At 31.2% G+C, this 72,089-nt stretch overlaps 3 protein-coding genes across 4 annotated transcripts; all 3 read left to right on the forward strand.

The window, feature by feature from the left end:
• Positions 1–18,161: 18,161 nt before the first annotated feature.
• LOC145626385 (transcription factor PRE6-like) lies at positions 18,162–19,651 on the forward strand. The gene is made up of 2 exons (XM_081678844.1): positions 18,162–18,490; positions 19,149–19,651. Exons 1-2 carry the CDS (start codon positions 18,356–18,358, stop codon positions 19,296–19,298), a joined length of 285 nt encoding a protein of 94 aa, XP_081534970.1. The 5' UTR covers positions 18,162–18,355; the 3' UTR covers positions 19,299–19,651.
• A 5,338-nt stretch (positions 19,652–24,989) lies between these two features.
• LOC145639638 (sucrose transport protein SUC3-like) lies at positions 24,990–38,264 on the forward strand. 2 transcript variants are annotated; one of them, XM_081690929.1, is made up of 14 exons: positions 24,990–25,380; positions 26,438–26,503; positions 29,642–29,740; positions 29,827–29,891; positions 29,980–30,064; positions 30,142–30,175; positions 30,298–30,397; positions 31,050–31,125; positions 34,391–34,705; positions 35,309–35,452; positions 35,620–35,853; positions 35,966–36,029; positions 36,114–36,157; positions 37,554–38,264. In XM_081690929.1, exons 1-14 carry the CDS (start codon positions 25,120–25,122, stop codon positions 37,719–37,721), a joined length of 1,755 nt encoding a protein of 584 aa, XP_081547055.1. In that variant the 5' UTR covers positions 24,990–25,119; the 3' UTR covers positions 37,722–38,264. The 2 variants fall into 2 exon arrangements, with proteins under 2 accessions (XP_081547055.1, XP_081547065.1); XM_081690939.1 differs by having other exon boundaries at positions 36,114–36,174; positions 37,554–37,608.
• An 11,252-nt stretch (positions 38,265–49,516) lies between these two features.
• On the forward strand, positions 49,517–51,787 carry LOC145639650 (homeobox-leucine zipper protein ATHB-13-like). Its single transcript, XM_081690952.1, has 3 exons — positions 49,517–50,042; positions 50,324–50,763; positions 51,180–51,787. Exons 1-3 carry the CDS (start codon positions 49,919–49,921, stop codon positions 51,567–51,569), a joined length of 954 nt encoding a protein of 317 aa, XP_081547078.1. The 5' UTR covers positions 49,517–49,918; the 3' UTR covers positions 51,570–51,787.
• Positions 51,788–72,089: the final 20,302 nt, after the last annotated feature.

A 72,089-nucleotide genomic window follows, 5' to 3' on the forward strand; every position in this document is an offset into this window, starting at 1 on the left:
ATCAATATCAAGAAATGGTATGGATAAATGTTGGGCTTTCTGAGGTGACTGAAAGTAGGTATAAGAGTGATATATTAGTTCATACTCTACTGTAGCAGTGAACTACCTTGGGTAAGGTGATTTTCTTTGGTGCCATATTGAAGCATGTAATCTTTATTGAGTAAGACTAAGGAAACGAAGCTTCATGGTGTATTGTCTGTTATGTTCTCTTCACCCTTACACAAGGCTGAGACACTTTATTGAGATGGTGGGTGTAAATGGTTTGATATTATCTGAGTAGAAAAGGTTCTCAGCACATTGATTTCTTAAGTTATTCATATTGTGTCACTAGTTTCAATAGTCAGTATAGTATTAAGGAAGGCTACAGAGTGTGTAGTGTATTGGTGATCTTGGATCACTGGGAAGGCTGTTTTTGCAACGTTGGGAGGAATTTGTTCATTGTAGAACTGTAGAAGGTTTTAACTATTGGAATTGCATGACATTCTGATAATATCTGAGATTTGAAGCATACAGTAGAGGAGACTAAAGAGGAAAGCTCTTGAACAGGCATTAAGGAAGTGCATCTTAGAGAGGCAGGAAGACCTATATAATAATTGCAGTATAATGTTAGTGAGTAATATATTTGAAATTTTAATTTTGTATGTGATGCATGTTTTTTCACTAGTCAGAAAATCAATGTCTTGTGTCATGAATTTGTATTGCTGTTACTAGTCTTAAGACTCTTTACTAATACATTTTGTGCTGAAAGCTTAGAAAAGCTAAACCTAGACTTTCTTTGTAGAGTCTCCTGTTGAAGGTATATCTTCCTGTATTACAGTTAAATTTTGTAGGGCAGTTGTTTTTCTCTTTCTCCTCTCTGCCGAAACTCTGGTGCAAAGTTCGTAATTTAGAATCAACCTTCTTATGCTCTGTCTCTGGTGCTATTGGAGGTCACTTTGACTGCACATGCTCGTTAGCTAACTACTGCAGTTCTTATATAATTAGCAATATGGATGATCAAAAAGTGAAATGTTAAAGCAATAATAGTTGATGCCAAATGAAATTCATAGACATGATGAAGCTGTGTCTTGTTACCTCGGACGAGCTTGCTGACTTGCTATGCTTCATCGTAGTTTTAGCCTTTTAGGCCCTTCCATCCTTGTTCATAAAAATACCGTGTTCTTCTGAACATCCGGTCAACATACATGATAAGTACAAACTGTTTTCATCATAATTATGTGTTACCATACTTGGAAAAATATACTGACATTTTTTTACTGAAACTATGGTGTTTGTCTTGTGGTTTGCTTACTGCTAACTTGACTTGCCAGAAATGAACAGTTTAATGTTGGCAGTCAGATCTAATCACAGTCGCTTCTTCTACCGTGCCTTTTTGTTCTAACCTTGAGTTGATTCCTAGTTGATATGGAGTAGGATTTTGTGGGGTATGAAAGCATCAAGCTATCTTGTGATGGACCAAGCCTAAAAAAAATTTAGCATATTTTTCTTTCAAAATATGTCGACTATTGTCAGCGTCTGAAAGTTGAGTCAGTCCCTCTGTATGCATGCGTCAACATCAAAGTCAGGTCTTTCTCATGCCATTACTGATCTGATTTGTTTTGTAATTTCAGAAAAAAGGATTGTAGACTACAATGCTCGGATTTGGCGATGAGTTTCCTACACAGGTAATTGTCCAAGTTAAATTCCTATTCCGAAAACTAGCAAGTAGCAAGTTATCTACATGGATGTCGAAATGTCAAGTAAATAGAGATGAGGATTGAGAGTGAAATGAGAAACGGGAAATAGAATCACAGCCCTCAGAACCAAGCATGTCGCGTAGAATTTCTTCTGAAACAAGACATGTGCATCTTTTCAAGCAAGTGGTATCGGCTTGATTGTCTTGAGGTTGCCATCTTGTTGCGAAAAGTAGAAACACTAACACTCACTCAATCTTGAATCAGAGATATACTCGTATAGTCGTATTAGCGTTGCATCTTGTTTAGCTTGCCCTGTATATGAAGTCAACCTGGACTGTATAGTATCACCGTTATATTCATGTCTTGTTCTTGTTGTCAGTAGACAACTTCAACTGCAGTGGGGCTATCTCTTTCGTCCTCTTAGTGAAACAATTGACACTGATATGATTCTCTCTTTTATTCTATATTTTGATGCTTTTTTATGTAGGGAAGTTTTCTGGTAAACAGTGGGAGCACATTATGGTTTGGGTCGGGGACTCGGAGGTTATATTATTTTTACCATATACTTGATTTATCCTCGAGGAAAATTTATGCTTAAGGATAGATTTAGTAGGTTTTGTTTGTTTTGATAGAAAACATTTTCACGATATTCTCATTTTCACGATTTTCTTATTTTCACGATTCTCCCAACTTAGGCCCGGTTCACTTCACCTTAAAAAAAAATATTCAGTAAAAAATAATTTCAGTGCAGTAAAAAAATAATCTCAATTTGGCAAAAATAATTTCAATACAGTAGTTCGGTTTAGAATTATTTAAGTTAAGTAAAAATCAGTAGTTATAAAGAAAAAATATAACAGAGAATAAGTAATTTTAGTTCAATAAAAATAAGATGAAGTGAACGGGGCCTTAGACCGGAAACCATCTTCCTTTTATATACGAAGTAGAAAGATATGCCAAAATTTAATTTTCTCACTACTCCGCAATTGTTATAGAACATGGGTTGTGAAATTTTTTCTATGGAGGCGGATGTATGATGCCCCGTGCATCCGTTTTCTCTTTAAAAACGCGGAATGAACATTCCATTGTTCAGTAAAGAACATACATTTGTTTTGTGAAGAACAAATATCTTTTTCATAAAGAACATCACATATAGTTGTATTGTAATGAACATATAGTTGTTTTATAAAGAACATATACCTATTTTGTAAAAAAAACATCCAACTTCCTGTTCTTTATATTTATCTAAAGAACATCCGTAATATTAATTAAAAACATGATAATTAGAGGTGATCAACTTCGGCCCAGCCCGAAAATAGGGCGGGTTTAGACAAGCCTAAAAATGAATTTTTATTTAAAAAATCCAAACTCGGCCCGAAAAAAAGTCGAAAATCCAAATTAGAGCTGTATTGTAATGAACATATAGTTGTTTTATAAAGAATATATACCTATTTTGTAAAAAAAACATCCAACTTCACGTTCTTTATATATATCTAAAGAACATCCGTAATATTAATTAAAAACATGATAATTAGAGGTGATCAACTTCGGCCCGACTCAACCCGGCCCAGCCCGAAAATAGGGCGGGTTTAGACAAGCCTAAAAATGAATTTTTATTTAAAAAATCCAAACTCGGCTCGAAAAAAAGTCGAAAATCCAAATTAGAGCTGTATTGTAATGAACATATAGTTGTTTTATAAAGAACATATACCTATTTTGTAAAAAAAACATCCAACTTCACGTTCTTTATATATATCTAAAGAACATCCGTAATATTAATTAAAAACATGATAATTAGAGGTGATCAACTTTGGCCCGACCAGACCCGACCCGATCCAACCCGAAAATAGGGCGGGTTTAGACAAGCCTAAAATTGCATTTTTAGCTAAAAAAAATCCAAACTCGGCCCGAAAAAAAGCCGAAAAGCCCACTACATTTTCCGGGTTTTTTGGACACGAGATATTATGTTATAGCCTTGCCCGACCCGAATTTTTATCACCTTTAATTAATGATAATATAATGTAATGAACATTATTTTTATTCAACCACCATAATCTAAAGACAAAATTCAAAGAACATTTCAAAATAAACAATTAACATATGTCACTAATAAAAGTACATTATTCTGACAATCAAAGAACATGAAGGTAAAGAACATTATTTAACTACACGTTATGTTCTTTACAATTTTATAACATGTCCTTTGCACTTTAACGGAATGTTCTTTACATTTCTATACAATGTTCTTTACAATTCTATAATATGTTCTTTTTACTTAAACTAAATGTTCTTTATATTTCTATGCAATGTTCTTTTCGCCTTTTTTTGGAAGAGATGCACCATGTGGATCGTGCATCCGCCTGCACGAACCATGCATTGCATGGGTTGAGCTAAGTTCATTATGCTAAACAACACAAAATATAAACATAATAGTATTACCATAAGTCCATGATAACATCTGCTTTGTGGGTTTTTTTAAAAAAAATTCTATTTTTAAAGGGCGCAGAATTAATCTTGATCATGATTATGTGATTTAAATGAAATGCTTTAAACTTAAACCATGCTAAGAATTATGACCCGAACTTAAACTAACCTGACCTAATAGTACTATTATTAATTAATTAGTCATAATAAGTTCGTGGATAGTAACTTTGACTGATCTAAAACCTTAATAAATCAATAAAACCAAATGAATTCTCACCATAATACAAGATACCAATAGAATTGACATGAATTAAACCATTATGAATAATTGGTTTGCCACCTGATAGCTTTCAAAGTAACAAGTTTTGATTGAAATGCTAAATGTTGACTTGTTTGATCATTATTTAACATGAAGTTCCAACTATTGATTAAATTTGTAACTCAACCCTACTTAATTTGTCAATATTCAAATTAAATGAGTTATTAGCACTATAGATTAACAATTTAGCACGACTTTATATTAAGAAATTTAGTTATTACAAGCCTACATGTGGGCCCTACATGTCTAATGACTTGCAGAGTTTATGAAACATTAATTTGATTGTTCTTAAAACATAATCTAGCTGCTGCAGTTGTCATTATCAAGGATCATTTTGGTTTAGTTATTGCAAATCATTTCTATAATTTTAGGTCTAACTCAGTTCCCTTTTGAGGTTGTTTTGTCTTGCGTATTGGCCTTCTTAAAATAACAATGTCGGCAATATTTTAATTAAAGGTGATTATCTTAATTATTAGTGATTTATAATTTGTAGGGTTAGCATATTCAATTATCCGTTGAAAAGTTAACTTTTTATAATTGATGTTTAGGCTCTTCTCTATATATTTAGTTTTTCGAATATTAAGAAAATTCCGCACACACCTAGGGTATTCTTTTCATCATATTGTAGGTCATTAATGTACGAAGTATACTTTAAATTAATAACACTTGAACAGTTGCACAACATTATACAGATATGAAAATGCATGTTATTTTTAGAAAGTAATTCTATATACCCGCCAAGAGAATTTTTCGCTCATTTGGTGATTAATTGAGCAATAAGCATTAAAATGAACCGATAATGCATTTAGGTGCACCGTGTATCCAAGTGTACATAAGAAACTTTTGATATCTTTTACCATAGAAAGAGCAAGTGATGATAAATCTAGAAGGTTCAAATCATTGATGCGAATGTGTTATCCCCACCATCAATCCAACAGAGGAACATTATCTCAAAAATCCAATGGCGGAATTGACATAGTTGTATTATTTCTACTTTTCTAGATTTATATTTTGGATAAGTATATTGTACGGGATCGGAAATGCCTGTTTTAATTTTAAAAAAATAAATAAATATCAAATCAAATCAAATATAGCTGTCTAATTGTCTAAACTTATTATGAAATTAATCTTAACTTATATATTCTTACTTTTATGAACACATTTCAATTGTAATTTGAATTAAAAAAATCCCTTATTAATGTTGGCCCTGTTTAGTTCGTCTTATATTTGCTTATCTGAATTGATCTGATCTGATCTGAATGTTAGATTTGACCAAACTTTGACCTTACATATACAATAATCTATACGGAAAAAATATATTAAGTGGGGTCTTGTTAGATTCGTAATAATGTGTATTTTATTAATATGTGATTTTCAGAATTTTTTTCATTATGAAATTAAAGATTAAAAACTGCACATAAAACGATGATCTCATCTGAACTTATTTTTCTGAAATATTAATCTCATTATTCTTGAACTTATCGTCTTATCGTAAGCTCTGTGGCCTCTGTCCTTTAAACTCATTTTCACTTATCATTTCTACTTAGAATTAATAAGGGCTACTCAATTCAATTTTCAGCTTAAATAAGTCATAATAAGTTCTTTTGTTAAAAATAAAAATTGTTGTAATAAGTTATTATAAGTTTAAATAAGAGTTTGAACTTTGAAAGGACTTCGGGCAAGTTTAAGTATGTTCATATAATAAGTGAAAATTAGGTGCTTATTCGATGTATTGAATGCATCCTCATCGAAATAATTAAAATTTCATTAGTGTTATAGGGATTACTTAGTCAGTATTTCAGGGGTTACTTTGTCGGTGTCATAAGAGTTACTTGGTTAGTGTTATACGAATTACTTTTTTCTTTAAAAACGGTCGCATGGTGTGGTAAGTCATATACAAAACGCACTGATTCCTTTCACATCCACTTTTCCATTAAATTAAAAATTCATAATCTTTCTTAAAAAAAAAAAAAAAAACTCATAACCTAAAAATAATTTATCATCAAAAAGTCTAAAACTATGTATCAACAATTATCATGATTAGGGCATGTTTCTCTTCAAAACTAGTTTTTAGCGGAATGATCAGGGCCTGTTCTCTTCAGCTTAATTTCAATTCAGTTTAGTTCAGCTCAAATCAGTTCAATTCAGTTCAGTTTCAATCAGTTCAGTTTCTAATTTCCTTCTCTCATAAACAATTCATTCCAACTCTATTAAATTCATTTCAATTTAGTTCAACTCCAATCAGTCCAGTTCAGTAAATCAAATCAGGCTTTGAGTACAAGATAAGAAGAGTTGTGGATAGCAAAATGAGTACAAGATAAGAAGAGTTGTGATCTTGAGGACATTATCACCCTTTTTTTTAGGAAAAAAAAAAAGTGAAATTAATTAGTACAATTTTTTTCTTTTTGACAGCCAAAAAGTAATTACGTACTACATTATTTCTTCGATTTATACATTACCCGGCCCAATGTTCATAACTATCATTTTCGAATTCAAATCATAAAAAAAAAAATTAAAAAAAAAAAAAAGAAAAAAAAAGAAAAGAAAGTAGTACAAAAAAAGTAAATAATCACATTGTCTGACCAAATGACACTTGATAAGTTCTGTTCACATCCTTAAAATACTTTACTCGTTGCTCATATCAATCAATTTCATAGAAAGTAATTGTACCCTAAAACAGAAGATAACTAACTGAGTGAGCCCCGCAATAATTACCCGAGTCAAGTCCATAAAGGGTTGGCTCGCTTGCATAATTTAGGTCGAATGATAAAAGGGTTTAAGTTAAATTAATAGAGAATTGCATTTTGCATGTCATGTTGGATTGAATTGCTTTTAGGTTTATCAAGGTTTTCAAGTCCACGTTGGATGTTGAGTTTACTTAGCTAGGTTGGGTGTGGGTCAAATTTGAGTTACAGATTCACGGGCCATGACCGGTATCGAGTCACATCAAATATCGGGTTAATTTAATTCTATATATGGAGATTAGTTTTAATAATCATAGCATAATAATGGATCAAGTAATGACCCTATTCATGATCGGAAGTGTTGGTATATGGAGTATTTTGACTATCACAATAAATGTTGACGAGTGACTAGTGCCAACAAATTTTGAATAGAGAGAGTATTTTAGGTAATTTTTGTAAGATTATTTTCAGTTATTTAAGGAGAAATAAGTTTAGATAAATAATTTAATGGTTATTCAAGGCTTCAAGCTCAATTTTCCTCAAAAAAAAAGAAAAAAAAAAAAGGCTTCAAGCTCAATTTACAAGTAACTAAAAAAATAAAAATAAGTTTAAAAAAGAGTTCAAATAAGCTAAGCACTATTAGTTAAAATCATATAACTACGTGAAATAAAATCAAATGAATAAAACACATCATACAGAATAATTAAATTAAAAAGGTCATAGATTTTATACAGTATATACTACGTATATAGGCTAATGAATATGCAATCTAATGTATGGTTGGTGCGCATGGTGCACCCGAAAAGAACATTAGGTATATTTAAAAGAACATGGGCGAAAAAAAGAACATTATAGATATTTATAAAGAACGTGAGCATAATATGTTCTTTAAATTTGATTCATATGTTCTTTGAGTTTGAACTATATGTTCTTTATATTATACAATATGTTCTTTAATATATGTACATTTAAAAAAAAAAAAAAAAAAAAAAATCATTCACCCGAGTAACTAGAAAAAAGAACATGTTCTTTACTGTATTATCATGTTCTTTTTGTAAAGACTTTATGTTATTTGGTTAGAGGTGATCAAAGTTAAACCAACCCGGCTTGATTTTGGACGGGTTTTGGGCAAAAAAATTTCACCCCCAAATTCGGTAGGACCCAGCCAGTAAATTTAAATTTTTGGGCGGGTTTGGGATTGCGTTATTATGCATTTTAGTTGATTTTTTATACTCAACACGAAAAGCCCGCACGGCCGGACCATTTTGGGCAGGTTTGGGCACAAAAACTTCAGCCCAAAACTTGGCCCGACTCGAGAAGTGAGTTGATTTTTTAACCTTTGCCCGGTCCGCCCAATGATCACCTATATCTTTGTCAAACACGAACATGTTCTTTTTTGTCAAATATAATGTTCTTTTTCAAACACGTTTAACCACCCAAATAACCATGAAAAATAACATGTTCTTTTTGTAAAGACTTTATGTTCTTTGTAATGTCATGTTCTTGTCAAACACAAACATGTTCTTTTGTCAAACATAGGTATGTTCTTTTTTTAAAGACTAGCATGTTCTTTTTTTTTTGCCCATGTTCTTTAAAATATGTCTAATGTTCTTTCCGGGTGCACCATGTGCATGGTGCACCCGGGTGCACTATACTATTTTCATATGCAATCACTGTATGAATCACGAGTGGTACTTGGACGGATCGAGTTTAGGGTTAGTGTAGAATAGTCAACCTTGCATTATTTATTATCAAGGTCACGAGCATATAAAAACAAATCCTTATATATATATCGTACTATATTTCTAAGTTGAAATCTAGTATACTCCATAAAACGATGCATGCATTGAACATTCAAACTACATACTACACAAAGTTCAAGTAATCTAGAAGCTAAAATGTCTTATTCTCCTTTGCTAAGCTAGGCTTGGCTTGAGCAATACCAAGACTAGTATAGGAGTACGTAATCTTCTTTATAAAATAAAGGATGCACGTACGAGCAAATTAAAATGGTCTTGTAATTAGCGAAAGTCACTGTTTGTTGTGAACTAAAATGAGTTCAATGCACGTACTTAATTACAATGCAAGTGGTATTACCAAGTAGACATAAAGACAAATAAGGAATTAAGCTTAATTAATATTCTAATTAAGTATGCGACGTAAGCTAAGATATCATGTGTAGTTTATTGGGGTAAGATAAAGGACAAGGGGTTTAGATATATGTATAAATTATAGACTATTCTTGCACAAGAAACGAAGAGAAGTAGAGAGCGAGCAACATGTTGGCTCATGTTTGATACTAATATATAAGATAGATAGCAAATATATTAATCAAGAGAGAAAGCGTCTGATTATAAACATGGAGAAATTAACCATTAAGTTAATAAGTTCGTTGTATTGCATGGAAACATTTATACGATGAACGGACACGTAAACACACAATAAAGAGGACAGGGATACATGGTACGTAACTGTAATTATACTTGCATGTATTTATAGACAAGGTTTTTTGTGTATATATCTTTGTTTATGTATTTTGTTTTCACCTCTTGACATTATGTAGACGAAGGGCCTTCCTAGAAGGTTAGTCGCTCCTTAGACATTTTGTATCTTGAATGACTTATGTACTTTGTTCTCTAGTGAATTCAATCAACGAAATTTTCTCTTTCTAATCGACAAAAAAATGTGATTGTAACAAAATCACACTTACTAAGACATTAGTAATGAAGACAACGTGAAAAGGGTTAATGTTATGGAAAAGAGCATTTTTTGCAAAATTCTATAACGTCCTTGAATTGATAAATCAAAAAATGAGTTGGGGTGCAACAATTAATGTTGAAAGAGAAAGTACGAAGCAATAGTTTTATTATACATTTTTTTTTACGGGAGTTTTATTATTCATTTTTTTTTTTTTTTTTTTTTTTTTTTTTTTTTTTTTTTTTTTGAAGAAAGGGAGTTTTATTATTCATACTAGACCTTGTTTAGTCTATTGAGGCTGTTACCCATGTTCCCATATTTTCTATATTGATGGTTGAGTCCTCTACATTATATTAATCCCTCTATCTAAAATTAAAATTATTGACATGGTCCATGATCTTAAATATCAATAACACAACAAAAATATTAAAAAGTTTACTTTAAAGGGTAATGCCTAATTCTAAAACCTAATAGTATCCCTTTGTCACTAAGAAACATTCCATTTTTCACAAACTGTTGGCCAATTTTTATTTCTCATTTGAGCCTTAGGTAAATACAAGTATGGGCTGCATAAATTACCTAAAAAAGAGTCCGTCCATTTTACAAGTGTAAGGAGACTCTATCTCAAAACCATATGACAATCAAAAGAGCAACCTCAATTTAAGATTTTCTCTTCTTTTATCATTGTGGAACATCACATGTATGCATTGATTGGAATAGTACACACTTCAACAAACTCGCTATTTTCAATTACGAAACATTTTATTTAATTTGTTCATCATCGTCAATCAATAAAACCCTATTGATTTTTTTCACGGTAAAAAAAAAAATATTATACAAATTAAAGTATATGCTTGATTTTATGTTTACTTTTATTAAACAAAACACTACAATAATCTATTCTCTTAATACTAATGAGTTTCATAACAAAAATAGGTAACTATATTTGGAGACGAAAAAAAAACACATACAATCATGTACATCCTCTCTTTTTACATACTTGCAACACGGTCGTATGGCGCGTATTTCAAGGTCGAGATTATATAGTGTAAACGACTAATTTAATCAAAATAATTTTTACACATAGTATTTGTTTATCATCTCTAATCATCTGATCTCCTAGAATTACATGTCTAAAAGAAAACGTACAGATGAACGAAGTATAGTATGAGTACATTATTCTAGTTACATGTAATGGGTTGAAAATCTAAGGTCTTATAAAACAAAAAAAGCTCTCTTTCCTGTGCATGTATACATATATGCATCAATAGCATATCAAGCTCGGTGTTTGTGCAACTTCCATAGATTTTCATGCAAATAAAAACATAATAATGACATGAACGTGTAATTAAGCAGGGACAGAAATACAGAAAGAGAAAGAGAAGTGAGAGGTTAAAGAATAAGAAAGGTCGTTTTTTGTGAATCTAGTATCTCAAATTTTATTGGTTGCCTAAGGATTTTGCATATCTTTCGACATTGTTAATATAATTATGGTCCCCCGTCTATATATATATATTTACTTATGAATAGCTAGCATTATATTCTGCCTCTACTTTCTTCATATTATCATAGGCTGTGACTTTTTCTACATTTAAAATATATGCAAGTATGTAAGTATGTTACAAGACTTACAACTATAGTATAATTCGATCAATTAATATGCCCACTCTTTAGGATTAAAAAGACACCTTGATATATCACGGAAAAGGAGTCATCTTTATGTTCTTACAAGTATTTGCTAAGCAGTGATAATAGGAGCTAATGATAGTGAAATTACTCATAGGAAAATTGTTGTACTAGTTTACGTATATATAAGGTCCACGATTAATGAATTACCAAATTTACATAGTAAACATTAAGTTCAATCATATGGGGTGACGGGGTGTTGCATATGAATTGAAGTATGACAAGTTTAGTTGGGGTTTCTCCTTGTCAACCCTATTTCAAGCATCGATCTATGAATTCATTATTCCTTTCAATGTTTAATAATTTTGTCACACGTGCTTATATATTCATCTATATGTGTAGTTGACGAGGTCACATACAACTATCATACATTGGAGTAAGACTAGACACTGTTCTTTTGAGTTTCTGGGCAAACAGATCCAAAATAGAGCAAGTGTCAGCAGAGCATAGCATAGCAAATTTCAGCAGAGTCGAGAAGTTCAAAAAAGCAGGACCTAAATTAATAAGTAAGCTTTGAGGAATAAGGAAGACTATGAAAAGAGAAATAGAACTAATTTAATTTTAAACACGTTGTAATAGCTTTCCAGCCTTAAATTAAGTAATAGCTTTTATAGGTTACTAATTTAGAATTGATCATTAATTAGAATTAAAAATCTTAGCTTGTTAATTATGACATGAGTTTTTGGATTAATGTCTGAACCGGTCTTTGATCAAGTCTATCTATTTATTATTGGAAAATTTGCCAAAAATAACACCACCTTTGGGCGGTCTTCCCATAATAGCACCACCTTTTGATTATTTCAGAATAACACCACATTTCACATGTATTTGCCAAAAATGAAACAAAAAACCAGTAACTTTTTTTTTCAGGTAACCTTGGGAGACGTGTTCTAAGCTAATTTGATTGGTTAATTTATTTATTTTTATTTTTAATTTTGGAAAACCTTTTTAAAAAAAAAATTAAACCCTCCTTCCCACTTTCCCGGCCCCTTTGCCCACCCCCTTTCACCGGCATCCACCACCCCAACCAAGACCAATCACCTGAAACCAAAAAAATTAAAAACCCCCTTTCACTGAGAACCACCACCTTGATTTCGGGCTCCTCCCTTCACCGTTCCCGATTTCAGCCCCCACCTCTCCTCCACGTAGCAGATTCAATCCCCCCTCCCTTCATCGTCCCCAATTTCGAGCCTTTTCCCTTTACACAACCAACATTTTTGACTGGTTATGTTTTTGGGGGAAGGAGATAGGTGGTAGGGGCAGGAAATTGGGAAGGGAAAGGGAGGGGGTATCGAAAATGGAGAAGGGATGGGTAGGGGCATCGAAAATGGGAAAGGGAAGGGGGCACCAGAAATGGATAAGGGAACAGGGAATGGGTGGAGGGGTGTTTAGGGAAGGGGAATGGGTGGAGGCTAGGGGTGTTTAGGGCGGGGGAATAGATAGGTGGTGGGTTGTTTAGGGCGGGGGAATGGGTGGAGGGGGGTGTCGTTTAGGGGAGGGGGAAGGCTGGGGAGGTTGATCGGCGGTGAGGATGGGGAGGGGGAAGGGCGGCGGCGAGGGTGGGTACGGGGTGGGGGCTGGGCAGGGAGAGACTGGCAGGGGAGGCTAGCCGGCTTGGTGGTGGGTTTTTTTTTTTTTTTAATTTATACTTTGTTTTTTAATTACTTAGGTTTTGAAAAAAAAAATTTAATAAATAAAATTGACCATTGACATTATGACACGTGCACAAGTAACCTGTTTTACAGGCTACCAACCGGTTTTGTTTCATTTTTGGCAAATACATGTGAAAGGTGGTGTTATTCAGGAATAATCAAAAGGTGGTGCTATTATGGGAAGACTGTCTAAAGGTGGTGTTATTTTTGGCAAATTTTTCTTTATTATTTTAATAATATAGTGTTCTGAATTGTTTATTTGATGACAAGAAGAAAAATATTTTTCACTTGAAGCTTGAACTTCGATTTCAGCTATATAATTCACAAAGAAAGTGAGTGTGAGGGAGAGCTCAAGTACTTAAAGACTTAAAGCTTCCCTTCCAATTCCAGGTGATCCTATCCGTTGCTCTTGTAGCTCTCTAAACACCAAAAACAATTCCAATGAAAGTGTGATTGACTAGGTCATTTGTGAAAAGAAAAAAAAAAAAAGTACAATTTGTGGTTGAATTTAGGATATTGAGAAGGCTATTTGATTCCAAAACTGTACTTAGATTATGGACCACTACTTAATATAAGCATATAGTAGTATGTTACTATGTGGTAAGAAAGTGCATTAATAGGATTATAGGAAGTACGTACAATACCAACTGGCAAAATCATGAAAAGCCTACTTTAAAAGTACGAAGAGATGGTTCAAATAGTAAATAAACAGAAAAATACATTTCTATTCATAAGTTGGGTTTTATATTATAAGTCGTGAATCATGATCAACTGATCATCCCTTCTTAGCTTGTAAATAAAAATTATTTCCTCAACCAAAAGGTGAACCTTTTATGATAATTGGGTATAATATATCTTAATTAAGCTACTTGTATCACTCATATCTTAGTTTTATGGTGTGTAATAATTCCCTTATTATTTTTAAAATGAATTGTTTTATGCAAATTTTATTCATTTTAATGAGTAGTGGTTGAACAAAATCCATTTCCTATACTTGTCACGAGTTCAAATACATCTTTTTAAATTAACAATTAGATTAGAGTATATAATTTGCATAATTGAGGAGTAATACCACATAAACCATAACATTTACAACAAACCCTGGCCTATTTTGCAACATAAACTATTGTTGAAAAAGAATAGCTGGCAAAGTCTTACAAACAACACCTTTTATTATCAGTTATCGAATTGAAATTGAAACTCATCTACGTCACTGATTTGTTGTCTTTAGTGTGATTCCGTCTTTCGACAACGCAAAAAAAAATATATCATATATTGATGCGTGGGAGGAAGACTTAAGCGCAAGTGTTGCATGCACACATGCATCCATGGCATAAGCAAGCGACAAATCGAAGGGATTATGAGTTATGACCACTCTAATGCTCTAAGTTAGTTAGCTTAGTTCCACCACCATAAAAACAACGACTAACCAAAAAAAGTAATATTTGTTATAACGTCGACAAATTACTGACCATTTAAGCAGGAATCTCGCCGGAGAAAAGAGGCATCATATCTCTCCCACATGCTTCTTAATTATACTTACTTATTATTATTAATTAGCTTATCACTTTGAACTTACGTACCAACCTTATTTTATATGCATTATTATTGTTCATATAATAAAATTTAATCAAACTTAACCGTGTTACATGTATATTATACTATAACTTTATGTTATACTCCACTGTACAAGGACTTCACAACTAAGTCAATTAGACAAGGACTGGTATTAATTAATTAAACTAATAATCTAGACTGCAGAAGAAGACAGAACTAGGATTTCATATTTTATTTTATTTTATTTATTAAATTGAGTGTTTATATTTTCAAAAATGGAATGACTTTTTGATACCTTAAGTTTTTTTTTTGATGGGTTGATACCTTAAGTTATTGTTGTTGATTATTGTCTGTTGCTCCCTTGTCCGTTCAAAATAAAATTAAATGACTCTTAGATACCTTAGGTTATACTCACTGTTTAATCACATTCATTTTTTTTCAAAAATCCATAAAACATACATAGATATTAAGAACTGATTTGAAAGATCACAATTTTTTTTTATTGATTTCAAAATCATGTTTTTGCCCTAAATTTTTGCAGCCAGTCAAATCTCAAATCTTTTTCACATAAGGAGTACCGGGCCAAGCAATAACAAAAAAACAATTATTAAAATGAAAAAGACTTGATCGATACAAATTATATTTACAGAATTGGAAAAAAATGTTAATGAGAGGAATTAGGCACTTTTTCATCTTATTTTTAATGAAATGAAATTATTGTTGCTAAATATAAATTATTTTAACTGGTTGAAACTTATTTATAGTGATTCTTTGTCATTCAAAGTATTTGTGTTTTTTAAAGCTGCTGATTATTTTTATCGCTTAAAACTTATTTATACTGATTATATTTGTTTTTTTTTTTTTTTAAGTTGTTGGCTATTTTTACTGCTAAATTTTTTTTGAATACAGATGCACATTGACAAGAGATTTGGTAACGTAAAAGGACAAATTATCAAAATTTATACACGTAATTAGGGCCTGTTCTCATACGTTTATTTTCAGTTCAGTTGAGCTCCTAATTTCCTTATCTTATAAAATATTCAATTCAGCTCAGTTCAGTTCAGTTCAGCTGAGTTCAGTCAATAAGAACAGACCTTTAATATTGAACCGGCTAACCTTCATCTATTCTTGGTGTTAAAATTATGCTGATAAAGCTGTTCGTTTATCTACTTTAATCAACTCCTAAATAGCATACTCAAATGTTGTGTTACAAATAAAAGAAAATTGAGAAAATGTTTGAACTAAGGTGAAAAAATAAAACCTTATTCATACTAATCTGTACTTATTTTTAAGAAAAAATTACTCCATAGAAGTTATTACTCCATACTCCGAGGAGAATTTTAATGATTTTGATAAGCCAACAACTAATACAACAACGTAGTTTGTGTAAAGGTACAACTACACAAAAAAATAAACCAAATAAGAGGCCTAGGATTCGGGTCGGTGTAATGTGAGTTTCCAAGATGCCACGAGTTTCATTGTGATGTAATGATACAAATTTTTTAAAGAGAGAATTTTAGAATTTGTCAATTTTTTTTAAAATTATAAGTCTGACTGGTCAACCATGTCAAACTCCGTTCCTTCATTCTGTGGCTTTTTCCCAATACTTCAACTAACATATCCTTTGAGTTACAAAACCGCCATTTATCGATTTTAAATTCTTAATCTTTGCTTATGCCTAATGCATCCAAGCTACATACCTAGGGTTATATACTTATATCTTAGTATTTTCAACATAGTACGCTATCATCTTCATTTTAAATATTATACAGAGTAGCTAGCTAGCAACATATTCTTAATCATCATGGACAGGACTGCATACAATATTTGTTCAAATTGATATTAGTACATCGTCTTTTGAGCTAGTACTCTGTATTACGAAAGTATAAGAGTAATAAAATTAGTTATAAAGGATTTTTTTAATAAAGTTGTGTTCGATAGTTGATTATGAAATGTCGTGGTAAATAATACTACTGTACATGTATTGTATTTGTGACTTTGTAAATATATATAAAATCTATCTTAATCTGCGACAAATATTATCATAAATATAATATCTGTCAGATAAAAGCTCTTATCTCATTGTGGTGACCGAACAAATTTAAGAATGTTTAAGCAAATTTGAATCGCTGAATATGGGATATAATATGTCTTAGAACATGATCGAGTTGCATCTCTTGATACAAAACATTTGTCAAATAACATGTTTTCTTGCCACTGACTTGAAATATATAAAGGACAAATCAAAGAAGTCCAAAAAAATTTCTACGTACCACATGCTACATGCATGAGCCTAAATTGCTACAATTGTTATAAAGGTGGATTTTTAATTTAATTTGTTGAACGTAGTCCAGTCAGTTTACTTAATTGACTCTAACATCATAACCAAATTGATCTAAATTGGACCGATTTATTAAATGACTCGATCGGTCATTTATCAACATATATGAACTTAGCTTTATCTACTCATTTGTTCCTTAAAATATTTCTCTATTTTATTATTTCATGGATAACTTAAAGACAACTTCACATGTTTTCTTTTAGTAAACTTTGTCGTGCATTCACACTTCTTGTTTTGGTCAAACTACCTAAATTCCCCTACTTCACTACTTACCCCTTCTAACCCCATGCATTAATAAGTTAGTTGTTCATATATAGTAAAAAATTGTATAGAACGCCGGCATGCTTATGTACCTATTCATACTGCAACGCATTTTTCAACAGACAGACTTGACATACAGATCAAGAAGTCATTTACCAATTAAATTAAAGCATATACGTAGTATATGTTGTACCAATTTAAACATCTAGCAGTCATTAACTAGCTACGTCTGTAAACAAATTAAAATATATAGCTAGAGAGTGTAAAAAAAAAAAGAAACAGAGAGAGTATCGAGGCGTCGTAGTATGTAAGCAAGGATAACATGGGGATGCATGGTAAGACTGACACAAAGAGGCCCCTTTCGTATGCTGAAATAGAAGCACACTTCTCCCTTACCCACTTGAAGACCAACCCCAAATTGGGGACACCAAGAGAAGGACACTTCCCTACAATAACATGCCACAAACACAAATACACAATGCAATATATGCATTTTATTTTCTCTCTCTTCAACTTATTATTATTATTATTATTATTATTATTATTATTAATTATTATACATGTAACATAAAACATTATATTATATTGTTTGTTATTTTATATTTAATAAAAGCTACTCGATCGTATCTAGCCATCCATACATCCCCTTAAGTTAAATTAGCCCACTGCGTTCTCCCATGCACTTGTCTTCTTCACTTCCAACACCCTCCACTCTTTTCTCTCTCCCATTCCCTCTTCTTCATGCTTTCCTCACCTCTTTGTCCTTCTTTTTCCTCTTTTTTTTTTTTTTATTTTTTTTTATTATTTTTTTTTTAATATAAAATTTATTTTTATCTTTTAAACAGTTTCTTTCTATTTCCTTTATATACTAACCCTTCTTTCTTATTCTCTGACAAATAAACAACAACATCACAATACAAAACTATACTACTCTCCTACTTTCTTGCTTCTTCTTCTTCTTCTTCTTCACCTAAATATATAGCTTCATTCTCTTAGCTTCTTCTTTCGTTGATATATAGATCACTTCCATCGAATTCCTCCTTCATTGTACTATCATCACTATGTCTAGCCGACGATCACGGTCCAGGCAGCAATCCGCTGGTGTCTCTTCCATTAGTGATGATCAAATAGCTGACCTCGTTCACAAGTTGCAGCAGCTTGTTCCTGAGATACGTGGAAGACGAAGCTCTGACAAGGTATACTTATACATACATACACATACAAACTAGATAGCTAGCTAGCATCCATAAATAGTCTTTTTTGCGCGTTATTTACAGATAGATAGATGAATAAGACTGCGTACATCTGAACTCTTCCAGACCCCACTTTATGTGACGGTTCTGGAGTCCTGTATACAACATTGAAATGACGATATAAATGCTTTCACATTACTATTATAGGAATAATAGAATGTAACTTTAATTAATATTATGTACATTTTATTATTCATTCTTCATTTTGTGAACATTTTAGAAACTATGAGAAGAAGCACAAATTTTGTGTGGACTCCATTGTGTTAGGGTAGATAAGTCACAAGTTCATTAAATCTTAGTATATAAGTTAGATGTTATAGAATTATTGGCATTATATACATATATATAAATATGCCCATTATATTAGAACTATATTAAATAAATTTTTTATTATTATGTGGTGCAACTAGCAAACAATTTGCTTGTGATGTGGGACTCTTTTTTCTTCCATTAATTTCTTATCTTGCATTTAATTTTTTTTAACCCTAAGTCATCTAGGTGCATTATATTCATAGAAAATATTTGTATATTATATAATATAAATGATGTACAAATTAAAAAATGGTGTTGACTAACATTTATTTTTATTTATTTTGGGCAGTCGGCAAATAGGGTTTTGCAGGAGACTTGCAATTATATTAGGAACTTGCATAGGGAAGTGGATGATCTAAGCGACAGATTAGCCGAACTCTTGGCTTCAACTGACAGTGACAGTGCTCAAGCAGCCATTATTAGAAGTTTACTTATGTAAACAAAAATGAAAAAGAAAAAAAAAAATTAAGAGAGAAATTAAAAAAAAAAAAAAAATAAAAAATAAAAAAAAAAGTATGAGTAATTATTTTAAGTAATTAGCTGGATAGTTTGGTCAAAAATTATTATTTTTGTTTTTTGTTTTTTTTTTTTTTTTTTTTTTTTGAATTTTAAAATGCTTCTCTCCCTTCTATCTAGGGTTTGGTCTCTAACTAGACCAACAAGAGAGATTAGATTGAGTGAGAGAGAGAGAAAATCTCCAAGTGTTGTATTTAATTGACTAGCTCTTTTAATAGTAATATTAGTTGTTACATTTTAATAATAAGTATTTTAGTAATTTAATATATCTCCTTATCTCTCTCGAGTCCTCGCTACTAAAGATGAGAACGATAGATGAATATAGTACATGGTTAGCACTTTCACCTTTTTTTTTTGTGCATACAGATATAGCGATAAAAGACAATGAAATACTTGCGTAAAGAAATTCGATTACAGGACTTAGACAATTCGATTATCCTACAAACAAGCATAACTACGTACAATACCTATCACTCGATCATTAGTGTAATGTTTTATTCAAGTTGCATGGCATTAACATTATTGCATTGCGGCCTTAGCTTGGATTTTTTGGAAAAATAATAATTAAGTATTGAGCTTAGCTTAAGGTTGATAATAATAACATTTAGATTATGATATTGACTAGTAATTTATTAAAAAATAGGTTATGTTAAGGTTATTTGTTTAATGTTGATGATGACAATTGGTAGTACATAAAAACAAGTTGCTATAATCCGACATTACTATTAATTAGCCCTCGATGTAATATGTTTGTGTTCAAAAGCACTCCGACATAGAAAATGCCAAGATTAATTAGTTGTAAGAAAAATACAGAAATTATATAATTGATGTGGCTGGAATCTCATTATTTGCTACTCATTCAATCTTATGAAAAAAGCAGCAAAAAGTTGGGAGATTTTTATGATTCGATACCGTTATTATTAAGATATGATGGCTCATCAAACTATAGCTAAGTTAGGCATTCATATTTTCCCTATATATAATTGCATTATTTAATTTCTTTTATTTAATTATCTTGCTATCTCAATACAATATTATTGTAAATAATTGCAAAGTCATTTTAGGGCGCAAATTCTTTTATCATCTCGTCTTGTGTGCGGCCGGCCACACCGTGCGACCACTTAAAGTAACCCCTATAACATTGATTAAGTAATCCCTGATATAATACCAATCAAGTAACCCCTATAACACTGACCAAGTAACTCTATAACAATGATGAAGTAACCCCTTTAACACTGGTCAAGTAACCCCCATTACACTAGCAAAGTAATCCCTATAGTGGCTGGCCACACGGTGTGGCCAGCCACATTTAAGACTTTGTGTTCTTTTATTTCTTGATCTCAATACAATTAATATTTTCCTTAATATTATTGTAAAAAATTGGAAAGTCGTTTTAGGGCGCAAATTCATTATTTTCTTTATCAATCTCAATACAATATATAGTAAAAAATTGAAAAGTCATTTTAGGGCGCAAATATAATACTGAAGGCGTACGCACAATGCTCAATATACTTTTATTGAACATACATCAAGCCTAGCTAAAACCAATAAACATGAAAACTAACTTTAATGAACATAAGAGCTACAATTAAAATGATGTTATATATGTTCATTAATTAATTGGAGTTTATGCTCTTTTATTTTAGTGTTTTTTTTTTTAAAATACACAAGTAGCAAATTACTAAGGCGTTGTACGTTATCTTCACGTTAATTTTGCTTAATGGAAATTATCTATACTGAACTTAAACTAATTTTACTAAACTTAATTTTTTATTGATTAAAACTTATTTCACTTATTCTATTATATTTGTTCTTCATAGTTACTAATTTTCAATTAAAGATTAAATATTATTTTTTACCGATAAATTGTAATTATTTTTGCTAAACTGAATTTATTTTACTGAATTGAAACTATTTTTAATTAATAAAATAAAATTATTTTTACTAAATATTATTATTTCAGCTAACTATATATTTCTTCAACTTATAATATTCAAACTTATTGAATTTATTAACAAGGGAACAAAATAAGGCCTTAGGTAATGTTCCATTTATCAAAATTTCCACTTATATATTGACCTCCAGATTATCTTACCTTATCTTATTTATCATATCTTGATATCATTGAAATTTTGACTTGGTGGCAAAGACTGAGCTAATATTCAAGGTCAAAGTAGTGCATGAACACATGTTCATGCATTCATGGTCAAAATTATACACCTAATAATAGATATAGAATTACCTATAGAGTATAACACTTCTAAACCCTAACTTTATTGTTTCATTTGAACCCTCAACTTGCTTATAAAAGGTGAAAACCGATTACACTGAGGTAGTTTTCTTTTTAAATGAATTTCACTTATCTTATTGCCTCAAAAATTATTTATCTGATCTTACAACCCTTATATTTATCTTGTCTTATCTTAATTTTAATTTATACGACGTATGATTTAAACTTAGGAATAGGTATTGTTAGAAGCTTTTTCTAGTCAGATCTAGTTAGGAATAGGTATGCCTAGTCATCTTTATTATACAACAACATTACAACAACCTAGTAAAACAACTATAGCTAGCTACTATATATGTAGCCATTAATCATTAACCATGTACGAGCAATAGCCTTCATCACTTTTAGGGCTACCAAATTAAACTCAAAAGTCTTCTCTCTATTCCTTTCAATTTATTCATAATTTTTGTAGATAGATTAATAAGAGTCATTATTTACAAATTAAACCTAAGTCTCACGTCATATATATCCAAAAGCGTACTTTACTCATCACCAAACTAGATCTAGCTTGATGAAATAAGCAGCAGACTTAACTTCTCATATTATATAATTAATCAAGTCTAGTGGCGAAACTAAAATGTTTTATTAGGGTGGCCAAACACTCTATGTTCTAAGACATATATATTCATATCCCGGCCTTTTAAAAACATTTAAAGTGTCCTTTAAGCTTGCTATTACTTTGAATGAATTGAAAGGAATAGATAAAATCTTACTACTACTTTTTAAAGCATTAAGCAAAGTATTCCATATAAATCTAAGTTAAGAATAATAATCAATTAAAATAATTATTTATATATAAATATTAATTAAAGCAAAACAAAACAAAAGAATCCCGTCAAAAAAAAAAAAAAAAAAAAAAAATCAAAAGAAGATTGTGTGATCAAGAGGGAAAAAACACACCCAAATTAAAATAAGGCACAAAATTGAATTAACTAATGTCCGTTGTTGTAAATAAATGTTACATACTTTCTCCCCTTTTCAATTATATATAAATTGGCAAACGTATAAAAAATATGCATGACAAACGTGAATACTCCAATGTACACAATTGCATCCAATTTTTTTCCTTAAAGTTTCAATAATAATTAGTCTGGTCAACTTTCTAAAAAAAAAATGTACACAACTGTATACAGGCATAAAGCCATGCACAAAGGATTAAACAAGAAGAAAACTTGTAAACTAACGTGATTAAAAATCGGAAAAATAGTGAATAAGATTACCTTAGTAATGAATGTGTACAATGTACACTTTATGCCAAGCCCACTACAAACTAATCAAGGCCTCGGCCCATTGGAACTATCTCTAACAATGCCTCATTGCCTCCTAGGATTGCATGTCTCGGCCCAAGCTACACTTCATCAAGTGAAATCAACAAATATTAATACTACGAGTAGTATACTACGTACAAGAAAACAAGCAACTGCAAAGTCTAAAATCGATTCTTTGAGCCAGTTATTTGATTAAACTTCAAAGCTATTAATTTATGGATTATCATGATTTTTAATAAAGCCAGTAACAATTGACTTGTTAGTAAAGAACTTTATTTACAGTAACAAACCGTGAACGAAATTTTATGTGAGGGGGTGCATGTATAAATCAATTTTGGAATTTAACTATTACTCGTAGTTGGTCCTTTTAGTGGTTTGCTTTGTTTATTACTCCCTCCATTTTTAAATACTTGCTTCATTTCTATTTTTTTATCTATTCATTCGTCCTACTTTGACTAATGTTTGTGATTTATACATAAGTAAAAATATAGTTTTGTGGGTACTTGTTGAAATCGTCCCGGTGAATAGATTATTAATTTTCAATTGTTAGAATTTATACTTATTCATGATTAAAGATATTATTAATCAAATATTAGCATCGACATTCGTGCCAAAGAGAAATGAAGCAAGTATTTAAAAACGGATGGAGTAGTACTCACTGTCCAAAAAAAAAAAAAAAAAAAACTATTACTCGTAGTTTGATGAACCTATAATTAGGCTTTCATGTGTGGGAGTACTTTGTATAAGTGAACCAAACTTTGAATACGACTATACGAGTAAGACATGTTTAGTTCGCGTTTTTTTATCGCTATATATCTTTAATATTGTAAAAAAAAAAAATTATAAAAATTACATATTACTCCGTAATAAAAGATTATTAAGAATCCAACATGACCCGATTTGACATTATGTTTACTAATTTGATTTGATATATTTATCTAATTTGACTAAATTTTGATTTTATATGTACGATAATCTAATATATATAAATAAAGTAAGCATTTTTGGAGAGCATTGGGAGCGCCACATAAGAAAAGGTATATTTTCGACCAATTAAAAATTAGATTTCTATTTTATTTTAGAATTAAAAAAATCACTCGCCGCCTAAACAAAAGTGACGAATGAAATTTTAAATTTTTGCCACGTAGGTAAAAACGACGAATAGTAATTTATTAGGATTTTAATTATTTAAGAACACTAAATTTTATCATTTTTATTTGTTACAAAACTAAAAATTATCTTTAGATATTAGGATTTATATTATTTAAAAAACTTATCATTTGATGTTAATGGCTTTATGTAAATATCTGATGATATGATATTTTCATACAAAATTTTAAAACTTATAATGCAAAAAAAAAAAAAAAAAAATTAAGAGATCACAAAAAAAATATTTATATACAAAATGTATATGAAAATTCGTGCATCGCACGCCACATAAGCAAAAGTAATATTTTGACCAATGAAAAATTAGATTTATATATTAATTTTTAGAATTTAAATTTTCAGTCGCCATTTAAGAAAAAATTAACAAATAGAAATTAAAAAATATATTTTGATTTAATGATTTTATTTAACTATCCGATGAATGAGATAATATTTATTTCAATTTATAAATTCAAGTTCTATATATGTAAAATTTGAATAAGAATAATTTAAAACTTAATAAAATATTTAACCTTAAATTAATGTTAAAATAATAGAATAGAAAATAACAACAAAAAATATTAAGAAATTATAAAAAAAAATATACAAAATGAAATATTTAAAAACCGTGCATCGCACGGGCTTACATCTAGTTAATAAAGAAAATAAGCCCTAAGTCTGAAAACTTGAAACTCTAAAGATGAACCCCGCCTTGCCCTTTCCGACCTCCCGACCTCTCTCGATTGGATGGTTGGGACCTCTAGTCCTTATACTCGAAAAGGGTGGCTTAACAAACGAAAGCCAGCAAACTTTCACCCTACTCAAACACACGCATTTTTTTTATTTTTAGAAATTCAAGTTACACCATCGTATCGTATTTCTAACATTTTTGGTCCAAAAAAAGAACACCAAAGTCAATCTCCCAAACACTTTACTTGTCAACGAATCTTTCTCCTCTTAGATCTGCAATCCAATCTCCCAAATTCATGACATTCATCTGAATCCAATCGATTCGCTGAGTCTAACGAGTCAGTGACTCAGCTATGGCGGACATCTCCGATTCAGTGGTATCGATCCGAGTCCCCTATAAACACCTCAAGCAAGCTTCTGAGGTTGAATTGGTTGATTTTGATCGTAATTCTCCTAGGGTTGTTAACGGCGATTCGCCGGAAATTCACCGGCATTCGTCGGATTCGAGATCGGAGAAGAATAGTTTGCTGAAATTGATTCTTAGTTGTACGGTTGCCGCCGGTGTTCAGTTTGGTTGGGCGCTTCAGCTTTCTCTTCTTACTCCTTACATTCAGGTTCGTCTTTTTCTTAATTGTCGTTATTAATTCAATAATTGTGTGTGAATTGATGATTGTTATTAGAGATTGGAATTGTATGATTGTGGAATTAGGGTTAGGGATTGAAATTTCGTGTTTTTGTAGTGAGATTATGGAGTGTTGCACTGTTGCAGTGGATAATTGTAGTTGATTTATGGAATGTTTGATTAGGAGTTGTTACGTGAACAAAGAGGATGTCGCCTTTTTTTAGGGTTTGTGGATGTAATTTCAGAAATTATGATTTGGATTAGGTTATTAAGGAATGAAGTGGTGAAAGTGGAATTGGATCACATGGCTTTGTCAAAAAGGTTGTCTCTTTGTTAGGGTAACATTATGGTTAGACAATTTATTGTTTGGTTGGCCTTCTTATGATGTCGCGTTTTCGGTTTTGTGTTAAGTTTCAAGGAAACAGTATTGAGTAAAAGTATTGGGGCTAGCTGACTGGCTTTCAAAACTAATTGATATGGAGTCATGTGACTGTTGAAAAAATCTAAAAAGTTGTTGTAGCGTTGTAGTGATAAAGTTTATGTTTGAGAGCTTAAACTCAAATTCTAACCCCAAACCAGTTAGTTAAATGGAGTTTTCATGCTAGTTTATTTACTTAGATGGATCAATATGCTAGACCCAAGCCCACTAATTTTATTTCGGGTTTGGGTTTAGTTTTCAAATCTTGTTGTTTTTTTTTGCTAATTTTAGTCTATCATTCAAGGCAATGGTGGGAACAGGGAGATATCCTTCATCATATTAACTCAAGGGAGTGTTTTGGTTGTCGAAATACAAAGAAAAAATAAAGGGAAATTCTTTCATGTTGTCTTTAACCTGATGGCCATTTAAGTAAGAGTCGATTCACACTGGCTAGGGCCTTAGGGGGCGACAATGTGGACTTCCCTGCACCTTTTTAATGGCTTGGTTTGAGTTATTGATTTATAGTATTTTTGCTTCATATTAATTGTTAAGCTTAATATTAGTGCTGTTCTTTATTATTTATCTGCCAAATAATATTAGATTAACGCTGCTGGTTTTACTATCTTTGCAGACTCTTGGAATAGGACATGCATTTTCTTCATTTATTTGGCTTTGTGGCCCTATCACAGGTCTTGTGGTAAGTCCTTGTTTTGTAAGACTTTTCATTGGTTTCTTATCTATCTTCATTTGCCTGCTCCTTTTCTATTTAATGTTGTATTTTCAACCCCCTCTCCCCCCCCCCCCCCCCCCCTGTTAGCTTTCTCCATTATGTTGGTTGTCATAAGAAACTGTATATTTCTTAATCAAACCATTTTCATATATTATTGGCTTAGGCAATAGGCTTGCTCCACTGTGCTGGTTGTCATAAGAAACTGTATCTTTCTTAGGTCTGAGAATATATGTGAAACAAATCTGAAATGCAATGTGGAAGGTAGTCACATACAAGTTACATATGGAGGATTTACTAGTCTTTGTGTCCCCATTGCAAATAAATGGATCAAACTTTAAAAATTTTGACCATAAATTCTCATCAATTAACAACTGATAATATAATCATATAGGATCTTGCAGTGTTTGAATAGCACGCCTAAGGCGCAAGGCGATAGGGGTGAGCACTTATTTTGGTTAGGGCGAAGCGTTTTGGGTTAGGTGTACAAAAAGCGCCCGAGGCGCACTTGAAGCAAACTTCAGCCCATATAGTGTGCCTCTGGCGAACCTGATTCCCTCTCGCTTTCGTGCGCCTTGAGCTTTTTTATACATTGGGATCTTGTTAGATTCATCTCATTATATATTTTATTTATATCATGGTTTTATAATTTTTAGTGTATAGAAATGAAGTTATATACGTTTTAAAACGCATCTTGGAGACCGTGAAAAGTCAAATGGGGCAAAAAAATAGGGACAGAGGGAGTACCTACTAAAGTTGAGGCTTTTCCAACTAATACCTTTTTTCAAAAAAAAGTTGTTAACTAATTGATTAACTAAATAGTGATCTCGTCCAATAGATAGTACTCCATAGCTAACACGCATATTTAACCTCCTTTACATTGATTTCTTTAAGAAGTACTCCCTTTGTCCCTATATTTTTGGCCCATTTGACTTTTCATGATCTTCAAGACGTGTCTTAAAACACGTATATTTTTCGTTTTCATGTGCGTAAAATTATAAAAAATTGATATTAGTAAAATATACAACATGACTATGTTAGCTGATGGGATTTGATAGAAAAGAAAAGAAAGGAAGTGAGTTTTATTATTATTATTTTTTTTTTATTTTCTCATGTTTGATATGATCAATGATATGGGAATTGGTAGGAAAGGAAAGGAAGTGAAAGGAAAGAGTTTTTACAAGAAATTTCACTTTCCTTTCCTCCCAAAATTGGAGGAATTTGAGAGGAAAGAGAAAGATAAAAGATGTTTCCTTTCCCTTCGTTTCCTTACATTTACCAAACATCAGAAAATAAAATCACTTTCTCTTCCTTTCTTTTCTCTTCTTTTCCCTTCTTTTCCTTTCCTTTACTAATATACTTATAGATTTACGGGTATTAATAGTCAAAGTTTTTAAAATTTGAACCACATTTACACAATGGGAAAAAAAAAGGAATAGAGGGAGTATTCTTTTAGCTTAATCTGTCTAACCGAATCATAATGCAAGTGGATTATATAGTTTATTGATGGATTATTACTTTAAAATATATGTTTCATTAGCTGCAATATATAATTAGTAAAATAATTTTGCTCGAATAAAAAAGTAGAATCTACTTAACCTTCCTGAAGCTAACGTCCGCATGAAGGAAGACAACACGAGGACTCATCGCCTTCTGTGAGATTTGCTAACAGAATGGCTTGATTGTTTATTTGAGCAAATGAGAGAGGATCTGGTCAATATACAAGAAAAATCCCGTGAAGAATCTCCCATCCTCACCTAGATTCCCCCCACATCTGTTAGCTATATAGTCAAAAGGTTAGAATGAAGAGCTCCTTAAACTCTTGAAAATGGGGTAAACATATGGCGGTTTGCTAAAATGTAATTCCCATGTATCGTGTAATAAAAACCTGACACATGAGCGTTTTGTAGGTCCGATAAACAGAAAATTTTGGATAATAGTCACAAAATGATTGCTCTCCTTTCCAAACATCCTCCCAAAAAGGATTATGTTGTCTATCCCTATTCTTGAACCTTACCAAAGGAATGAAAAATGTGGGTAATATAATACAAATTATGACATTATTTGACATCAAAAGAATTAAAAAATAAATAAATAAATAAAAGGCAACAAGAAGGCCAAGAACAACCCTTTGAATATGATGATGAATTGATGACTTAACTCCCATTAAAAACTCTTCAAGGAAACCAATCACAATTTTACTAGCTTTATTGTTAAGTAGTGGTGACCTCTTGTATTTTGAAGATCGTGTATAATTTCTTCTTTAAAAGGAGTGTGAGTGAGAGTCAAGCAATAAAATAGTGCTAGAGATTCTCATTCTCTTGAATTGTACTGAGAAATTAAGAAAATGAGGTGCTGAGAAGGGAGAGAGAAATAGATGACATGGGTGAATAGGAGATGAACCAAAGAAAGTGGAGGGTGGCGGCTGCTTGGGAAAAGAATGCATTTATATACTTAGGTTTCTTGTTTCATATTGGTATATGGAGTCAGATGTAACAAAAAAAAACTCAAATCTTCAAATGGGTCCGACTCGGTTCACTCGGGTCAGACCCTACACAAGATCCAAGTCTGATCCACCTCTCATTCAGAGCTGGGCTTTTTTTGGCAGACTCGGATTTGGACTACGGTACTTATTAGCGGATTTGGATTGGATTTTTTCTCTTTTTTTTTTCTTAGGATTGGGTCGGTTCCAAACTAAATTGCCATCCTAGTATGAGGCTAACATGTGCATTTGCATCATACTCTAGTTTTTGTTATTGGGAAACTGAAGTATGGTAGACACAAGATCTTTCTCTCATCATCTATTCACCTAGAGGCACCTTAAAGTTCGTTTTCTTTTTTTAAGCAATCTTAATGTACACCCCAATCATCGATCCTATCTTACTATCAGTCTGCAATACTGCTGTAGATTGTATTGTAGTGATGGAGATGAATAAATTGAGTAGAACTAAGCTTGCTAAAATCTAATAACTACTTTTTTGCCTTGAGTAACGTTGAATACTTGAATTTGGTGCTTAGCTGCATGGATCAGTTTCAGGTTGTGTTCAAAAGAGCTGTGATTTGATATGCATCTTGTCTTTACCAAATTCCAATGCTATCTTGGTTCAGGTTCAACCATGTGTTGGTATCTGGAGTGATAAATGCACTTCTAAATATGGCAGAAGGCGGCCCTTTATTCTTGCTGGATCCCTCATGATATCTGCTGCTGTGAGCACTTGTAGATTTATGTTATTCAAAGAAATCTTTGTGTGATTATTGTTATTTAGCTGCTGAATTTAAGCCTTTTACTTTAGGTCATAATAATAGGCTTTTCTGCAGACATTGGATATTTGTTAGGAGACACCAAGGAGCACTGCAGGTTGCTACTATTTATCGTTGTTTGTTTGCCATAATTTTTTTTCCTTTTCTTTTTCTTTCATAAATCCTTTTTATTCACTCATTGGCAGTACATTCAAAGGTACTCGAACAATGGCAACTATCACATTTGTTGTTGGTTTTTGGATGTTGGATCTTGCTAATAATACTGTGCAGGTTAGCTATCTAACTTGGATCATTAGACTAGTTCTTTCTTCTATGACCTATATGTTACTTAGCATTTTGATTTGCAGGGCCCAGCTCGAGCTCTTTTGGCTGATTTATCAGGTGATTATGTTTTATCTCTTGACAAGTTCACATTAACTTCCTTGTTACTATTGTGATCATGCTCTTTGTGTAGTTTCTTATGTACATCATGATGTTTACTACTAGCGTTCTTGTGATTTTAGGACCTGAACAACGGAATGCTGCAAATGCCGTGTTTGCCTCCTGGATGGCTGTCGGTAACATCTTGGGGTTCTTATCTGGTGCTAGTGGAAATTGGCACAAGTAAGGGTTTTGTTTTTTTGGGATGTTTTTGCAAAATAGGATCAAAATTACTTTAGGCTTGTGAATTTCTTTCTCAGAGATATTTAATGGATCGAAACAACTAATGAATGGCTCATGCCTCATCATTTTAATGGAGTGTCATGAATGCTGCATTTTTAATCGGACTTTTCATTTGTCTAGTTTAACTGTTTGGTTTTGATTGTATTATTTTTCTAAAACTTTGTGAGGAATACTGTTTTTTATATTGACAATGTAAAGTTTAAGACAAAAATACTACCTGTGTTACATGTTTTGTGCAACATTTTTCACTCTCTCTCTCTCTCTCTTTGTGAGATTATAGGTTGTCTTTAAATCAAGGAAGTATCTGTACTATAAGGGAAGCCCTCTTATTGAGAAATTCTTTATTCTTCCATTCCATTTTTTCTTCCCTCATTCCTTCTATTCCTTCGTTTAGAAACAACAAACTTTAGCTTGATTTCATTCAAAAAGTTTTCTTGCTCATTTTGTGTGTGTGGATTTTTGAGAATATCCAATTCCTCTTACTGGTAAATATATGAGGTTCAGATGCCACTGTTGCTTCTCTATTCACATTATATTTACTTTATCTTATATTTATTTTTTATGTTTGTTTTGGTACTTTAATTATGTGCAGGTGGTTCCCTTTTCTGACAAACCGTGCTTGCTGTGAAGCTTGTGGAAATTTGAAAGCAGCATTTCTGATTGCAGTGGTAGGTTATAGTTCTCTTACTTATCTTATTGCTTATTTCTGCACGCTGTTATGTTTTCTCTGTGAATGTCCTTGTACTTTGAATATGTTTTTCCAAGATTAATTCATTATCTATCTTTACTTTTCTTTCTTTCTTTCTTTCTTGCTTTCTTTCTTTTTAATTTTGTTATTGTTGTTGAAATAATCTATCATTATATTCATTATAGCTTATCTTCTTGCATCAAGCTTAATTTAGTGAGCCTGTTCAGTGCCAGTTTTGTTACCTTATCTGCTTGTGTCTGCTGTAAACTTGTAACTTTTTCCTCTATATCCATTTGTCTTTATATTTCCTGTTGGAGAATAATGCATGTATGGGTATGCTGTTAATCACCTATAGAACACTGTTGTTTGCATCATGATATTACTGAGAACTTCTAACTTTCTATTTGCACTGCTTCTTGACAACTCTTGAAGACATGTTGGTTTTTATGTATCAAAATATCTCATGCACTCATGCATAAACCATTCCATTTCCAATTTTTCCTGTGACCTATTTGATTGAGTGAATAAGTAAGGGAGTTTCTTGTTGTTAGCTGCTATCATATTGACATATTGTTACTTTGATTGGCAGTTATTTTGGTGCTATTGTGCTGATTGAATTCTGTTTATGACAATACTTTGTGAAACTGAAACTATTCCAATATATTTGGGGGTAACTTACTGAGGACTAGGTACCCTATCATGATCCTTTTTAAAGCTGTAAGGTTGCTTCTGTAGTTTTAGAACAGATGAACTGAGGAGAGGATAAAAAAAAAAAAAAAAAAAATAATAATAATAATAATAATAATAATAATAAAAAATTAAAAAAAAAAAGAGAGGAAGGTCTAAGCTCCTTCTCCCTGCTGGGACTCTATTGCTGATGCTGAATCGTGAACCACTCAACCACCATGAATCCAAGATCTTCATCGATAATCCTGCATAATTTTTTTGGTTGCACCTATTGCCTTATTATTAACACCCCTGAGGAAAATGGTGTGTTGTTAAGGTTAGATTGTTAGGAGCTTGCTGACATCAATTTGGCAGGCCTTTCTTCACCGTCTCATGTGGGAAACATTATGGAAAAGGAAGAAGGGGTCAAGGATATGTTGAGATTGTGTTTGATAAATGATGCAGGGTATTAAGACAAGTATGGTGATGCTATTTTCTTTTTTATGTTAGTATCTTAATTTGGCTCAGTAGTGGTGAACAGTGGGAAATCAAGCTAATATTATGGTGGTATAATATCGTATTGGAGGTCGTAATGGTTTCTTATAGCCTTATAGGTATTTGAGCTTGTTCCTGGATTTATTGTTTATATTTGACAACAATATATTTGACAACAATAATCCCAATTATACCAGTCTTCTTTGCATTATCCCAATTATGCTTTATCTTATCTTCTCATAACCGTCCAGTGACCTACACTAAACTATTAAGCAGGCAATTAATACATGTGTTACTCAAAATTGACTCCTGAAATCTTATTTATCATATATATCAGCTCCATAAAGTCCATATTACTCCCTTTCTCCTCCCATCTTACCTGTTGATTATGAATAAAAACAAGGGACAAACTGTTACTACTCTCATGCCTGAAATATTCTGAAGTTGAGCCCAACACCTCTAAAGTAGCTACTGCAATTAACTCTTAATGGTTGAACCATTCAATCATATATAATTTTGCCTATGAACTCTATTACAATAAACTCTCCACCTACATCTTTTCTCCTCCCGTAGTCCTGTCTTGTTAGTAATAAATAAAAACAAGGGACAAACCTTTACTACTCTCGTGCTTGAAATGTCCTGGAGTTGAGCCCAACGCCTTTAAATTAGCTACTGCAATCAATTCTTACTGATTAAATCATTGAATCTTATAAAATTTTGCCTATGAATTCTACTGCAATAAACTCTTAACCAGTTAACCTACATCCTTTAGTCGAAATCTTCTTATTCCCTTAAATATGACTAACCTTTTCTAACTCTCTTATAATAAGGTCTCCAGCTCATTTTCCCTGCCATTTTCTAGAATTTGGGTTAATTCTAGGTATATCTCTTTTAGCATTTGCTGGTTGAGATTTGTGAAGCTTGCTATAAACTGTTATGGACGGGAGAGTTTATTTATTTTTTAAAAGAAGAGAGAAAAGGGGGGGGGGGGGGGGGAGGGGGGTCACAACCCACAAGTCCGCAACGCTATAATTTCTTTGTGCCTCTCTTGTATCCCCTTACAATTTCTCTATCCTTTTAGGGTCTTTCATGGTGTTTGTGACTTTGTGTAGTTCTGCAAGCAATCCTCTCTTAAGCAATGGGCCGGAAAGTATGTTTCCTACTGTCTTCTTACTTGAAAGTTGAACCATTGAGATAAACTTCGTTGATTGCACCTCCTTTCTGTGTCTTGATGGTGCTCTTTTCATTTATTAATTTAGAGCGAGGATTTCATCCCTGTTTGTTGCTTATTATGATGTCCTGGAAGATGTACTTTGCTTGTCTGATAGGTCTGACCAAATTCTTGTGGAATTCACGTGACATTAGTTAAAGGTCGCTATTCTATTGTCTCAGATTCATACACAAAAATTTAGTCTTAGTTGGGTAACTAGTCTAACTAGTAACTGCTTATTGAGATTCATTAATTTCTTCATAAAGAAAAGATAGAGGTGTTGAGAAGTATATATGCTTAATTTGTAAACATAAATGAACACATCACTTGAGCTACAATGATGTAGTGGAATCTTCAATTTTTTTCCATTTATTTTGTGACAGCCACGATGCATGATGTAGCACCTGTTGGATACTGCTTCTAGTAGTCTATGGTAACCACTGCAATCGCAACCAACAACTACTTGTAAGATCATATGAATGTTACTCATCCACCAACTTATCAGGAGCTATATAGGTTTTTATTTTTGTTTTTGTTATGCATATATCATGCTTTTGGTTTATCTGTCTCTCTCCCTATCTTTATTCATAACTATTAGAGGAGGGAAGGAGTAAAGAACAGAAAATTAAGAGAGGACAAGAGAGAGAAGAAAAGTTTAGTTAATGTACTCTACTGTTGACATGATTTTGCCTACATATTAAACCTATCTATATCCCTCCAGCTTCCACAAGAATTGAAGGCATTGGCTTTATATTGACAATCAATTTATAGTCCTTATTGGCAAGAATTCTAAGAAAATTGCCAAAGATCTTTTTATATAATTGCTATTCTATGGTATAAGCAGACTCAAAGGTTTCATATGTGATGAATGCAGGTCTTCTTGACGTTATGTACGCTTGTAACTCTTTACTTCGCCGAAGAAGTTCCCCTAGATGCAGATCCATCTCAGAGACTATCAGATTCTGCTCCATTACTAGATGACTCTCAACGACTGTCAACGGAACTTTCTAATTCAAAGCCCCACGATAGTAATTCGCTGCCTTACACTGAGAATGCTGAAAGGAATGAAGAAAATCATGATAAAGGTTTTAATGACGGACCTGGGGCTGTTATGGTGAAGTTGTTGACTAGCTTAAGACATCTACCACCTGCAATGCATTCAGTGCTTATTGTAACAGCTCTCACTTGGGTATGCTTTCCCTACTTTTATATTCCTTTTGTTTTTTTGGGGGCAGAGGGGGAAGTGTTTTGAGACAATTTCTATATTTGATGAGGTTGAGAAAGTGGCCTTGTTAAAAGTATTTCTAGTTCTGTTGGCTGTTGCCACTTGTTTGTCTCTTTTAAAATTTACCTTCTATTTAAAAATAATCAAAGTCAAAAGTCATGTAATATCAAAATACTTGTCGACTTCTTTTGGCAAGTACAGTTACAGATATTTTACTTGTCAAATTCGATTATATATATTTTTTTTTTATCAAATTATACAGAGCAACAAAGAAGACAACAAGTCTCTCAATATTTCATTCTTGAATTGTTCCCTTTTTTATACCCTCCAATCTACATAGCCCTCCATTTAATAATAGTATGGGTCAAAAGTTATTAACACAAACTTTGACAAGTTATTTATCTTTAAATGGCTTTTTAAGTCGTTCTCTTATTTATTTTTGACACTATTTCTCTTTAAATAATTTTCCTGTATAGTAGGTTTAATATGTGAGGGTGAAATAGAATGACATTAATTTACAGTTAATCATAGAGTTCCGCAATAAATATATTCTACTCTGTTATGCAGGTTTCCTGGTTTCCGTTTTTGCTTTTTGATACTGATTGGATGGGAAGAGAAGTCTATCATGGGGATCCTATTGGAAATGCCTCTAAAGTAAAAGTCTACGATCAAGGTGTCAGAGAAGGTGCTGTCGGATTGCTTCTAAATTCAGTAAGAGCTAAACATGTTACATTTGCTCTCTCTGGCTAATGCAGTTTTGTGACATTGATAATTGTTACTGGTGTTTATTCATTGGAAAATAATAATGTTTTGGCCCTTTTTTTTTAACCCCCTTTATTGTGAAAGCTTATAGTTTTGTGTCATTTGCATTTTTGTAGGTTGTCCTTGGTGTTGGCTCTTTTTTAATCGAACCCATGTGCCGGCATCTGGGGACTAAAGTTGTGTGGGCTTTGAGCAATTTTATTGTATTCATCTGCATGGCTAGCATTGCTGTGATCAGTTTTGTTTCTCTCAAAAGTTACTCCCAAGGTGTAGAACATGTGATTGGAGAAAACTCATCAACCAGGATTGCTGCCCTAGTTATATTTGCCATTCTTGGTTTCCCTCTCTCTGTAAGACCAAGTTTTCCTGGAATAATTAAATTTATTTATCATCTTTAAAAGTGATATTTATTTGGCTAATGTTGTATTATAATCTCTCCTATGAATCTCCCCTACATGGCAGATAACTTATAGTGTACCCTATTCTGTCACTGCCTCAGTGACTGCCGATTCTGGAGGTGGTCAAGGTATGTCTAACAGGTTGTCTCTCGTGTTATAATTATTAGCTTTGATGCCTACTTTTTCATTCTGAATTAATTATATTTATGTAGGATTGGCACTTGGAGTTCTGAATCTTGCAATTGTTGTCCCTCAGGTAATTTGCATTGTTTAGTTAGTTTCTCCTTCATTCGAAACTTATCTGGATGGATAGGCTTAGTTTTGCACTAAGCCCTAAAGTAGTTATACTAACTCCCTTTCATAATGCTTATAACATTTACTGTTTGCACAAGAATTAAGGCAAAGGAAAGAATGTAAAAACGGTGGGTGTGCAAGAAAAAGGTAGATATAGTAAAAGAGTGAGGGAAAGAGGGTGGGGTGTAAGAAAAAGGTAAATAAAGTAAGAGAGAGTGGAAGGCGTAAATATTGTGGGGTAAGAGAAGGTAGTAAAAGGGGTTTATTTAATATGGAATAAAGTAGATATGTTTAGCTATGTTACCAGTACCGTGTCGGACCCTCGACACTCGGACGTGGGTAGGACACTTAGACACTTCATTTTAGTTCAAATCATGGAAATTTTTCATAAAATAGCCAAATCGGACATGGGTACCCGAGTCCGAGTAACATAGATGTTAGAACATTATAAAATAAAAATAATAGGGGATATGTTAAAACCGTTAATGAAATGGAGGTAGTATTTGTTTGCACATGTGTGTTAATAAGAGAAATTAGAAATATAATCACCCTTGTTAATTATTGCTTATCCTAATTCTAATCTATGATCACTGAAAATGAATATCATTTTTTGTGTCTACAAACTTGGCTGGAAATTTTATTTTAAGCAATGGCTGATAAGTTTCTCTTCATGGAGAATCACAGGATTTTAAGAAGTGTATATTGCCATCAAGTTTATTTGCATTTATTTGTTAATTACAGCAAAAATAAAGTTTTAGTTTCGCATTTTCATGTTTCCTAATTTTTTGAAATTGTATTTCTATATTTCGGCTTCTCTTTTCGTGCAAACATAGTTTGTAATCATGAAGTATGTGTAACCTTTACAATATATTTTTAAAATTAGTAATTTAATATTGTTAGACTCCAAGGATTTGAGTTATCTTATTAAACTTATCACAGCAAGTTGATCAGACAGTCAAACCTGTGGCAAATAGAGAAATAAAAAGAAACAAATTATAAGAATCAAGTAGCCTGTGTTCAACCTTCCTTCATAAATGTGTTATTATCTACTATTTCAAGCTGACAATTAATGAATAGGAATGGAAAAAAATTTCTTGGCTGTCTTTTACCTTGTTTAGTCTTTTTTTTTTGCTTTCCCCTCCTCCACTCCCCCCCCCCCCCCCCCCCCTCTTCCCCAAGAACACACATACACACACACAATAAAAAATAATAACATATTAAAATAAAATTTAAAAAAGAGCTGCCCTATGGCGCTTTAATCAACAGGTGGGAAAGGCTGCAGGGAGAACAAAGTAATGGAAACAAAGAGGCTGTTATTTTTAGGAGTATATTCTAAACGGATGTCTGCTTGATTGTAGATGATTGTATCACTTGGTGCTGGGCCATGGGATGCCTTATTTGGTGGAGGAAATGTACCTGCATTTGTTTTGGCCTCTTTAGCTGCACTTACAGCTGGTGTTGTTGCAACATTGAAGATGCCTAATATTTCTGGCAGCTTCAAGTCAGCTGGCATGCATGTTGGGTGATAGCGTTTACCTGCAATGAGCCTAACAAACAGAGTATGTGATTATCAGCTGACACAAATGCCAACTATAGGTATAATGCATTGGAGTGATCCCCTTACTCATATGTGCAGCTTATCGTCCTACAGTTATCATCCAACACGATCATTCAATTCATTTTTTAGCCTCGTTTTGGCATTTGTAACTTATAGTTAATACATAGGGCTATCGTTGATAGGAACTTACATTACATACAGGAGGTGAGCTACTGAGCTGTGCTACCCCGTGTAATTTTACCTATAAAAAGGGTTAAGGGCATGTTCTCAACCCACTGATAGGCTAAAAAATATACAATTTTGTAAATGATGTTAAGCTCTATGGTCTTCTAGAGCACTAATTTTGCTGCGTTTTTCACATCCTATAGAATAGCTGCTTGCAATTAGATATTTAGGAGGATGCCTGCTGTGATAGCAAGGTAAATCTGTATTACTTTTTACGCTTTGTACACACTATATGAATCATGGTAACTTTTTGGGCTCTGTAATGTTATGTCTTAATTCTTCTCTTTTTTTTTCTCTTTTTTTTTTTTTTATTTCTTGTTCTTGCATGCTATTCTTGAGAATGTAAATTACGAAATTTGTCTTAAACACTATTCGTACAATGATGTTTAAGAAAAGGTATGGTCTGATCTAGTCTAGAGTTTTCAGGTTAAACTCAATTCTCTTCAGAATAAATTTTAAGTTGATGAATTAAAAAGAAATTAGCCTAAAGATGCATGACCAATTGATATACTTCGTATTATGTCGAGATGAATGTTTGTGAAGGTAACTCAATGACAGTTTTAGCGAGCGATAGATTGTGTTTTGGTGGAATTAAGAATGTATATAGATGGTTTTTTTTTCAACAAAAGTGACATGTACACTCGCCTAACAATGAAGCTACCTAATGGCACAACCCACCCCTCCTTAACACCATATATCATACGTTGTTGCTTATTGTTGTTCACCATCTTCGACTGCCCCTTCCCGATAGCTTAACATGTTCCCGGCTGGCCGGCTTTTGATTAGGTTTCGCCATGTAGTACTCACAACACAACTCTCAGTCCCATCGAGGTACTTTGTACCGAGCTCACTCGCCTACTCCCATAGCTCACCCCCAATGCTAATTTGAGTGCCCCACCGCGATTTGTACCTAGACACATGTATCAATATTGACACAATTCAAAGATAAATCAATTAGAATCCAACACTTTTTATTCATGTTTCATGCTCGTATTATTATGCAGTTATCTTATACTGCATTTTTAATGGTACACTAGTTTGTACTCTGTATGAATTTGTAAATGAAAATCACACGATGCTAAACATGCGCACAGTCAAGTTGATTTACATCTCCTCCGATCTTTAAGTGTTGTCTTACCAATTTCATATTTTATGTTGTCTACGGTCTCATTCTCAATATCCCTTGTTTCTTATCTGGAAATAATAATATTACCGGGGGTCGGAATTCAATGAGAAGTTTATTAAAATGAGTTGAATTTTCTGGAAAATCATAAAGTGTACTAACTTATGTTTTTTTTTTTTTTTTTTCCTTTTCACATTTAGTTCAAAAAATGTGCAGATTTTGTACAAAAATTAAGCACATTAAATCCTTCTCATTTTAAAGAAATTTTCATTTAACCCTAAATCATATTGCCGATATAATAAATTTTAGAAGGATAACTTAGTTCTCACACACATTACTTTTTGTTATATCAAGTTTTTCTCTCGTAAAGTTAAATGTGACTTATGGACAAACAACTAGAGACGTAGAGAGTATTTCAATCGATGTCAAAAGAAATTTGTTTGTAAGTCATAAATTAGTGATCATGTTATATCGAAGAGATATACTCTCCAACAACACATATTATCTCCTCAATTCTTTAAATTAAATTTGGTCTCCTTCCTTAAACTTTGGTGACTAGCTAGCCTTTCATATTAAATCAAATACAATATAAACAAAGAAAAAATAAAAAAGTAGTAGTGGTATAAATATAGGAAATTGAAGAAAGATATGGAAAAAGAAAGAAGGTAGAGTGGTACTATATTAGTATAAACTAGTGGTTGACGAATCACTATCGAAAGAGAGAGGATGACGCTAAGGTTAAGAGGCACATGGGGATCTGTGCTTCTGCTTAGCTAGCTCACCACACTACATCTAGGAGGCCATGTGGATGGGAACATTCACTTCTTTCCCTTTTTTTTTTTTTTTTTTTTTTTTTTTTTTAAATATTAATTTTAAATTTTTATTATTGTAACAAAACTAAAAAAAAAAAAAAAAAAAATGTATTACAAATTACTTCCTTCGTTTCTATTTAGTTGACGCATTTGATTTAGGCACATATATTAATGAGAGGAGAAGAGTGAGAGAGAATGAAAAAAACAAGTGAGGTAGCTTGTAAATACAAGGTAAAAAATTTATCCCAAAAGAAAACGTGTCAACTAAAAAAAACTTTCTAAAAAAAAATACGTGTCAATTAAAAAGAAACGGAGGTAGTATATCCTTTTGATAAGAAACGAAGGTAGAACTCCGTATATTGTAACTAGTGAGAGTGAGGGATAACCGGATAACTCAAATGGTTAGAGTTCTCTTCACGGTTCCACGTGATTCTAATATTGATTTTCATCACTCGCCCTTGTGACTCTCTTAACAATAACATATATATAGTACAACTTAAGAGAACAAAAAACTTTAAAATCAATTATGGTATTTTAAAGTTTAAACTATCAACTTTAAATTGCACATCATTTTACATAATATGAAAACAGAACAAAAAATCATCAAATTAAGAGTGTGTTCTATTGATTTGATTTGAGGTTATCTGAACTTACTTAAACTTATTAAAACTTATTTAGTTGTAATTTGTACTCGGGTAGCCCTTGCTAGAACTTATTTTTTTGGACTAAACTTATTTGAACTTATTATTCATAAAATAAGGTGAACAAAACAAACCCTAAAAGCTGGAACAGTTCATTATAGTTTCCAATTTGTTTTTAAAGTCATATGCATGGTTCATTATACGTAGTATTAAGAATCAAAAATTAGTTGACTTATTAAAATAAATATGGTTATTAAAAAGAGTGAAAATTCTTTTTTCTTATTTTCTATTTTTGGTTTTTAGTTTTCTAAAATACTAAAAATTGAAAATAAAAGACGATAGAACAAGCTCTTAATTAAGTTTTTGGTAGTGACAATAACGTTTGTATTGCACACTATTAATGTACTCTCATTTGATTAACTTTGATAAATTGTATTAATGGCAAGATGTATTCAATTGGATATGATACTTTTTGTTATATGCTTTCAAACTATCAAATATTTGTATAATTGTTTATAAGTCAATAAAAATACTAATAGTATAAGTTGTGTATTAACAAGCGATCTCAACACTAATATGATTTATTGTTTTTTTTTTTTTAACTATTTTTTTTTTTGAGGGGTAACCTTGAGAGTACTTAAGAACATGGTTCCACCCAATTCTTATGGGGTACCCTTACAGCTTCCAACTAATAAAGTCATGTGATGGCACTGAGACTTGCTTTGTCTTTGTTCATTTTTTTTTTTTTTTTTTTTTTTTGGGAAGATATATTTTATTTTTAACTTGTGGGATCCCACTACCCAACCATAACACCCCACCAATAGTAGAAAATAGTGTTTTGTGGGTCCCAAATTTTAAAAATTTTCTCAATTGGATTACACTCTTTTGTTAGACACTGTTTTGGTTTTGATATTCTAAAAAGATACACTTGACAACCACATTTATATCACCCTCTACCATCATGCATTGCATGTATATACATCAAATATTCAAGATCTCCTCTTCCAAATCCATGCATATAAGTATAACTCAAATCTAGCCTATGTTTATATCTGCCTTAAATCTTCTGCTTTTTTCAGAATGTATATAGCCTTACTTGCTCATGATTATGCTACTAGGATAATAATATCACATTTTATAATATTTACATTTCCATATTTGGTAATCATGCCAATCAACAAACTAAATGTAGAAAATTCAAGATGATTTCTTTGTGGTCGAATTTAATACAATTTGAATAAAGAATTTTCGCCTTCAAATCACCCATCCTTTTCATCAGATTTTTTATATTAATATTTGGTTAAGCAAGTCTACACCCCTATTAAGTCTTAATCTCAAATATCAAAGATAAATTAACTAATCAAAATGTTGGAAGATCAAGTTGCTCTTTTTTTGTGCCTATCCTCTTCAGTCTTCATATTATTGGTTTTTAATATACAATAATATTACTATGCTTGATGTTAACTTTTTATTATTATTTTTGGACGCATATAAGTGTATGTTCAATTTTCTTCACAGTAAAACGTACACTATATGTTATACTAAACCCTTAAGTGACATATGAGAATAGTATTATGTCTAATCTTACATCTTTTTTGTTTGTAGGATGAATAACATCACTATTAGCGTGAACTTGTACACTTGTTTACATTTAATATTCAAAAGGCTTAAAATTTAACTAGTTGACACTCATGATAGAAAATTATGTGTTAGTTTGAACCTAATTTACCATTATCTTAAATAAATCATAAAATATCATGCTTTGTAGCACTTTTGTATATGAGTACAAATGCTTTAATAGTACTTGGCATCATGGTTAACATTCTCATGCGAAAGCTTGGCTAATCATCCCATGTATTGGGACTCTTAACTTTGTTAATTTAGTGTAATGCGTTTTGATATGTCTCTATAAAGGTGTAATCATTCTCTTCTTTGTTCTTTCTTCTTTTAGTTATATCAAACTAAGAGTACTTAGTATGTAGACCCACTAATAAGAACCTAAAGTAAACCCTTAATTAAACGTATGGATTGTATAATAATGAAGTACAAGAATATATTATACCATCAATATATAGAGAAATCAAATAAGGACTTGTTTTCTTCACCTGAAACAAGTAGATCTGGTCTAAATTTTTTATGGTCTGGTCTGATCTAATTAAAAAAATTGACTAAACTTTGATCGCATTTTAATATTAATCTATAAAGAAAAATATCAACAAAATGAATCTTGTTAGATTCGTCTCACTATGAACTTTTTAAATATGTAATTTTTATGAAAAAAAAATTAATACGTATTAACGATATTTAGCAATAAGTAAATGATAACCAAAAGTTCTGATCTGGTCTGATCTGAATCTTTCTGATCTGATCTGAATTTATTAAGGAATAAGTAATAAGTATCTGAAATAAGTTAAAGAGAATAAGTCCTAAATAATCGACAACTTTGATCATTTATATCATGAGTATCTATCTATTAGAAAAAAAAACTACAAAAAGATTATACCTTGAATTTGCATGTTTCATATTAATTAACCCAAAAACAATAACAATACGGAATACTAATTATATTTATACCGTATTTTATCATAATACTAACATATGTCGTGTATAAAAATAGTGTAAAAAATCAAAACGTGTCACAATGATTTGAAAAAGAGTAGAAGTATGAAACAAAACATAGGCGAAAGATTGAAATGATATGGTCCCAAACGGTATTGGCTTATACTCACGTCACAATCTGATAATTCAGCGCATCCAGTCAGTTGATGATGGACTTATCAAATCAGAAAACTGTTGAGAAATCAACAAGATTCAGTGTGAAATAGGAGCCTTTAATTCTAATTTACCCTTCTTTTGGTCCACTTTCTTGACCCTTAATTCCCTTATTATTATGGGTCCTATTTGCTGTTTGTTTCTTCCGCCATTTCGGCCACTCATCTTAATTAATTTTTAGCATCACTTTGTTTGAAAAAAATTTAAATTTGAATCAAATTGTTCTACCCGAAATTTCTCGTCTTGGAAAAAAAATGATATACTTATAAACATGGATATAGCTAGTGACGGATTAAATTTTAAAAATTCGAGATGGACCAAATAGCTTAACTATAAAATTTGTATCCATGTTGCGATGTGGTCAATTGCATGTTGCACAACATACGCTTATTTATTTCATGGATTAGAATTTGACACATAACTATAGGCGTACATGAATTAAAATTGTTCTACACTAAATGATTGGTATAGGGTAAAGAAGAAAGATCTTCATATGGTCTTTATTGATTTAGAGAAGGCATATGACAAGGTGCCAAGAGAGATACTTTGGTGGGCAATGTTGAAGAAAGGTATCCCACGAAGGTATGTAGACCTAGTTAAGGATATGTATCGGGATGTGTCAACAAATGTGAGGACATGCGGAGGGTTGACAAAAGATTTCCCTATTACAATCGGATTGCATCAAGGGTCTGCATTAAGCCCTTTTCTTTTTGCAACGGTTCTAGATGAATTAACTAGACCAATTCAAGATGAGGTTCCATGGTGTATGCTGTTCGCAGATGATATCGTTTTGGTGGATGAGACTAAGGATGGGGTTAATGCCAAGTTGGAGCAATGGAGGCAAAGGTTGGAATCTAGAGGGTTTAAGCTAAGTCGGAGTAAGACTGAATATTTGGTATGTCGTTTTGGCACTCAGAGGGGGACAAGCAATGAAGTGGTGAGTTTGGATGGAAAGGATTTGACCATGAGTGAATGTTTTAAGTACCTAGGGTCGATCATCCAGAAGAATGGTGACATTGATCAAGACGTGACCCACAGGATTAAGTCAGGGTGGCTTAAATGGAGAGCGGCCACGGGAGTGTTATGCGACCGCAGCATTCCCTTAAAGTTGAAGGGAAAATTCTACAGGACTGCCATAAGACCAGTGTTGCTCTATGGTACAGAATGTTGGGCTTCTAAGAAAGAGCATATTAAAAAGATGGAGGTTACGGAAATGCGCATGTTAAGGTGGATGTGTGGAAACACTTTAAGAGATAGAATCAGAAATGAGGTTATTCGCAAGAAAGTAGGTGTGGCGGGCATTGTAGATAAATTAAGGGAAAATCGTCTGCGTTGGTTTGGACATGTAAGACGGAGACCCGAGGGTGCACCGGTGCGAAGAGTGGAAGAGTGGGACCATGGAGGGATTAAACGAGGAAGAGGGAGACCAAAGATGACTTGGTTGGAAGGAGTGAGGAAGGATATGAAGTGCATGGATTTACGTGAGGATGAAGTTTTGGATCGTAAGGGATGGAGGAGAAAGATTTATGTTGATGACTACACGGAATAATCAAATTTGGTTCATGTTAGCCGACCCCACTTTTGGGATTAAGGCTTTGATTGATTGATTGACTAAATGATTGGTATGAGGGTGAGTAGCATATAAGATTAATGTGTGATTCATTTTTCCTATTTTCATATTGTTTTACAATATGACCATAAAGACAGTTTCATATGCTTTAAGAAACATTGACAAAAATAACGGTATATATAAAATAAAGAGATTATAGGATATGTATCTAAATGACAATCGGCAATAAAATACAAACTATTAACTTGATTCTCAAGATTGCTCATCATGGATAATTATTATCCTTGCACAAATTTTTTACTAAAAGTTGCATTTGATACCTAATAATTTAAAAAATTAGATTTAGAACTTATGTAGTCCCCATTTTATGTGCATGATTGGGCAGTCTAGGAAGAAAGGCAATCAAGCTAAAGGTGGTTAGGACATATCAATCAATCCGTATATATGTTATTCTTTGTGATACAATATTATGGATATGATTTGGTACATCTAGTGTTATAATGGTGCACAAATTTTATGTGAATTATTATGATTCATCTAAAAGAGTTAGTACCACTTTTGTAAAATCATGTACTAGCTAGTTACACTTAAGCATAATTTTGATGATCAAACTTTATGATATTGACTAATATGACAATGACCATTTCATTACTATATAGTGTCCCAAGCTAACTAGTGACAACAATTTTCCTTGTCCTTATGCTTTTCAACCAACAAGCTGAACCCTTGATCTCAAACATTCATTTTCGATTAAAGGTCTGGTCTTTCCATTTTAAAGTTGTGGTTTTTATTTATTTTTTCTTTTAAAGCAATGTCACTAGAAAAAACTAGGGCCCTTAGCTTGTACGTACATGGAGGGTTTGATGTATGATTCAACATACGTCTATATTATGATACGGGCGGGTGCCCCCTTTTTTTATGTCGAATACGGGTTTAGCCTGGAAGATGCGATGCATGTGTGGGTGTTGGCGAGGAGATGTAGAGGGTTGTTACTTAGTAGGGGTCGATAGGATGAGAATCCTATTTTGAGTCGTTTCAAGGTAATTGTATAATAATTAATTATGCATTCGATATGATATGATATGATGTGAAAAGTTTATCACATCCTTATTTTCTTTCCTTTAGTAGCTAAATATAGTTTGGTTTATCAAAGATGTATAGGTGTATTTTCCTTTGTTTTGTTACCTAATTTGTTAGCCGCGCTCATCTATGAACATTTTTTGTTGATACGAATGATTGTGTACAATAAATAATTTATTCTGCACCCATATTGATTAAACACCTAAATGAACGCGAAAACTTTTAAATAGTAACAATTGGCAATAATTTCCGAGACAGATAAGAAGATTTGTCAAATTAGATAGAATCATGTGACGTTTTTCATAAACACATACCCTTTCAAATGATTAGTGATTAACCCTATTACGTTACCCACAAATTAGTACACGTAATCATCCCAAGGGGGATCATCATCTTAAAATTAAAGAGACATAGAGCAAGAAATTAATAGAATTTGAGTAAGAATAGAAGTCAAGAGCAAGGGGAAAACATAGCAATCACACACACACATAAACATAAGCAAAAAAGCCAAACATGATACAACAATAGTACAATACACAACTCTATATGTATGTTATTAAGACTAGTTAGTTGAAGAGGGCAGAGTAAGGGCAAAGGGGGCAGGGGCAAAAGCAGAGGAAAGAAAGGATAAAAATGGGTGATGGGAAAGAGGGGTTGGGGTTGGGGTTGGGGTTGATGGGTAGGGGTCCTGATATTCACATTACTTCTTGGTGGGTTAGGTAGCAAACTCTGCCCCTCTCTTAGGCCCCATCCCCCCCTCACCTTCTTCCCCTAGATTCCTCCTCTTTCTCTCTCCTCCTCTTCTTTCTTTCTCCCTCTTGCTTCTTTTGTTTTTGCTATAAAACAATTTTAGCCAACTCATTTCTCTTTTCTCTCAAGTTACTAAAACTATAAGCTTTGACATATTAATCATCTTGGTTTTATATATAATTATAATTAGGGCCTATTGTGAATTTGTGATTGACTGAAATGAGCTGAACTGAATATTTTACAAGAGAAGGAAATTAAGAATTGAATTGAATTGAAGTGAACTGAAAATAATCTGAAAAGAACATACCCTTACTATTTGGAAATTTCATCAATGAATATATATGTGCTACTTTGTGAGTTAGTTTGTGACTTACTCCCTTTGTCTCTGAAAGTTCATTTAGCATCTTCAATACTTTTGCTTACTATTGAATATTGATACCTCTTGCTGAATTTTTTGAAGTCAATCTAATATATTTGACCGTAATTGCTAGTTTTACTAGTAAATATATCAATCAAATCTTGGACAAATGTGGTAAGAGTGTATGTGCACCCATCAGACCTATGCAATGTTTGTAAAGAGTGTAACTTACAACATTTTTGTAAAGGCTATAAATCGTAATGTGACTTGAAGTCATGAATAATATCTAATACGAGTACTAACTTAATAGTGATTGTTAAAGAACCAACACACTAAAAGCTTAATTAAGCTAATGGTTAGAACTCCATGATTGATTTTATTTTCTATTATGCTCCATCACATAAAAGCCCTATGGGCATGAAGTGTAGTTGCAAACTTGCAATAGGGACTCTTTATAAGTATACTTAAGGCTATATATTCTATAAGGAAGGATGAATGGGTTGAACTCGTGACCTATTAGATAGGCTAGTTCTTTATAACATGTCAAATGACCAAATCAACCAGACTAGAAGTAAAATTGTAATTAAGTTGATGGTTAGAACCTCAACCTCTAAACTGTAATGAGCAAAACTTCCTTAGTCCTTTCATCAATATTATGTTTTATTTAGTTGATTTTTTTTTTTAAAAAAAAAACTTGTAAAAACAAATATCAACAAAGATAAGAGAATGTGTGTGCAGTGTGTCCATGAATGGTTTTTGTTTTTGTTTTTTTTTTTTTTTTTTTTTTTTTTAAGAGAGTTTAATAAACAAAAGATCCCAAATGAACTAATAATAAGGTGGTAAAAGGGGAATAAAATTTTTTTATAATTAAAGTTAAAATGACCATAAGATAGATATAACTTAAAAGAACAGAAGGAGTAAACACACATATCATACCATATATATTACCCTCGATCTTAAGTAATCCTCGTTTTAAAGGGCTCGTTGCGATGTAATTAAAGGTTTAGATCATGTTATGTGTTTTATGTATTGACAAATGAATGGCAAAAAAAATTAGTACTATGTAATTAAAAGTGTTTGCTTTCACATATAATTATTCTCTTAATTACCTTTAACACCCGTTAATTAAAGAAGGAATAATCCATGTTTGTGCAACAAAATTGTCTTCTCCCATCTCATACACTACTTGTTTATGTTTTGTGTACAACTGTCCTTAGGAAAGAAGATATAGACTTTGCATCTGTTTTAAGAGTTGGAAATGTGAATACCCATAATCTTCTTTGAATCATTAATCATTAATTAGCATTAATCACTAAATAATTCCTAGTTGTTGACTTTACATCAACTTTAATGTTTTAATTTATTACTCAAGTAACAAGTAAGTAATGTGCTGCCCGTTAAGATTTGTTAATTGCTGTACTTTTCTGATTGCCTAAGTTAATAATCAGCATATTTAACTCATGGCAAAATTTATAATTGTATCATACTCCATAATTTTTATTTGAACATAATTTAAGTAGGTATGATAGTAATTATTATATCTCCATCTTAAATTATTACTTGTTCCATTCCTTTATTAATAATATATATATATATAAACTAACACTAATAAAAACTTTTGAAGCTCTACTTTTCTTACACCCTTTTTAAAATAATATGTCATTTTCTTATAAAGCTAATAAATAAATGGATCGGAGGCAGAGTGAGTGAAATGTTGTAATTACGAATGTTTATTTGAAAGCATTATTACAAAAATTATGACTGAAGTTATATTATACTCTATAGACTTGTTTTGTAATAAAGGAATCAACTAGTGAGTAGTAAGTACACCACCAAAACTAATGAAATATTAAGGCATTTCATCTACATACAATTTCGTCAGTTTGATAGAAGATCTATTGTTTGATTGTTTATGCAAGATCTCAATATAATAATATGTCGACCGACTAGCTATTATTTTTGGAAAATGAAACAAATGACACCTATATATATCCAATAGCTAGTTTTTAATATGATGATTTAACAATCGTAACTTATTATAAAATATAAAATGTTATTCCGTAATAATTACTTATGCTTAAAGGCGGAAAAAAAAATAGTTACCTCAATCTCAAAGGAATATTACTAAAATAATTTACTATCTAGCTAATTAGTAAAAATAGTTTTAAAATAAATACATTCGCCCACAAAACAGTTGACAAATTCTACATATATAAGATCAGGACATTCTACGTTGAAATCAACCCAATTAACGTACTACTACTAGTAATTTAATTTGTTTATACGGATGCAAAATTTAATTAATTAATCAATAAGCATATTCCCAAGTTTGTAATAAAATTAAATGAATAAAACCTTATCAAATATAAAAAGGATTCTACTATGAAGCCACCATAAAGTGGCCACCTTTTCTCTCCCCTCTTTTCTCTCTCTTCTAAAAAAAAAAAGAAAAAGAAAGCTCATCTTATGAAGAGCAAGCTAGTAAGGTATATAAACCATCCATCATATTAACAAACAGTGTACCATATTTTCTAAAAAATAACCTTGTATAGTATATAGTCTCCATTTTTATTTTTTATTATTCCTAACAAAAATAAATAAATAAAAACTTAGCATTATAATTTTATCATTGCATACACCAAATTCTCTCTCTTCCAAGTATAGTAGAGCTAAGCTAAAATAAGCTAGCTTCTCCATACCTTTGCTACGATTATTTTGTTCGACATGAAGATAAGATTATAAGTTTAGCCGAGCTTAATTCTTGGAGCCACAATTAGGTGTCTACAATATTAGGTTTAGATAGCCGGGCGGCCGAGTGAAGTCCGGTGTAGGTCATGAGTACTACTTGTACTGGGATGGCTTTCTTCCCAGCTAATTTCATGCTTCAAGCTCAAAATGATAATGACAATCCTCCTCCTCCTTCTCTCTCCTCTATCCTTCCTCAAGACTTTCATCATGGTATATATACTCTCTCTTTTAAGTATTATCGATAATTCTATCTATCTATCTATCTATATGTCTGTCTATCTATCCACTTGATGCATCTGATAGAGTATATCAACTAATTCTGCCGCCTCAGCCAAAAGCTTAAGCTGATGCTTGAGACACTGTATTGATTTTATATATTCTATCAGTATTGTTTTCGAGGATTCTCTCCGGTTACATACTGGAGAGAATCCCGATCTTTGGTGTAACATAACAATTGACTTTTGTGAAATGAAAATTTTTATGTGGTGTAGGAGGGATTGCACCAATGTTAGGGAAGAGATCGATGTCATTTACGGGGATCGATATGTGCAACAACGAAGACGGAAATGGAAACAACAACCATCACAACCAACACCACCACAATAACAATGTAGGAGAGGATGAACTATCAGATGATGGGTCACAATTAGGAGGAGCAGGGGAGAAAAAAAGGAGATTAAATATGGAACAAGTGAAAACCCTTGAAAAGAATTTTGAATTGGGTAATAAATTAGAACCTGAAAGAAAAATGCAATTAGCTAAAGCACTTGGATTACAACCAAGACAAATTGCTATTTGGTTTCAAAATAGAAGAGCAAGGTGGAAGACTAAGCAATTAGAGAAAGATTATGATCTTCTTAAGAGACAATTTGATGCTCTTAAAGCTGATAATGATCTTCTTCTTGCTCAAAATCAGAAACTCCAATCTGAGGTAATTTTTTTATTATTTGGATTTCAATCAAGTGTTTTGATAATGGGAAACTTAATTGTGCTTCTTCTTTTAATTCAATAATTTAATTTTCTTTTTATTTATTGTTTTTTTTTTTATAGAGATTGTATATCATCATTATTTCTTTCTTTGTCACCTTTTCTTTATTTTATGGGTCACCTTTTGGGGTTATGTTGATTGATTGATCATGTTATTACTGTATATATGAAAAGGGGAATTGAAGAAAAAAAAAATTAAAAAAATCTTCAATTTGTTATAATTAATGGTTATATTTAATAAATGTCTTTACTATGCTTTACAAAAATCTACATTACATTTTCCATCTATTATGATTTAGTTTGTTTGTGAAATGTATATTATAATTTGTAAATAATTTCATGTAATTTGCGAATGCGTAGATATTGGCGCTAAAAAATAGAGAGCCAACAGAGTCAATCAACTTGAACAAGGAGACAGAAGGATCAAGTAGCAATAGGAGTGAAAATAGTTCTGATATAAAGTTGGATATTTCAAGAAATCCTACAACAACAATTGAAAGTACACTTGATCTTTCAGCCCATAATCCAACTACCACGGCTGCCGCCGCCTCGGCCGCCACCGCCTCTGGAAGAACCTTCTTCCCACCGTCCTCGATGAGGCCCAATGGGCCTCCTGTGGCCCAAGTACTCTTCCAAAGCCCACAACAACAACCACCCTCAGTCAAAGAAGAGACCTTTACTAGCATGTTTTGTGGCATTGATGATCAAACTGGGTTTTGGCCTTGGATTGACCAACAAAATTTTAATTAAGTGTTCTTTTATTTTTAATTATGAATTTTTTTTTTCCCCTTTTGTTTGGGAGCAAATATTTTGGTTTATGATCTCACAAGAAAAATTAAGTTACTAAAATTTGACATAGTAGTTTCATTTCTCCTTTTTTTTTTCTTCTTTTATTTAATGGGTACTTTTATTTTTGGTGTATATTATTCAAAATATCATGTTAAATGGCTACTTTTTGTTACTTTAGATCTCTAATTAGAAGAAAGTAATAAGGGTATGTGCCTCTAAATCATAAATCAAATTTGTAGATTTTTATTTATTTATTTATGTACATTTAAATTTTGATCTCTCCTACATTTTCCACCTCCACCATCTCTAGGTTGCGTATTTGCAACAAAGGTTCCATTTTTATTTAATTATGTATAAATTAAAATACTAGTATTAAGCGAATATGAAGATAAGTTAATTTTAATTTATACTCCGTATATAATAATGAAGGTCTTTATCACATATATGGTGAATTATTCACTAGCATATATATCCAAGACTACAATGATGTATGTCCAAAGGACAAATATGTTGTGTTGCCATATTTAATATGATAAGTTAGAAATTCAACTTGGTTATGCAAAATAAATTTAATGACTATCCCAAATCACATGCTATTTAACCAACGTTAGCCTTGATTAGAATGTTAATTTCTCTTCTCCTTTCTTTCTCATGAAAGGAGAAGGGCTTGATTAGGAAACCAAGATCATTCCTTTATATCTCAGTGTCTCACATATAGTCGTTAAATGTTCATCACTCTAACTTACTGTTGTTTATATCTTCATAACAATTATAAATATATAATAGGATTGTTGTAACATGTTTCCTATAACTTTTAACTATTTCAGATCACAAAACTACAATCACAAGGATTTATATTGTTCAAATTATTTTGAATCATATCATTACATATAAGTTTGAACTAGACTATTTCGTACACACAATAAAGTTCATTTTTGACGAAATAACTTTTGTCGATATAAAATAGGGTTAACTAACTTCAAGCTAATTATTGTTCGATTAATTTAACTCAATCCATTTCATACATACAAATCTTGTTAAAGTCTTCAATCCATCAATAAATTGTATAATATTGAATGATGTTACATAGTCTTATATTTAATTTCATTAACCCTAAAACAATCATTAATTCATCATCTTCATCATCATACTTTAAAAGTTCAATTTGAATGGATTGCAAATTGGACAAGAAAGATTAGAATATGATGGTCAAATTATTCACCTTTAAATATTAGAGTTGTTGTAAGTTTTAATAAAAATAGAATTTATATAATTAAATTATTTGCATTGGCCATACTCATTACCCAAAACGGAGTAACTTTTATAAGGTGGCAAAAAAGTAGGTAATGATAAAAAATGATGATTGCATCAATCACTGCATGTTTTCTTCATGTAATTAACCTTTTTATGGTCATAGACTCATAGGAGAGCGTGAATAAAATCTACTTGAAGTTAGTGAATAAATAAATAAATAAACAAGAATTGTACTACGAGTAGTAAATTCTTTTCTTTTTTTGAAAAATTAATTTTTTAAAAAGAGAAAATGGAATTTTTTTAAAAAAATAAAAATAAAAAAGAGTATCAAGCACACATTCCAAGAAAGGAAAACGACAAAAAGAAGGATGGGGAAAAAATCAGGGGGAAGAAAACAGACGGAGAGTGGGAAATAGTCGCTTTCGTGATTAGGACGTTGGCTCTCTTTATTTTGACGATGAAAGCTTTTTTATTTTTGAGTTTTTCTATAGTGAAGTTAAATATTAGGGTGTATATACAGAAACACACTTTGTATATATAACGTGTGTATTGTACAAAGTGTATAATCAATACTACAATTATTAAAAAATTGTGAACATTGTACAAAAATTGTTAGGTGATTCCAGAATATTCATCTAGGTAACTCTTCATCTATATCTCTGTTTCTTTTTAAATGTATCATTTTTTAAATAAGGAAGTTTTAATTTAAATGCATCACTTTCCTTTTAAATTAACTAGTTATGTAGTTCTCTCTATCTCTCTCCTATCACATAGACCTAATTTTTTTTCTCTCTATCTCTCTCTATTATAAAAATTGCCTAGGTTTCCGTGAAAATCAAATGATACAACTAAAAAAACGGAGAAAGTAATAAATTTCAGTCATCTTGTTTTTTACAATACTTAAACATTGTACTACCTTTATTCCATGCATGACTTTTTTTCATAATTTTGTCCATATTTTTTTTCTGTTATATATATATGTTAATTAGTTTTTGTTGGATAATTATATTATCACAATTTCAAGTATTTATTCATTTATACTAATACGCAATCAAAGATACTAAAATTCAAAGTTGAGAAAAAAAAAAAAAAAAAAAAAAGTCACGTGTGTCAATTATTATATGAACTTAATTAATCGAATGTATGTATATTGTCAATCACCCAATTTAAACTTATTAGGCTTATTAGTTCTAAACAAATCTTTGATCTTATTATTACTTAAATTACCTAAAGATAAGGTGGGGTAGAATAGAAGTCTAAACTTATAAACCTAAACTTAATAAATTAAAAACCACGAAATTATATTACCCCTAAATTTACATCATCAAATCTTCTTAGACATGTAAGCTAAGTAAAAATAAATTCTTAGACATGTTAGATAAGCTAAGTAAAAATAAAGTGAAATAAATAGATCTAGCTAGCTAAACTCTTTTATAACAATTGAACACAGTACACAATACTTGTACTCCTATAATATAAAAAACATATCAATCAAACATAGTGTGGATTGGTACGTTCTTTGTACTATATATTTATTATTGTTTTTATTATTTTTATTATTATAATGGTGCATTTAGATGAAGTTTACTGAAGTCTTTGTAGCAATTCCTGTTCATTAGAGTATGGTGATGTCAAAAATTAATCAAATGGGCCTACTGTCATCCACCATATTCAAGAAGAGGAATCTTGTCATCCAACAAAGTCTTGCAAGATCGATCAAAATATAAACCCTTTGATGTGGAGGAAATCAAGCAATGTTATAGAATTTCATAATTTTATGTATAAACATATGGGCCATACTCTATTTGGATATATATATTGATTGAATTTTTTGGGAGAATAATAATATTTATGAATCAAACTTTTTAATTTCTCACTTGAAATGATTGCAAGTCTACTCTTTTAAGTTAGTTTCAATTTGCATAAACTATATAAGTCAAGTTAATACATATTTCAAAACTTAAATCATATTGAATTTGTTTAAACAAGTTTTTGTATGTTGTATTGATGTGATCAAGATCATATAGATACATTAATTATGAATAAAATTCTACATAAATTGCTTATTGCTATATTATTTACATTTTTTAAAATTAAAGTAGTCTTATAATTTTGTTAAGTTACAAAGACATCACACATGTATGGATATATTGTGGTAAAATTCTTATTATTTTTTTTAAAAAAAATTGAATCTCCAACTAATTATCAAGGACTAATTCAATTCCTAACATATCACATGTCTTGAACGACCTCTCTTGCTAAGGGAGCTCTACACAAAATGACACGATTTATGGGACGGAGCTCTCATCTTCTCTTGTTTAAGAGCCTAATCGAAGGTATATAGCCACCTCCACGTACATTATTGTTGTATTACAATGTCTTTGTGCATAATAGCTATGAAACGACAATATAATACATCAATCTTAATCCATAAAAATGATCTTATACGTGATTGCTTGTAATTCTTACAAACTCTTACATAATCCACTTGTTAGTGCACGAAAATTCAACATGTATAGTCTAGTTACTCATATCAATTCATCTACGGAGTAATTTATATTTAGTAGAATGTATCTAACATTAACAAATTATTCAAAAGTGATAAGACATGCCCATCATTTCTCTTTTTACATAACCCTACCTTGTACATAAAGTACAACACAACTTGTTAGAAAGCTATATATATCTTTAATTCGTTATGTACTGTTCACCCAAATCCTCTCTATTTGCAATCAAATGAATAATAATAATAATAATACACTAATTAGCCCTTAATAAAATTTGTATTTTTTTTCCCCTTTGATCTTATTTTTATTTTGTTCCATAATCATATTAGCTATTTTTCTAAACATATTGGTCCTAGCTATATATAAACTCGTTTCCACAGTTTGAAATTAAAATAAAAAAGTAAAATAGTTGCATCTATTGACGGACCAAAGCATATTATGGAGTATCATAATTTAATAATTGAGAGGTAACCGAATAATTTTTATACTATCTACGTTAATTATTATGTACAACAAAGGGGTATTATTTGTGAGACATAAAATATTCCTTTGTTGCACATAATAATTGACGAAAGTAGTATAAAGATTTTATAATTGGAAGTGCTACCTGTCTTAGGCAGATAACTAGATTGAAGATGTTCTACTAATTAATACAACCATTGTAAGATCATTCCCCAAATATAAGGGCACATTAATCAAGTAAGTGATCTACTCAATAATAGGCCAAGTTTTTTGGGCATTAGTTAATTAAGAATAAAACATGGGATCATGTGCAAAAGTACAAAGATTAACTGCTTAATTAGCAGGAAGATGGATGGAAATTTTGGCATTTTGAGTGTTCATTTAGATGTCAAACAACATGATCTTAATAGTGTAATTTTTTATTACTATATTATATTAATTTTGAATCGATCGACATACATAAAGTAGTGAAAGATTAAGTAAAAAAAATATTTTAAAAATAAATCTAGATGCCCTATAAGTGGCCACGTGGTTAGTGGTATAATTGGAATTAATTAATTACCTAATGAAGATTACTATGGATTTTATTGAAGATTTTTGCAAATACTCTAGGAAACAAATCCTGGCATGTTGGTGGATCATTCAAATTTTATAATCAACAATTGCATGTGGTAGGCACCTGGGCTTGCAAGAACATGGAAGCTCCACAAAGTAATATCTAGCTCTTTTTTTTTTTTTTTTTTTTTCCCTAACATTTTCTTTATTGTTTTGATTTTTTATAAATCAATTCTAGTATACAACGGGAGTATTATAAAGTATAAAATTAGGCTGTCAAACTCTACGTAGCTTGACTCTGTAAAGGTATAATTACTGCCCCATATGTAATTTAAGTTGAATCTAAGTGATAAAACGACATGATATCTCATGTCAATTCTACATACATATGTAATTTAATGTATAAAATTAAAGTTAGATTACTCCAATTCTTATGGATTTATTGTTATTTCTTACATTTTGTTACAGTAGATTTACTATGAATCTATAGTAATTGGTGGGCAAAGTTACTGCCAATCATGGTTGTTAGTTGAGATCTCAGGTAAGTTTGTGTCAACGGTTTAATTAATTGAAATGTTAATTAATTAATCCATTTTCTTATTAAGTTGTTACGCTAATGAAGTTAAAGTTATCTAAATCCGTATGTAATAGGTATGATTAGAGCAAACATATATATAGAAGTTTGTGCCAATAACTTTAACCAAATGATTACTCCCTGATAATCTTTATTGGTGCAGTAAAGCCAAAAGAATATGATTATTTCTTCTCGTTTCTAGAACATATCATACTCAACTCTTGTAAAATATTAATTCCATCCTTTTCATTAGGGGTGGTTAAGTGTAACCCAAACATACTTTTATCTTAAAAAAACAAAAAAAAAAAAAAAAAAAAACTACGTATTAAATACCTCCCACTTTAGAATATCCAAAAATCAATAGGTCCTGTTCTTTTGAGCTTCTGGGTAGAGCAGATTTCAGCAGAGCAGCTCTAAAGAACGGGGCCTAAGTACTCCCTTGAGTCCCTCTACATACTTTTTTTTGTTTTAATGAGTTCTTATTAATCTTCATACAATAATAAAATATTAAAAAAAAAATTAAAAAGTCTTTATTTAACAAAAATAAATAATATACACGCATTACACAGTTAAAATGAAACTCTAAACTTTAAATGGACTGAAAGTTTAAATAATGTTCAACTCTAATAAATTAATAATTGTGTTAAACTCAAGAAAGATTAGAGACAACTTAGCCTTCGTAGTAAGTTGTTTAAATGCACCATGTACTAGGAGTTGTAAGTTAAACTCAAGCATTTTTACATTGAGTTGTGAAGATAAACATGTTTTTTCAAGTATAGTTTAAATGCACCATGTACTACAAGTTGTTAGTTAAACTCAAGCATTTTCATAACGAGTTGTTCAATAGAAATGTTAGTTACATAATAGTCCAAATTAGTTATATGGCTTAACTAATGTGTTTATTCGTTAAATGTAAAAGTGTTGCGAGATTTTTTTAAAAAAATAGGGAAAGTACAAAGCTAAGTCGTTAAAAGACATGTAATCGAATATCGAATGTTGTCTAAATTATCTTACTTTTATGAGCCTCTTTTACCACACGTCCACACTAAGAGGAAGGAGGAAGAAGCACAAGATGATAAATGTCGATACAAGTTAATGAGGTTGGAAGAATACTATAAATTGTTCATTTCCTCTTGATAAATAAGTTTAGTAAGAGCTAGAATTGTCTGGGTTTTGTGTAATTAGTTGGGCTTGAAATAAACATTGGCTAGGTTTGGCTTATTACATAACTGGGCCATTTATTAAACGTGCAGTCTGATATTGGCGTTGAAATTAGTGTTGGGCTTTTGAATTGTTCATAACAATAATTGTTTGGATAATTACTTGCCAACTACAATTTCACATGTCCTATTTTCTTTGAAAATTCTATAGTGGTCGTTTATTTTCTTGGCTCAACAAAGCAAGCTACAACCTTCTTTTCCGAACTTGACACTATTCTTAAAGATATGTGTATCATACAGACTACATCGTAATACTTTTTATACTTCATTTGATTATTTGGTCTCATGTCAAAGAGATGATAATGTTGTAGGACTTGTAAGTTGTAACCTATCATTGTAATAGATTAGTATTGTTCAGAGTTTAGCAAATTGGAAAAATCATAATCTGTCAGGTTTCTTCGTTTGTTATTGTGGACAAGAAAGATCCCATGTTTTATTATGGCATACAAATTGTCCATAGATTAATAAAATCACCGATCCATTGCGTTAAAAAACAAAAAAAAAAAAAAAAAAAAAAAATACGGAGTTAAAAAAAGGTCTAGATAGGAAAATGCGAGAAAAACCAAGTTTATTACCATGAAATTAGAACATACGAAGAATATATATAATACGAGTAGTAATACCATGTATATTAAGTGGGTAACTTATACTCCGTAATTAATTAGCAAAGTAAAAATGATACATCACTAGGACAACTCATTCAAACTCAACTTTAACGGTTCAGTTCTCAACAACTTTGTAGCATCGGAAATCATCATCAAAGACAACACTGAGACGGACCAGCGTGCACCTTCAATCTAGTAATACCAAGGTTGTCATAGCAGAAGCTACTCTACTTCACTAAAGACATTCTTCTAGCTTTTGAGAAAGGGAGCAGGAACATTTACATCAAAGGTGATAATCTGCTAGCTACATATATAGTCATCAACTTCGTTATAGGTACTTGGTCAATTCCATGGCAGATTGAGCATATTATTATAGACATACACTACCTCCTTAGCAAATTCAACAATTTGAGCATCCGACATATTTATCTAGAGGCAAATAAAGCGACAGACTGAGTTGCTAATGTATGTCATTTAGTTATTGATAGTATGTACATTAGTCCTATAATAACTCTTCTTAAATTCCTATCTTTTCTTCAGATGCATTAGGAATTCCCCTCATGCGAAGAGTTTCACAATATATCCTCTTTTTCTTCCCTTATAATCTTATTTACGTAGTACAAAAAAAGAAGTAACAATGATACTAATACCAAGTAAAAGAATTAGTGGTGTTTGCCGTTTTATCACAAATAGTACAAATTTACTTTTTAATTGGCATATTTCGCTTATCAAAGGAGATAAATCGAAATTTAAGGCCTGTTCTGATTTACTGAATTAAACTGAACTGATTGTAGCTAAACTAATTTGAACTGAATTGAAATTAAGCTAATAGAATAAAACCTTACTAGAAGAATAAGTCAAAAAAAAAATCAAACCTTAAAAGTTCATGTTGATTGGTTAATCATAAGCCACGTCAATTCATTCCTCCAAACTCCATAATCCACAAAAACACAAAAAACCAAAAAAAAAAATGCTTGAAAAAACATCTCTAACAACCTCATCCACTTCCTTCCTTCACTAAAACCCACCATAACCATGTCAATCTCCGCCGCAACCGCCGCCTCTCTCTCTCCTCCCTCCACCACCAAATACCACCACCTTCTTCCTTTTCCTTCAAAATCCACTTCCCTCCCAACCCGGCCCATGAACCGGCCCATAACCCGGCCCAAAACTCGAATCCAAGTCTCCTCCTCTCCAACCAACAAACCCATTACTGACCCCACCTCAAAAACAACCCAAGAAACCATCTTTTTCGACGGAGGTGCTCACTACGGAGACTTACTCGCAAATCTTGTTCTGGGTTTTACTCTGTTTTGGCTTCCCTTAACAGTAGCAGCAGTTTCAAGGGCATTTTTCCTGAGGTACAGGTTTACAAATTTAAGGGTAACTGTAATTTCTGGGTTAACTGGAGATGATAGAAGTGATTTCTCTTATAATGTGATTAAGGATGTTCAGGTTGTTCCTAGGTTTATTGGGGAATGGGGTGATATTATTATTACCTTAAAAGATGGGACTAAAGTTGATTTAAGGAGTGTTCCTAAATTTAGGGAAATTGCTAAGTATTGTCTTTCTAAGGCTCAGAAGCCTGTTGTTCTTAAAGAAACTGGTACTAAAGGGTTTTGATTGCTTTGTATTCATTGGACTGATTCAGGGAAATGAGGAGGTATGTAAATTTTTTGATTTTGGAGGTTTTATATCATGTTTTACTGGTTAATTGTTAGCAAATATACTGTAATTTTGTTGTGAATTGAAAGAAATTTGAATAGATTTTGGTATATATGGATCAATTTGGTCTAATTATGTTGTTTAATGTGCAATCGGTTTGGTTTTCTTGATTGTTTAATGCAAATTTTAATTTTGATATGTTGGATGATGGGTTTTATTATTGGGTTGTACTTTGATGAACTATGAGTATATTTGGTTGAACTCATTACCCCCCTACATGGCTAAGTCTCGTTTGGTAAGTGGTAATAAATGGCGCGATAATGTAATGGATAGAGTATATATTTGTAAGAATAACAATGTCTACTACCATGGTAATGCTATTTCACTCCAAATTTATAAGAATGCTGTGTGGCAATAGACATTTATGAAGAATACACAAGTTTTGGAATGAGATTACAATGGACATTAGGATATTACCTTGCTTGTCAAATCACACTTACTTTCATTCCCATTACCATGGTATACAACCAGCTACTAATTGGTTCGTATATGTTACTTTGTATTATTGAAATGGTAGAGCTTGGTTTGAATTAATAAAATTTCAGCCACCTTTGCCTTTTAAACATGTTTTTGAAGAAATTGCTCTATTGAATCAGTGTAAGATTTTTACTTAGTGTGGGAATTAAGGCATTAGCTTTAAGCATTATTTAAAATTTTAGACTGTCCTTTTGTTTTTGGTTGGTAGATTGCCAAATGACTAATGAAATTGTATTGCTATTTAAAATTGTTTCTCTAGATCATCAAAACTAGCAAACTAGAATATCACAAAGGTATAGTTCATTTCTTGTACAACCTATTGTTAGTTATGCACCTTTGCAGCATCGATCATACGTATGTGTGTTTCATGGTTGTTGGAGACTTTGCAGAAACTGCAAATCATTGAGTGTAGCTTATCTTAAGAATCGTTAGTGGGAGTTTCTGGCTGTAGTTTATTTAGAAGTCAATAGTGGAAAGTTTTCTCTACTCCTTGTATATGGAAGATGAGCTTTTGTATTGCGTGTTTGATGGACTTGTAGCAACTGGATTTTGTTGAATGTAGCTTAACCTGAGAATCGTACGTTGGGGTTTCTGGCTGTAGTTTATTTTGAATAATGGAAAACTTCCTATTGTGGAAAACGGATACAGAGACGGCTAGTATAAAGTCTGATGCAATTTGTTGAATAAGGGAAGTTAGCATCAACTCTTTTTGGTGCAATGGAGGGTAGATCATGGGGTTTCTGGCTGTAGTTTATTTAGAACAATCGTCCTGCACATTTGCAAGCCTAATCACTCACAATATTAAGCAGCAACCACCATTCAATACAAATGAACAGATTACAGATGAAATGGTGTCTCATCTCTAAATTTTGCAACATTATGATCCTACTTAAACATCTGAAGCATGTGCTGTCAATTTTTCATAGTAGTCTAGTAATGGTTGTTTTGCGCCCAAGCCCCAATTGCTAGGTTTAGTCTATCATACGTGCCAGACTATATATGATCCGGCATGAGATGCTTGAGATGAATTAAAGTCCGAGTAACATACAAGAGTAGGTGCTAAATTTCGAAACAATATGAAATGGGCCTGAGCAACCCGAACAAGGAGGAGGAGAGTTTGATCCACAAACAAGGTTTTGGAGCTTCCATACTAAAATCAATTGGCAATAGTAGGAGGTACTCCTCTACCTTATAAAGTGAAATCATCTCTCCTTTTTCTCCAATGTGGGACACTTATAAGTAGGCTACAATGGGTTTCAACAGTAGGTTTTATGGAAACATTCAACAGACAATTTTAGTAATTCAAACTTCAAAGGCCTAAAGTTCCTTGAGATTTTATGGACTAGTTGGCACACTTTTGATTTGTTGGGGTAGAAAGTAGAATTGCAACTGGAACTCAGTCTAATGGGCTGGGCCATAATTGCTAGCCAAACTGGTGTCAAAATTTTGGGAATTTTGTCATTCTTGATACTATGGCCCCCAAACTATAACTAATTTCAAAATATAATGAAGTGTTATCTAGACCTGAAACCTATCTGAAAATTTAAATTCTTGAACACAGTTTTATCCCTAAACTAGCTTTTGGTCTCGGGCGATATACCAAGTTATTGGACGGACAAATAGTCTGATCTTATGAGCAACATTGATGTATGTATCTATTTCTTTCAATTATTGAAGTTGTTATACTTAGTTTGGAAATGAGATAACATACGATTACATATTCAATAGTTATTCTATTTTTTTATTCAAATTTAGAGATTGCATGTGCGGGACCTGATCTATAATGATCATATATCTAATTTTTTAAATATAGATGCATGATTCGGAATTAGGGGATGGTACAACATGGCAACTAAATTTACTCGAAAACACATTTTAATATATTAGTATAGATAGATAACAAGGGAACTGTACCGAACATAAATTTAACCAACGGGATTCCAATCTAGCCGACCGCTTTGACAGGTCAAGTTCTAAGACTGCTTACTACAGCTGAACCTTTGTGGCTCCACCATTCAGCTGTTGTAACTAGTGATTGTAATGTGATTCTGCAGTTTCTGTTTATAAATGCTACTTTTGTATTTCATAAGTACAGAGTAACACTCATTAGTAGCATCTTTCATCAAGCGTTGTCATAGCAATCCTGTTTTAGAGCTTTGGAGAAAATCATTATCAGGTGTTAAAGCTGTTTGGTTAAAAATGTTTAATATTGTTTATATCAAAATCAAATTTTATCCTTAAACGGTAAACACAGTAGTCATGATGTAAGGATCTTTTACTTCCTAAAATTGACAAATTTGCTGTTCAAATTTCAGTCAAAGTATTACAATTAAGGAAGGTAATCATTTAACTTGGAGCCTCTAAATATGATTAATTTTTAGTTAAGCTGTTTTATTTACCCTTCTTGATCATTAAAACATGTTTTGGTTTGAATGTTGGTAAATTATTCCTTGTATTCCATTTACTTGCACTTTTGATCTTCCATTGATTATGCATAAGCGCCTCACCCTCATCCCAATTCAATTTTATGATTTGTATTTTATAGGATGCTCCTTTGATACTAGATGGCCATGCAACGATTAATATTTTACTCCTTTTGGCCGGAATTAGCTGTCACGTTATGACAGTTTTTATTATTTTTGTAAGGATATGACATGATTGTACAAACATATGTAGACCTTCAACGTATTTGAATAGAAAGAACATATGAAAGTATTTTTGTGATCGTTGTTTTCGAAATGAATGATAAGTGATCCCCCCTCAACGTCTCTTTTGTGAGCCCTGCTTCCACAAACATGACATGATGGATGCTGCTTGAGGATAATGCTAGATTATACATTCAGAAAGCGAATGATTAGATTATGGGGATGGCCAAGTTTGGGCTCCCTTCTTGATCATGTCATGTGATTATATTACATAATCTTTATAAACAATCACACATATATATAATATATACATACATACATATATTCTCCTAAATTAAATAATATCGATCACACCATATACTATAAGGATTAGTACATAGTGTATTATTCTTGTCCTTTTTAAAGATATTTTATATGATTACACATCTTATTTTTGTATTTTATGCTAATAATAACTATTTATTTTTTTCATATGGGACCTTATTATGGTAGCACCATATATTATAAAGATATAAAATAGATACCCTTAACCCCCCTTAAGGCCTAAGCTATAATTTTGTCAGTGTTTCAAAAGCTGAGGAGGGTATGGCCTCTATGCATCAGGGTCATGGCCCATATAATTTGGGATAGTCCATCAATTGCTACCCCCCTTCTCTTGCAAATTGGCAAAGATGAAAAGGGAAAGACATAACTAATATACTGTACAAATTGAGTAATGGACCAACCCTTAATTTTTTTTAATTTTCTCGTTTTTTTTTTTTTCTCTAACACTGTCTTATAACACGCACTTTGAGAAACTAATTAGAGTAGTAAAGTTAACAAACAATTATGTCAAACTAAACACATGTAAGAAATACGGATGAGACTACATAGTAACCAATAGGTCTTAATTTTTTTTGGCAAAGTTTGTTGTTCGTTTATCTTCTCTAATTACTTCCTCAAAGTGCATGCCATAAAACAAAAAAAAACATAAGAATTACCAAGTATTATTTTATGTTTGGGAGGAAGCAGAGGCTAGGCCTAGTTGTTTGTTGTTATGAAACTTTTGACCAAGCTGCTCTGTAAATTCCCTCTTTTTTTTTTTTTCATTCATATATATTTCTGATGCTGATATAATACAGAAAGAAAAAAAAGTGGAGTCTATTCATAGGCATGCCCAAAACCAGGGCCCTTAGAGTGTATGAGCTCTTGTAAGAGCACATGATATTTTTTTATTGAAAGGTGTTGAATGAAATCTGACCATTTTAGTTATATTTGGTATATTGCTTTGAGTCTTTTTGTTATCTGTTCTTTACTTTCTGTATGTCTACCATTTTTACTATGTTATAGACTTTGCTTGCATCATTTTATTTGCTTTCATGATAGGACCCTGAAAATTATTATTATTATTATTATTATTATTATTATTATTATTATTATTATTATTATAAATAAAATGTTGCCTTTGTTCATTTACATATTTGTCTCGCTTTAACTGGAATTAGGGTTAGGTGAATGGAACGTGGATAGATTAAGGATGTTCAAATTATTAATGTTCGTGTGATTCTTTGAATTTTATTCATAATATTATTGTTTTTTTTTTCTACTTTTATCCAAAAAAATGATTTGATTAGCTAGCTAGGATGATTGATCTTAAATTCTTAATCAATACAAGTATATATATGATAAAAGATTATCAATATTGCTTTCAATTTAGTCACTTTATATTTTAGTAGTTTTCAAAAGGCACCACATTAGATAACTCATATAATCAATGGAAATATGCAAATTAATATCTAATAAACTTGTGGTGTAAAACAAAACTTTGACAATTACAATATCAAAACGACAATACACTAAAAAGAAGATGATAAGAAACTTCCATTAACTGTCTACTAGCACTAATTCGATTTTGGATGATTTTTAGGGAAGATTATATGAATGCGAAAAGAAGATGACAAATGACTCCCATTAAATCAACCCATATTAGTTCAAATTTAGATAATTTACTTAGGCAAGATGTTAAAAATGATTAATATCATAAATATTGTGATTGATGACATTTGGTAATCTATTGTGTCCTAGTATGTTTGGTTGGTTGGTTAGTAGAGAGCATAATCTACATTGTAAGTTGTAAACTCCAAATTACAAAAACCAAAAAGATGGTAAAGTAGGGAACAGTTACCATTAGATAGTGATGATGGTGTAGGAATCTAACATAACTCAAATCAAAACTTTTTCACCAATAAAAATTAGATTTTTAAAGTGAATTTTATTTGATAAGATAGATGAAAAATTGACATAAGAAAGCATAGGATTCCCAAATAAAAAATAAAATGAAAATTGTAATAAAATTTAGCTGTTTTCACTCTCTTTTAAGAGAGCGTGCTTTGCAGAAGAAAAGAGGAAGTGAGAAGAAGTAAATGGTAGGCTTGAGTTTTGAGAAATTGGCTCGAATTTCAATGAACATAGTAAGGCGCCCACACGGAATGCAAAGAAAAAGGCATCCCAAGTTTTGCAAAGTTTATGACTAAAAAGCATTTTTATTGAATAAAATAAATATAAATGAATTACAACTTCACTTAATTGTAAAAGATTGAATGTCATAATTTCATAATCTATCCATTTTTTCTTTTCCACACGTGGGCCTTTTTATTCCATTTTCTTTTCATGTTTTCCCAATTGCCTGTCGATATGGACGAATCTAATTGGTACATGTTGAAATAAGTTAAATTAGGTTTTGTTATTTAGTAGTAAAATAATTAAGTTAAACTAAATTTAATGAAGTTAAGCTGAATTGAATTATTGAAATAAACTTAAATATAGATAAATTAAACTTGATAAAGATGAATCGAGTTGTAAATAAAACTTTATATAGCTAACTAATAAATGAACTGAAATTATGAAAAAAAATGTCCATAACATAGGACAATTCATTATTTTTTTCTTAAGTTAGGCTTTTTTTTTCTTTTTTATTCTGATAAGAGAATACATCCTTAATTCAATATATAATTATACATATATTAATAGATTCTCTAATCTCTATACATGAATATTATCATTATCAATAAAAAAAATAAAAAAAAATAAAAAAATAAAAAACTGTTTCTATATCCAGTTAAATTATTTTAATATTTAAGTTGAGTAGATATGGATGGAGTAATATAGAAGATTTGTATTAATCAATACTCTTAAGAGTAGCATAGCATATTTATATTGTTTTTTTTTTTTAAAGGAAGCATATTTATATTGTTTATTACTCCTATGAGTCCTATCTTTGTATGTTAACCGACTTTTATTTTTGTATATCATTGAAATCAGAAAAAGGGAAACAAAATTTAAATGTTTAAATTAAGATAAATTTAGATCAGATTTGTTTAGACAAATCAAAATAAATTACAAAGAAAACTCAATACAAGTAATCTGTATTAACTTATTATGTTGAATCTTTGCTTTTTCTAATATTACATTACACTTTTACATGCTGTAAAACTTTCATTCTTAACTTGTGATATGAATTTTTTCTGACACATCATGGATCATTTGGAAAAATGGTCTCCATAATAATTATTAAAAATGATCCTTCTTATTTAATTTGTTAGTACATCTAGCCAGATAATTCTCTTGTCGTCAGACATTAGTAAATAATCTAATATATTTTGAACTTGAAATTGGTGTCAACAATTTGCTTAATTAATAAAATATTTAGCACTATCTAATCCTTATAATCCTCTCCCTTTGATGTCTATTTTCAATTTTTTAATACACTTTTCATATTTATATTTTTATCCATCAATAATAATTATAAGGTGCATGCCATCTGACGCATCAATGAATGCCAATGGTTGGTGTACATTCAAATTCTTATTATGAACTTAAATCCAAATATATATATATATATATATATATATATATATATATATATATATATATATATATATATATATATATATATATATATATATATATATATAGCCAATAGTATAAAATATATTATTAATTTTGTGTTTTAGTGATAATTATAATGTTTTCAAATTGCTTTTTCTTGTCCTTTGGTGACACCCGTGGCTATCTAATATAGCTAAGCAAAGAATTAAGGGAAAAAAATAGGTATTATATTAAATAATTAGAAGCATCTAAAAAGAGAAAGACATGTACTTGACCAACTTTATCGGTTAACAAGATTTTGACTCTGACATATCCTTGAATTCGTGAACTGTTTGTATATTAATACTCAAACCAAACCATGTTATTCTAGTACACGTTGGTACTTGCTACAACTGTTATATTTTTACTGATTTACAGTAAAACAGTTGAACTTCAATTTGGATGTTTTGAGATCAACTTTCTTCGTATTATACACTTTTACCTTGTACCTTGTACGTACGTACTCCGTATTCGATTGATTTTTTTGTATGAAGTATTATTACGGAGTACATTATAGGCTTGTAGAAAGCATTATCTTGTATTGCATGGAGATATAGTACGTACATTTATATTTTATAGAGTAATATTCGTGTGAAAAGTGTGAAGGTGAATTCTATTAATTTGATCTTATTTGCATGAACTTAAAATGAACACTTTTTAAGAAAATAATTAGCTTGTCTTATATCTATAGATTAAACATGAGTACGGTAGTTTATATTGATTTATTGTTTTAGTTTGAAAAGGCTCAAAATGAGGTTATTTGAATTAATTGACGTTTATTTTTTCTGATATAAATGAAAATTAAATGAGTTAAATAATATATGGCTTAATTATGTTATATCCACTCTTCATTTAAGTGAAATATTGAAGTTTAATTTAAGAATTGTGTAACTTTTTTTTTTTAATGGAAAACTTGTGTAACTTTTTTTACAAGTAATTAAGCTAACAAAAATTGAGTTGACAAATAATGAAATAAATGATCCATAAAGTTGCTATATGAAGTATATATTATATATATGTTCTGTTGAATATTATATATGCAAATTTTTCAGTAGGCAATATTATATAATTTCTAGTATTAAGTACCGTAGAAGGTAAAAGAAATATAAGTAATATATATAAAAAAAAATTAAAGATAATACTTTTATAAAATATAAAATTAAGATGAGTAGACAATATTAGAAAGTGATTTGTGCTCAAATTGTCTTTTCTTGCTCAATTATTGAATTATGGGTACACCTTTTGCCATCAAACTTTATTTGTAGGGAAAATTTCTATCATCTATCTTTCTTTTTAATTTTTTTTTTAAAGATTTTTATTTAGTGTACATATTTTTTTCCCCTTGTACACTTATGTAAAACCTAAAATTAAAAAGCTATTTCACTATTTATGAAAACGAGTAGACAATATAAGAAAGTGGTTTTGTACTCATTGTCTTTTATTATTCCAAAAATATTAGATTATGCATACTCTTTTTGCCATAATATAAACTTTATTTAATTTGTAGGGCAAAATTCTATCACCTTTAATTCTACTAGTATGTATGTCAAACATCTCGATTACAAGTTCAACAAATTAACGGAAAGTTTGCATTTAGGAGCGCAATTTACATCATTGATTGGGCCCTATTAGCAAAGAAAAGGAGGGCAACAAAACACTAAGTAGGGCATTAATCATCTTAATTGTCAATGTGTTCTTGATTAATTATTAATTAGAAGGTTATTTATGCACAAACAACTAGAAGAATTACTGTGCACTTAAGTAAAAGATTTAGTGCACCATATATGATGCATTGTACCAGGGAAAAAGCATGTTTTTAGTTTTAATGAAGGTTGTTTCTTTTGTTTGTTTCTTGGAAAGATGGTGTTAGATCAAGTTAATTACCCAATTAAGACGGGAAAAAATTAGCTTTATGTACACTTTTTGGGTTTTTATTACCAATCATTTTTAATAAGGAGTACATATAGAAAAGAATATACGTGCAAGCAATATCTTTGGGACCTTCCCTCTCAATTATCTCACAATATTTTTTTTTTTCTCGATTGGCCGGTGAGTATTTTGCTTAAAAAGATTTGTTATAGGGTTAATAGTATACTTTGTGTAAATAGTCTTACCTTGTCCCCTATTCTAAAATCTTGTATAGGCTCGATTGTGTTCAGCTTTTTTCCACTTATTTTAAGAAACATTAATTAAAATTAGTTTGAATAAGGTCAATATAATTTCATAAATAATATTTTCTTCATTTTGACCTGTTTTTTTTTTTTTTTTTTTTTTTTTATTATCAAGTTTGCCGATGCATAATTTTAACCATTAATAACTTTATTACTCTATAAGTAAAAATTATAAAAGTTGTAAAATGTGATACAATAATACTTATTGAGACGTTCCAACAAAATCTCACATGAATATGTTTTTCCTTATATATATAATTTCATAAAATATGGTCAAAGGAAAAGTCAAAATGAGTCAAGTAAAAAAGAACAAAAGAAGTAAGCTATAAAATTTCTAATAAGTTTTATAAATTCATGTATATATGTGAAAATTAAATCAAGTCTACATATAGATTAAATATATCTATCTACGGAGTACCTAGTATGGCTATTCATTTTAGATTTTTTACTGGCTATACAACTAAAAGTCTTTAAGAGATTATAGTTTTTTACGAGTATTTTTTTTTAATTGATATGAGAGCAAAATAAATATCCGTATATATTAACATATAATCGACAAGGAAGTAAGCTGTCGAGATATTGTCACATTTGCATTAGATTAGGTAATGATTAAATGAGTTGAATATGTATAAAAAGTATATGTGGTGGTGCTAGTTGATGGACAAATTAAACTAAAGTGATCTAACCATGTAACACATTAGCAATCACTAGCAAAGATCGTTAATACTTTACGACGTGTTTTCAATCTTCATTAAACGCACGCATGCATTGATTTCTTTGTCTTTGTATCTTCTTTATTTCTAGCAAATAATTTGTTTTACTATATATTAACCTTTTTTAGTTTATAATTAATTCACCTCACTCCTCTTATAAACACTTCCTATCATCTACTTGTAAAATAAAAGATAATAGCTCAACACATATAAGTTACTCCTTTTGTTTATCATGTTTGCATTTTGTGCGTCTAGATCACACTACTTTAATTTAATCAGTGTTATTCGATCAATTACATGCATATTAGAAAAAGAAAAACTGTAAAATATTCAAGATTAGTTGTTAAATTTCTGAGTTAAATTATGAAATACTAGATCAATTAGCTTGAAACGAAATGGTATAAATATCTGAGATACAAGAGTACATTATTTTATTAGGTAAATTGATGAATTAAAAAAATAAGCATGAATTAAGGATGTCTTAATGGTTAAATGAACAACATATATATATATATATTAAGTACTTGTTACTTTCATATTACTTTCTTAAGTTTGTTATAATCTGAAAGCTAGAAATTGTACATACATCTTTTGGATTAACACAAAGCTAATAAGCTGTTTGTAGACAAACTTTTGCATGAAAAAAATTCTTGGTTTTGGTTCTTTAATGTATTGCCTTTTTATAAATTTATATCTTTCTTCAGCCTTCTTTATCTTTAAGTTGGCTTTCTCCAGCCTTTGTCATTCAAGTATAAATAAGGTCCAAAAGATAGCGCTCATGGACCCTGTGATTGATCAACGTTTATTATAAAGTGGGGAATAATCTTTCCCCACGAGTAAAGGTCATCCTAAATTTATTCATATAATATAGCTAGCTTAACCTATCTTGTAGCCGATTGACTATTTGACAATCTATATATATAAGTATCCATCATTAAGGTTTAATTTTGATATAATGTAGGTATTTTAATACACGTTATGTTATGTTGAGACATTTTAATTAAGATCATAAAAATTTATCGGCTTGTTCTGTTCCCCTTATTTTCACTTATTATAGGTCTAGTAAGTCTAAATAAATTCGATTCAGGTAAAATAAGCTCCGATAAGGATTACCAAAGTACAAATCACGTCACAACTAAGCTAGTTTTAAGTTAACTTCAATTAAATTTAAATGAGTTCGTTTAGATTAAATTATAGTTATAGACATTAATATGACACATAGAGACGTAGATAGCAAGTTTTTTTAATCGCACATTTTTTTTTTAATCAATGATCAGCACAATGAGTATTTAACAATCGATTTAATAGCTCGTGCGATCAATACATATTGACTTCCAAAATTTAAAAATATGATGTAATGCTAAATCGATAACTAATCTTGGTAACTTGAACTCTATTCTTTTGAGCTTTTGGATAGAGCAGGGCAGGGGGTTAGCAAAGTATAGCAGAACATCAGCTTCCAACATTATGGAGCAGATTAGGTTTCAGTAGAGCATAGTAAATTTCAACAGAGTAAAGCAGAATAACTAAAAAAAAGGGTCTTTCTCTGCATAATGATATTTGGAGTCGTATAAGTGCGTGTATTATTATTGGTTACTTGGATTCATATTATACTTGTATAACATTACCTAAAACACTTGAATAGTCGAATAGAAAAGGGAAATTGA

Source organism: Chenopodium album, chromosome 1, assembly GCF_948465745.1.
Source record: "Chenopodium album chromosome 1, dcCheAlbu1.1, whole genome shotgun sequence".
In the NCBI taxonomy this organism is placed as follows: Eukaryota; Viridiplantae; Streptophyta; class Magnoliopsida; order Caryophyllales; family Amaranthaceae; genus Chenopodium; species Chenopodium album.

Excerpts from the sequence above, each read along its gene's own strand:
- LOC145626385 (XM_081678844.1), top strand. The coding sequence starts at position 18,356 with ATGTCTAGCCGACGATCACGGTCCAGGCAGCAATCCGCTGGTGTCTCT. Across the intron at positions 18,491-19,148 it reads GAAGACGAAGCTCTGACAAG|TCGGCAAATAGGGTTTTGCA; the intron begins GTATACTTATAC and ends TATTTTGGGCAG.
- LOC145639638 (XM_081690929.1), top strand. The coding sequence starts at position 25,120 with ATGGCGGACATCTCCGATTCAGTGGTATCGATCCGAGTCCCCTATAAA. Across the intron at positions 29,892-29,979 it reads GACACCAAGGAGCACTGCAG|TACATTCAAAGGTACTCGAA; the intron begins GTTGCTACTATT and ends ACTCATTGGCAG. Across the intron at positions 35,854-35,965 it reads TTCTTGGTTTCCCTCTCTCT|ATAACTTATAGTGTACCCTA; the intron begins GTAAGACCAAGT and ends CCTACATGGCAG.
- LOC145639650 (XM_081690952.1), top strand. The coding sequence starts at position 49,919 with ATGAGTACTACTTGTACTGGGATGGCTTTCTTCCCAGCTAATTTCATG. Across the intron at positions 50,043-50,323 it reads TCCTCAAGACTTTCATCATG|GAGGGATTGCACCAATGTTA; the intron begins GTATATATACTC and ends TATGTGGTGTAG. Across the intron at positions 50,764-51,179 it reads ATCAGAAACTCCAATCTGAG|ATATTGGCGCTAAAAAATAG; the intron begins GTAATTTTTTTA and ends GCGAATGCGTAG.